The sequence below is a fragment of the Pelodiscus sinensis genome, chromosome 12 (assembly GCF_052426305.1).
Source record: "Pelodiscus sinensis isolate ZL-2025 chromosome 12, ASM5242630v1, whole genome shotgun sequence".
Classification (NCBI taxonomy): Eukaryota; Metazoa; Chordata; order Testudines; family Trionychidae; genus Pelodiscus; species Pelodiscus sinensis.
This window is the reverse complement of record NC_143063.1, coordinates 19,571,188-19,643,276: the sequence shown is the minus strand read 5'-3', so window position 1 is coordinate 19,643,276 and position 72,089 is coordinate 19,571,188. Positions and strand designations below refer to the sequence as shown.

The 72,089-nt window shown below is 41.4% G+C and overlaps 1 long non-coding RNA gene across 2 annotated transcripts; it reads right to left on the bottom strand.

Annotated features, from left to right (window-relative positions):
• Positions 1-14,758: 14,758 nt before the first annotated feature.
• On the bottom strand, positions 14,759-56,631 carry LOC142831158 (uncharacterized). Of its 2 annotated transcripts, none has more exons than XR_016350541.1 (3): positions 56,507-56,631; positions 52,189-52,330; positions 14,759-16,330 (listed from the first exon to the last, which is right to left on the bottom strand). It is a non-coding gene; the product is annotated as an uncharacterized LOC142831158 (long non-coding RNA). The 2 variants fall into 2 exon arrangements; XR_016350540.1 differs by lacking the exon at positions 56,507-56,631 and adding an exon at positions 53,568-53,713.
• Positions 56,632-72,089: the final 15,458 nt, after the last annotated feature.

Here is a 72,089-nt window from a genome sequence, read left to right as displayed (position 1 = left end):
CTCTATCAATTTTTTAATGATTCCAAACATTCTATTTGCTTTTTTGACTGCCACTGCACACTGAATGGATGTTTTCAGAGAACTATCCACAATGACTCCAAGATCTTTCTCTTGAGTAGTTATAGCTAAATTAGTCCCCATCATATTGTGTGTATATATAGTTGGGATTATTTTTTCCAATGTTCATTACTTTACATTTATCAACATTAAACTTCATGTTACCTAATCACTTAGTTCGGTGGGATTTTTTTTAAGCTCTTCACAGTCTGCCTTGGTCTTAACTATCTTGAGCACTTACGTATCATCTGCAAATTTTGCCACCTCACTGTTTACCCCTTTCTCTAGATCATTTACAAATAAGTCGAATAGGATTTGTCCCAGGACAGACCTTTGGGGGACTCCACTAGTTATCTCTCTCCACTCTAAAAACGTACTATTTATTCCTACCCTTTGTTTCCTGTCTTTTATCCAGTTATCAATCCATGAAAGGACCTTCTCTCTGATCCTTCCCCCTTTTCTTAGATTTTATATAACAACGAATAGTCTGGCAGCACCTTAAAGACAAACAAAACATGTAGATGGTACCATGAACTTTTGTGGGTACAAGTGGGTTGTACCGATGAAAGCTCATGATACCATCTACATGTTTTGTTAATCTTTAAGGTGCTGCTAGACAATTTGTTGTTTTTTAAGTTTTTCTAGTTACACACTATCTTGGCTACCCTTCTGAAGCTTTTACATATTATATGTAGTCTCTAAGGTGCCACAGGACTACGTATTATTTTTAAAGTTACAGACTAACCCGACTACCCCTCTGAGACCAGCAAAGCAAGCAATATTTTGGGGCTCTGTTCTAAAACCCATAGACTCCAATTTATTACCCATCCTAATCTCTTGTCTCAAGGGAAAGAAAAATACTTGATACTGGCTAGCCATTTCTGTATTTCAAGGGGAAGGCTGAAGTAAAGCCAGCTAATGGCCTGGTTCTTCCTTCTATCAGGCTGGAGCTGTGTTCTTGATAGAGTGCCTACATGTCATAAAACTGGGCTGGCTCCAGCCACACACTGTAGGGCAGCAATACTACTCCAGCTCACGATGTGTGATGAGCACTCCCAGAACACCTTTGCATAAGGGCTCTCAAAAATTCTTACCTCCAATGAAATCAAATAACTTTTTATTGTATTTGCACCATATTTATGACTTAAATTCTTCAACAATGAAAAATAATTTTCAATTTCCCTCGCCCAGCAAAACTCCTTGTCCAAGCAAATATATAACTTCACTTATGGAAAACCTAAGTATGAGTTCAACAAAAAATTTCCACAGGATTGTCTTTATAAAATCTTGTGAATGCTGAATTGTTTCACACCAAGCTAAACTTGTAGATTCTCATTTTCCTTCTTTTTTTGTAGATTTGAACATGGAATAACGACTTCTCCTTACATTTGCTTTGAGACACTGTAAGCTAACTCTAAATTTGCTATATTCCCATTTTGAAGGCAAAACATTAATACTTAAACACTTTATGGGGCTCTCAATATTACTAAATTACATCAGCAAATTAATTAAATAGGATGACATTAAATTAAAGACTGACTAGCAGGAATGTCAATATGCTTGCATTGGGCTTGAATGTTAGATGCAGTTTCTGCATCTCTGTAACTAGTTCTTGTAACAAAGAACCAGTTTAGTTTTACAAGCATGGAGTTCTCTTATATTATTACACAGAATGTGAAACATGAACATGACATAGTGACAGTGATCAGTCTAGTGAGACTCACAGTAAGAAAGAAAGTGTGATCAACAAGCAAATAAAGCAGCACTTAAAAACAGAGCAACAGGCATCATCAAGAAACTCAGACCACTGGAATAATAAAAGCAAAAACTGACTTTGTTCACAGAACTGACCACAGGAGAAAAGATAAGTAAGAAAAGTTTTCCCTTATTCTCTCTCATGGCGGGGGCGAGGGAAGGGAAGAGACACGAGTAAGATATTGTTGCTAGGATTAATGCCCAGTACACTGGGACAACTAATGAATCCCGTGGCCCCACACAGAATGAGCTTATAGAGACCAAACCCCAGAAGCTGAAGATTGTGCCATTACCTTTATTATAGAGCTGAGAACTCTGGCATCCGGATGAAACTTTGGAGACATTAAAAGTTCCCTAACTATATTAGGGTTGTTTATCACATAATGTCAGATTTCAAGAGAGATTTTTGAGTAAAACAGACCTAACCTTAGAGCAGTGGTTCTCAAACTGCAGTCTACCGACCACTAGTGCCTTCCAGGTGGTCTGCAGCTTGAGCTCTGCTCCCTCCCCTCTTCTCCCCGCAGCAGAGAGCTGGAGGCTCCAGCCTCATGTCTCTCCCCAACCCTCACCCCGTGTGGTTGCCAGCTTTCCTATGGGGGTGGGATGGAGAGAAAGCCCTGAGTCTCCCCGCCAGATCCAGCTCGTGGGGAAGAAGTGTAGCCAGAAGCAGCCCCGTGTGTTGCCTCTCTCTCTACCCCAACTGGGGACGGAGAACAGCAGCATGTGGACACGCTTCCTGGAGGCTTTCTCCATTGCTCCCATTGGCTGGAGTCATGGCCAATGGGAGCAGTGGGAAGCCGTGCATGGGAGCATTATGGGGTGTGAAAGCAAGTAAGTGTCCCCCACCAATGCCCAGACCCTGCACCTTCATCCTGCTTCTGCACCACCCTTCCTACCAAGATGCCGCACCCCCAGCCCACTCCTGCACCCTCCCCCCAGCCAGACACACCACCCCTAGCCTGTTCCTGCACCCTTTCTCCTGGTCAGACATGCTACCTCCACCCTGTTCCTGCACCCCCCTCCTGCCCACACACTTCACCTTTCCTTGCTCTTGCCCACTCTCCTCTGGCCAAACACCCTATTGTCAGCCTGTTCCTGTACCCAACTCCCACCCATACCTCACACCCTCACCCTTCTCTTGCACCCCATCTTCTGCCCAGATCCTGCAACTCTATCCCAGTGACTGGCAGCCCTATCCCACACACTGAACACTTCATTTTTGTCCCCACCCCAAACTCTGGGGAATCCAGCCCATGGGAAGCCCTGAACCTCAGTTCTCCCTGTCTCTTCCCTCGCCGCGTGGTCCTGGAGTGCCAGAGGAGTGAGGTATCTCAGTTGGGAGTCACGCGGATGGGGGTTTTCAGAGGGGTGTTTTACCTTCTCACTTGTGTGGTCCCCAACTGATTTTTCTGTGGCCCCATCCAAAAAAGGTTTCCCCACCTGACATAAATAAAGAAAACTTTGAAACCTTTTGTGTTGGACTTAAATTAATGTTTTACTTTATGCAAAATGAAGTTTGATAAACTAACATGAGAAATTTTAAAATGCGTAATCTGTTTGATAATTTAATATTTCCTTTCTTACTGGTTAAATTAAACCATTCTCCCTAGCTGCAGCACTAGCAAAAGGACTTGGGCATAACTATGCAATTAAAAGAAAGTTTCCATTAGTGACTGGTGGTCCACAGAAAGGTTTGCATTGAGCCAGGTGGGCCACGGGCCAAAAAGTTTGAGAACCAGTGCCCTAGAGAGATGCCTCCACATACCAAAGGCATCTGAACCGTCCAAGGAAATGGTCAAACAATAACACTCCAAAAGGAATGCTGAAATAAACGTAACTAAGGGCCTGGTTTTTCCTCCTAGCGCTCTGGAGCTGTGTTCTTGATAGAGCACCTACATGTCACTGGTATAGCACAAGCACACAGGCAAAAGATCAAGAAACCCAGGAAGCAGGACAGAGACAGAGTGACTAGGAACATGCATTAGGCCCCAGTGTATATATACTGTGAAATGCATAACAAAAACGTAGGAAGAAAAATATCCAGCCTGTGGGTGCATGTACACTGCAGCGTTTTTCCAGAAAAGCAATACTTGTGTCCACACTGCCATTGAGTTCTTTCAAGAGAAAGTTGAAAGAATGGGGGGAGGGAGAGAGGGGGGTTGTTCCAAAGGCAGTAAATATCATTCTATGAGAGAGAAGCCTTTTTTCCAAAAAAAGATTTTTCAGAAAAAGGTGTGTGTGGACGCAGAAGAGGGAGTTCTTTTGAAAGAAGAGGCCTCCAGGAAATAACACAGGTGCCGTGGTGGCTGCTCTATTCAGACTAATCACAGCTGAAATGCCAGGTAGCATCCAATCAATGTGGACGCTATCTTTCAAATAAGCACATCACTTTTTTGTTGCACTTTTGCTTTGTGGACTCTCTCTTTCAAATTAAGCTTTTCTGGAAGATCTCTTCCAGAAAAGCTTCTTACAAAAGAAGCCTGCAGTCTAGATGTAGCCTGTGGCAGAGGCACAAGGCATATAGAAAACAGAACCACCTTATGGGCTAGAGTCGCAAGCGCCCCAGGAAGAGTAAAGCTAATTCCGTAATTGAACTTCAGATGAAGAGGAATCTCTGCAATGTGACGTCAGCAGATCCAAAGAATCTTATTCCACATGCACAGCGGAAGGAGGATGGTGGCTATTCAGCTGCCTTATTTGCAATTATGTTCTTGTATCAGTGACCAATTTGATTCCATCCAGACTATGGAGCCAATTGTAACGTAAACCCAACAACAATAAGTAGCAATATTAAACTGGAGCGATGTCACCAAAGGCTGATGATGTACAATAAAACCATTCTGAGGCCAGTGGGCAAGGCTATCTATGGGTATGTCTACACTACAGCGCTAATTCGAACTAACTTAGTTCGAATTAGTTAATTCGAACTAAGCTAATTCGAACTAATGGATCCAGACTAAAAAACTAGTTCAAATTAGCGTTTTGCTAATGCGAACTAGCATGTCCACATTAAGTGGACCCTGAACCAGGGTTAAGGCTGGCCGGAAGCAGTGCCGGCAGGGCATCAGATGAGGACTTAGAGCGTGGAGCTGCTGCCTCAGGCTAGCCGAGGGCTGAGCTTAAAGGGACCCAACCCCCACCCCGGACAGACAGTTCTCAGGGGTGCCCCGCTTGCAAAGCAGTCCTGGCTTGGAGTGCCCTGAGTGCCCACACTGGGCACATCACGGCACTTGGCCATAAGACCGGCTGCACTTGCCGCAGGCTGCCATCTGGGGAGAGGGGGCAATTGGGGGGCTGCAGGAGAGCTTCCACCCCCAGAAGCCCGCAGAGCCAGCCCAGTCGTCCCCATCGGGGGCTCGTACCCCATTCCTCCCTCACCTCCTTCCACTTACCCTTCCCTAGCCCCCTTCCTGATGTACAAAATAAAGAAAACATGTGGTCAAAAATAGAATCTCTCTTTATTGAACAAAACTCAGGGAGACTGGGAAAAGGAGGTGGGAGAGGGGAAGAGAAAGGGTGGGAGAGGGGAGGGCAACTACAATGATCAGGGTTTGGGAACAGGTCCCATATGAAGAGAGGCTAAAGAGACTGGGACTTTTCAGCTTAGAAAAGAGGAGACGGAGGGGGGACAGGATAGAGGTCTCTAAAAGCAGGAGTTGGGTGGAGAGGGTGCATACAGAAAAGTTCTTCATTAGTTCCCAAAAAGAAGGACTAGAGGACACCAAAGGAAAGGAATGGGTAGCAGGCTTCAAACTAGTAACAGAAAGTTGTTCTTCAGAAAGCAAAGAGTCAACCTGTGGAACTCCTTGCTGCAGGAGGCTGTGAAGGCTAGAACTAGAACAGAGTTTAATGGGAAGTGAGATCAAGTCATGGAGGTTGGGTCCATGGAGTGGTATTAGCCAGGGGGTAGGAGTGGTGTCCCTGCCCAAGGTTTGTGGGAGGCTGGAGAGGGATGGCACGAGACAAATGGCTTGGTCACTGTCTTCGGTCCATCCCCTCCAGGGTCCCTAGGGTTAGCCGCTGTCGGCAGACAGGCTACTGGGCTAGATGGACTTTTGGTCTGACCCAGGACGGCCATTGTAAGCTCAGGGCTCAGGGTCGGGGGTCTCAGTGGATCCCCTTGATTTTCATGCACACCTGCTCCTGGGTGGCCAGGCTGGCAGCTCTCCTGCCCTAGCCGGCCACTTTCCTGTGCCTAGTGCGGAGATCGTGGATGAGGTCCACGATGTCCGCACTAGCCCAGGCGGGTGCCCTCCTCTTGCGGTCCTGGGTAAGCTCCCGGGAGCCGCCAGCCTGGTCCCGGGAAGAGGGGGAGGGCTGGGGGGCATCGGGTTGCTGGCTCGAGCCGTGCCAGGTGCAGGGTCTGCTGGCTGGGTGCTGGCAGGCTTGCACCTGGCATGGGCACTGTAGCCAGCCCGTGCCCCTTTAAGGGGTCCAGGGCCGGGAGGGGGGCAGACGAGTTTCCCTGGTGTTGGCCAGAGTGGCCACGAGGGAAACCTGGGGAGGGCTAGCCTCCCACTAGTTCGAATTAAGGGGCTACACACCCCTTAATTCGAACTAGCTAGTTCGAACTAGGCTTAATCCTCGTAAAATGAGGTTTTCCTAGTTCAAACTAAGTGCTCCGCTAGTTCGAATTAAGTTTGAACTAGCGGAGCGCTAGTGTAGCGCCTATGAAAGTTAGTTCGAACTAATGTCCGTTAGTTCGAACTAACTCTGTAGTGTAGACATACCCTATGAGACAAGGAACATTTGGCATTCACAGTGTTGAAACACAGGAATAACACCCACTGCGAGGCAGCAGGGCTGTGCAAGCCGTGGGTTTGATTGCAGCACATCACCAGAATATCCCCATTGTGAGACAGGAGGGAGAACAGTCCCCCTGAGAACCATTCAGCATTGTGACTGAATGCTAGGGCACATCACAAGGAGATGGAGAGGTTAAGCTGAAGTTAGAAACAGACTGCCACATGCAGCTGTAAGACTATTGAAACTCAGAGCTTCCATCACCCTGGCAGAGGCACTGAAGAAGGGACTGGCAAAGCCTGCAAAGAAGAGACATCATTGACCCCACTGAATTTAGCACAGTGTGGATCAGCCAGCTTGTAGTGTGAGAAAAATGAGGATCTGCTTTGACTCCAAGCCACTGAACAGAGTAGAGGAAAAAAATCATTATCAGCAAGTGAGGACAAAAGTGCTCATTATTTATGACTGATTCCTTCAGTGTAGTTGGACAGAGGATCTTGATGGACTTGTGCTAAGGATGAATTTGGCCTATAATTTGCTTTTTTCCTCACAGCCGCAACAATAAATTGTAGAAACTCAGAAAGCATCTCCAGAAGGCAGGACATGTGAAATGAGACTGCCACTAAGAACATCAAGTTCTAACTAGGGAGCTGTGAAACAATTTCCAGGAAAAAATTGTAAAAATGTCCCCACAGTGAGCTCTGGCCTACAGATTAGATGAACCATCCAGCCCTGACAGCCTTTGACACCTCTTATGGCAAGTGGACAGGAATGCTTAGGGAGAGGTGTTCCACTGTGCTAAACCTGGCATTGAAGCCATCAAGACTGCATCTGCCAATACTCTTATTAGAGGAGAAGACTTGGTCAAAGAGGAAATAATCTAGAACCATGACACCAGGCCGAGACAACTCCTAAACAGGTCAAAAGACTGAACTATTAGGCAGAATGCAAAACAAAAATTAAAGTTCATAGGTTCCTTATGTCAGCTACCTCTTGACCTCTAAGGAACTCTGGTCAATCCCTGAGGAACAGAACCACTACGAAGATACACAGACCACAGATATGAAAGGAGTTCAGTGATTTATAGGGATGGTCTGCTATCTTTCCAAGACACTGCACATACCTCTCAGAGACAGTTCACACACAATGATACAGCATGGGAATGGTCAGAGACCCAAGAGCAGGCTTCTAAAAGAATGTGATGCCTTACTACAGTTGCAAAGTCAATCACTCTAAAGTCAGGAAATGTGAGAATTAATGGGTTTTATGTACACCCTTAATTTCCACACTTAGTGCATATACCTTAAGATACCACCTTCATTACATGACTATATGCTCCTTTTTCTACAGGACTCCTCTTTCATTTAGTGCACAGAAAGGACAGTGCTCATTTCAAGAGCAGTTATTCAAATTTTCACCTTCATTGTTTACTGTGTGGTCCCATGCCTTATTTACTGCATACTATTCAAACCATGTGGTGAAGATGAAACTATAAGCTGCCTCCTTGGTTTTTCTATGGCACTCATTATAATAAAAGCCCTTCTCAAACCTTACTGAATTCTTTTCACTATATGCTGGGGTATATTATTTCCATTTTAGGGATGAAGTACTGAGGCAGAGAGAGATTAAGTTCAGAAATATCCACTCATTTTGGGTGCCCAATTTGAGACACTTTGGCTATGTCTACACTGGCATGAATTTCCGGAAATGCTTAAAACGGAATGCTATTCCATTTTCAGTATTTTCAGAAAAAGAGCGTCTCCATTGGCCCCGGAGTTATCGTCGTAATGAAGCGCTTTTCCAGAAAAGCGCATCTACATTGGCGGCATGCTTTTCCGGAAAAGCAGAAGCCCAGAGCCATTTTGAAGAGGGCAAAGGCCACCAGACCTTTCCGGGGGTAGGGCCAGAGTGCCGTTCAGACACGTGGTTAAAGGGGTCTCGCCGGGCAGCCATTGGTCTCCTGCTCCTGTGCCTTGGGGCCTCTGCCAGAGACTGACACCCTTCGCAGGGTCTGTGGTTGCCCTCTGACTTTTGGGGACACCACCCTTTGGCCCCCAACTGCTTTTGCCTGTGGTTTTTTTTTCTGCCCTGCTCTGTCTGTTATGGAGCCACGGGTGGCCATGTGACTGGTCGGGCCCCTGTTGGGGCTGTTCAGGTGGCTGCAGCTCGTGCTGCAGGCCGGTGCCATGCTGTTCATGGACCAGGAGGCAGAGATCGCCTTGGACTCCCTCACCAGGGAGGCCGTGGCAACCGTGTGGCATCAGCACCCAACCGTAGACCGGCCCGTCTGGAGTTTGGACATCAGCACCGACTGGTGGGACCAGGTGGTCCTCGGACGATGGGACGACCACCAGTGGATCCGGAATTTCCGAATGAGAAAGCGGACCTTCCTGCAGCTGTGCACCTGGCTCACCCCCGCGCTGCAGAGAGCCACCACCCGGCTGCGGGCACCCATCCCCGTGAAGAAGAGAGTCGCCATCGCACTCTGGAAGCTGGCCACACCAGACAGCTACCGCTCGGTGGCCCAGCAGTTCGGGGTGGGAAGATCAACCGTCGGAGTGATCGTTGTGGAGGTAAGTCCCAGGGGGAGTGTGATGGGGGGAGGGTGCTGCACTCCAGGCCCCGGGACAGCCAAGACTCCTGGCTGGGTCACCCAGGGGTTTGGGCTGCCCCTCCCTTGCACAGGCCCGGAGGGGGGGGCGTGCCGCGAGGGGGGCCCTGGTGTGTGTGTGTGTGTGTGTGTGTGTGTGTGTGTGTGTGTGTGTGTGTGTGACAGAGAGAGAGAGAGAGAGAGAGAGGACAGAGGGAATCGGGGGGGGGCCCAAGGGAGCGCACACTCACCCCTGCCATATGTGATGTGTTCCCTTGTGTTTCTCTGCACCCTTCTGCAGGTCGTCCACACCATCAACGACATCCTGCTCCTGCGAATCATCTGCCTGCACGACGTGGATGATACCATGGCCGGCTTCACTGCCCTCGGGTTCCCCAACGGTGCGGGAGCCCTGGACACCACCCACATCCCCATCCGGGCCCCAGAGCATCGAGCGGGCCATTTCAGGAACCGCAAGGGGTACTGCTCCATTGTTCTGCAGGCCCTCGTGGACCACCGGAGCCACTTCGTGGACATATACGGGGGCTGGTCCGGCCGGGCACACGACGCCCGCATCCTCTGGAACTCTGGATTGTATCGCAGGTTGGAGGCGGGCACCTACTTCCCCCGGCGGGACTTGACTGTCGGGGATGTGCCTATGCCCATCTGCGTCGTCAGGGACGCGGCCTACCCCCTGATGCCCTGGCTAATGCGGCCCTACATGGGGCAGCCGGACCAGAACCGGGCCCGGTTCAACGACCGCCTCAACCGGGCCTGAAACCCAGTGGAGCTGGCCTTCGGACGTTTAAAGGCCCGCTTCCGTTGCTTGCTCACCCATCTCGAGATGGGTGAGCAGAATGCAACGGAGGTCCTGGCCGCGTGCTGTGTGCTCCACAACATTGTGGAGTGCAGTGGGGAGGCCTTCCTCCCTGCATGGATGGCAGCCGAGGCACAGACCTTGGAACAGCCCGACACAGCTGCCGTCCGCCAGGCGCGCCAGGATGCGGTGTGCATCCGAGAGGTCCTGGTGGACATGTTTGCCCAAGCCCCGTAGTAGGGTCGCCTGGGTCTCCCCAGACTACTCCCGCCCATCCCCTACCCTTCCACACCCCCTCCCCTTACCTCCCCCCCAATTGTAAAGCGTCGGGTCAAAGCACGTCGACCGTCATTGAGTCTGTTCGTCGCGTGCGTCGGGCTTAGTTAGGGTTTTTCTTTTTAGCTTAGGCTAGGGTTTAGGCCACCATCGCCTGTCCCGAAGAACAGCCATGAGGATGCGGGGTTTGTGCGGAAGGCTGAAGTCAGCGTACCTGATTCCAGTCACCTTCCGTCGAGGGATCTCCTGGCTGTCCCTCTCCTGAGGTCCAGAAGGACCAAAGGATTGAGGTGGCCAGCTTCACCGTCATCTTCCATCGAGGGATCTCCTGGCTGTCCCTCTCCTGAGGCCCGGAAAGACCAACGGATTGAGGTGGCCAGCAACACCACCAATCGTCCTCCCTGCGCCTAGACTATGTTTAATTATCTGTTGTGTGCATCTTGTAACCGTTCTTGCTAGTTTGTTAGCTATGTAAATATAGTTTGTGGTTTACATGTTACTGAAAAGTGTCAGCATTTATTTCTACACCACAAACCACTGACCACTTATGAAGGGCCCCCCCAGTGATAGAGTACAGATTTCGTTCTCCACACTTTGCCACCATGTTAAATTTAAGTGGCTACTTGGCATCTCACATCATTTTGTACACTACCTAGAGTTACACAATACCCAACACAGGAATGAACAGCAAAATAGAGAACTGTTTATTTACAAGGGGGGGAGACCTTCAACTGGGACAGGAAGGGGGGGGGAGACCTTCACCTGGGACAGGAAGGGGGGGGAGACCTTCACCTGGGACTGGCGACCCCTGTGAACGCTCCTCCGGGGGCCAGCCAGCCCACGCTGGGCAGACCGCGTCGGGGCAGGCTGCACGCGGAGGTGGCCAGGGGCAGGGACAGGAGAAGGGGCAGGGGCAGGGGCAGGGGCAGGGATGGGAGGGGGCATGAGCTGTGCTACGGGAGGGGTGGTGGGGGCCTGGGCTCCACCCATGCCATAGTGAATCGCATGCAAAATATGTGCTGTCAGCGTGTCCATTGTGGTGCGCATCCCTCGGCATTCGGCCAGGAAGGCAGCCTAGCCATCCTGCCACCACGGCAGGTCCCCCTGCACCCGCTCCGCGATGGAGGCCTGGCGTTGACGTGCCGGCGAAGCAGCTGGTCCCTCTGCCGGAGCCTGTGCCTCCGGGGTTGGCCTGCTGGGGGTGCCGCTGCTGCCGCAGTGGAGGGTCTGGTGCTGGGTTCCGCTGCAGGGAACAGAAGAAAGAATGGGTCAGTCAGGCAGGCCATCCACTGTCCCCACACCTCATGCCCTCCACCCCTGAGATCAGGTGACCCCACAGTTGTGTAGCTTGGGCCCACTCAGTTCCCCTCCTGCCCCCGTGTTGTATGTTTACAAGGAGTCCCCCCTCCAGTACTGTAAGCACCGGTCTGTATCCTGGCCCCGTGGAGGGCGGGAGGGTGCTTGTGCTGCGTTCACTTGTGGAACTCCCTGCCGGTGGAGACTGTGAAAAGGTTTGGGTTAATCACTGGTGTTAGACAGGGAGCGAGATGCATCCCCACGCAGTGCCTGGGAGCACATCTGGAAGAGGCGGTCTGGGCTCTCAGATCCCCTCGCGTGGGATATCTCCTGGACGGAACCAAAAGAGTGACTGGGTGGGGGGATGTTCCATCCTTGCAGCAACACTCAGGGGCCCTTCCCCCTCTCACTATCCCTCCCACAAGCCCGGTAGCCCAGGGACATGTGTGACCACAGTGGGGACTTCCCTCGGGGAGGCAGCCAAGGCACCGGGAGCAGGCGAGAGGCTCGGTTCGGGTCCACGGTCACAGGACCGTGACGCTGCGGTGTACCCAACAGCAGCTGGCTGTGCCTCACAGCGAGGCATGGGACAGTGTGCCGTTCTCCGTTCTGCACCCTTGGCGGAGCTGCGGGCTCTGGGCTGAGTCCCTGGGGCCCTGGCCAGTTCCAGCCGGTATCCACCCTTCCCCCTGGTCCCGCCGAATGTGTGTGAGCAGCACGGTCCCAGGCGTGCTTTGCAGCTGCCTGCTGCAGCCACGTGCCGCTCGGTCACCAGGCTGCACGTGGTTGCATGCGCTGCTTGCTGCCTCATGCTACGCAGCGTGCAGCTCACGTGGCCTGAGTGACATGCTCTCCCCCTCCTCCCTCCGGGCACCTGGCCCCCCCCGCCCTCCACCCCCCGCCTGTTGGGAGTGCAAACTGCACAAACTCACCAGTGGGTTCCTCCCCGGCCTTGGAGGAGCTGCTGGAGGGGGCCTGCTGGGCGGTGGCAACGCTGGCCTCCTCACCGCCAGACGCGCTGGCGCTGTCTTCTCCCTCCCCTGGCTCTGTGGGACGGTTGATGGAGGGGCGCTGGCAGGTGTCCACAGGGACAGCTGGGGCTTCCGGGGCTGGCTGGCTCAGAAATGCATGGAGCCGGTCGTAATAGGGGCAGGCATCTGGTCCTGCCCCCCTTCCATCGGTGGCCCGCACATACCCCAGCCGCAGCTCTTTGACTTTGGACGGCACCTGCTCGCAGTTGCGGCTGGGGTGTCCCTGCTGCGCCAGGTTCTGCGCCAGCTGCGTGTACAGGTCTGCATTGCGGCGGCGGGACTGCAGGTCGTGGAGACCCTCCTCCTCCTGCCAGAGGTCCAGGAGGGTCTCCAGCTCCCTGGGGGTCCAGGATGGGGCCCGGCGTTTCCGGCCCCTGGGGGCTTCCTCCCCTGCGGGTGCAGGTGGCTCACCACCCGGAGCTGCCATGCTGGGCTCAGAGGTGGCAGAGCTCAAGCTGCACGCTCTCCGGTAAGCTCCTGCCATGGGCGCCCAGCAGCCTCCGAGCTCTGTAGGAGCTCGGGTTACCAGGAAGTCCATGGCTCCTACGGGGTCTCGCGCCGTCCAAACCGCTTTTTTCCGTGTCTTCTGCTTTTCCGGAAAAGCTGTCTACACTGGCCCTTTTCCGGAAAAGCTTTTCCGGAATAAGGATTTTTGCCCGAGCGGGAACAGCGTAGGGTTTCCGGAATAGCGGCTGATTTTGTACAGTACAGCGTCGTTGCTTTTCCGGAAATTCAAGGGGCCAGTGTAGACATCTCGCAGCTTATTCCAGAAAAGCGAAAGATTTTCCGGAATAAATGGCCCAGTGTAGACACAGCCCACGGGTCTGATTTTTCAGCGTATTTAGGAATCTATATGTAAACAGGAACTGAAATGATGGATCCCTTAGGGTATGTCTACACAACAAAGTTAGTTCGAACTAACTTTAATAGGCGCTACACTAGCGCTCCGCTAGTTCGAATTTAATTCGAACTAACGGAGCGCTTAGTTCGAACTAAGAAAACCTCATTTTACGAGGATTAAGCCTAGTTCGAACTAGCTAGTTCGAATTAAGGGCTGTGTAGCCCCTTAATTCGAACTAGTGGGAGGCTAGCCCTCCCCAGGTTTCCCTAGTGGCCACTCTGGCCAACACCAGGGAAACTCGTCTGCCCCCCTCCCGGCCCTGGACCCCTTAAAGGGGCACGGGCTGGCTACGGTGCCTGTGCCAGGTGCAAGCCTGCCAGCACCCAGCCAGAAGACCCTGCACCTGGCACGGATCGAGCCACCCACCCGATGCCCCCCAGCCCTCCCCCTCTTCCCGGGACCAGGCTGGCGGCTCCCGGGAGCTTGCCCGGGACCGCAAGAGGCGGGCACCCACCTGGACTAGTGCGGACATCGTGGACCTTGTCCACGACCTCTGCACTAGGCACAGGAAAGTGGCCGGCTAGGGCAGGAGAGCTGCCAGCCTGGTCACCCAGGAGCAGGTGTGCATGAAAATCAAGGTGGTCCACTGAGACCCCCGATCCTGAGCCCTGAGCTTACAATGGCCATCCTGGGTCAGACCAAAGGCCCATCTAGCCCAGTAGCCTGTCTGCCGACAGCAGCCAACCCTAGGGACCCTGGAGGGGATGGACTGAAGACAGTGACCAAGCCAATTGTCTCATGCCATCCCTCTCCAGCCTTCCACAAACCTTGGGTAGGGACACCACTCCTACCCCCTGGCTAATACCACTCCATGGACCCAACCTTCATGACTTGATCTCACTTCCCTTTAAACTCTGTTCTAGTTCTAGCCTTCACAGCCTCCTGTAGCAAGGAGTTCCACAGGCTGACTCTTTGGTTTGTGAAGAACAACTTTCTGTTACTAGTTTGAAGCCTGCTACCCATTCCTTTCCTTTGGTGTCCTCTAGTCCTTCTTTATGGGAACTAATGAAGAACTTTTCTGTATGCACCCTCTCCACCCAACTCCTGCTTTTATAGACCTCTATCCTGTCCCCCCTCTGTCTCCTCTTTTCTAAGCTGAAAAGTCTCAGTCTCTATAGCCTCTCTTCATATGGGAACTGTTCCCAACCCCTGATCATTTTAGTTGCCCTCCCCTCTCCCACCCTCTCTCTTCCCCTCTCTCACCTCCTTTTCCCAGTCTCCCCCGGTTTTGTTCAATGAAGACAGATTCCATTTTTGAACACAATTGTCCTTTATTTTGTACATCAAGAAGAGGGGCTAGGGAAGGGTAAGTGGAAGGAGGTGAGGGAGGAATGGGGTACGAGCCCCCGATGGGGAGGACTGGGCTGGCTCTGCAGGCTTCTGGGGGTGGAAGCTCTCCTGCAGCTCCCCAGATGGCAGCCTGCGGCAAGTGCAGCCGGTCTGATGGCCGAGTGCTGTGATGTGCCCAGTGTGGGTACTCCGGGCACTCCAAGCCAGGACTGCTTTGCAAGCGGGGCACCCCTGAGAACTGTCTGTCCGGGGTGGGGGTCGGGACCCTTTAAGCGCAGCCCTCGGCTAGCCTGAGACAGCATCTCCACGCTCTAAGTCCTCCTCTGATGCCCTGCTGGCACTGCTTCCGGCCATCCTTAACCTCAGTTCAGGGTCCACTTAATGTGGACATGCTAGTTCGAATTAGCAAAACGCTAATTCGAACTAGTTTTTTAGTCTGGATCCGTTAGTTCGAATTAGCTTAGTTCGAATTAACTAATTCGAACTAAGTTAGTTCGAATTAACGTTGTAGTGTAGACGTACCCTTAGACATTAGCTGGAAGTGGAGAAGAGACTCTAGATGCGTCTATGTAAACACAATTTGCTTCTGTTTTGCTTAGATGTATTAGATATTCAGCAGATGGAGTGGCATTTTGCTCATTGTAATCAACTTAATTTGTGACAACACCAGCTATGTTCGTATTAACTGTAGGAATAGCTGAAATATGGCCACCAATGTTTGTAATTGTGTGCGAATACAGAAAAGCAGTACTGTGCTAAATCAGATCCAAATGGAAGGACTCACAGTTAGCAAGAGAACCATGCTAAGCACGGGCTCAACTTTTAGAGCTGAATGAGAAAGGGGGTGAGAGAATGGTTTTCGGGCTATATGGTCTCCTCTGCCTGGACTGGTTTGACCTATTGCCCCCACTGTTCGACGAACAGAACCAAATTGGCATCATTAGGTGCTTCCTTCTTCTGTTAATTGTCTTGGAGTTATGTTTCTTCTATCCTGCCTGTTAAGGGTGGAAATCACTTGAGACTGATGGGCAGAAGTCACAGCCAAAAAGTGAATGGTGACTGAGAGCCAGCAGGGTTTTGGTGGAAAGAGATGAGACAAGTGGCCAGCAGATCACAGCAGCACAACAAGTGGCCAGTAGGGCGGCAGCAGAGAGACATGATGAGTGACCAGCTGGGCCCTGGTTGCAGCTGGCTCCATGGGGCAGAAGGGTTGCATATAGAACTTTGTATGTTCAAATCACAGCTTCCATTGCCTTCCGTCACTACTGAGAATGCTCAGCTCTTCTGCAATCAGACCTCAGGATCTCAAGAGGGTCATACCGAAAATAGGGAATACGTAGTTAGTGGTCACCTATGAAAAGTTTGGCTTAAATGACAACCCCAGCATCCCATAGGAACTCTGTGGAAGAAGCAGCAGTAGATAGAGATGGATCATCTTTCTCTTCCTGCAGTTCTCTGCCTCCTTCACTACACACCCTGGACTTCTTCAACAAATGAAGCAGAGAACAGTTTTCTTCATAGCACTGATTCATCACCAGAGCAGGCCCTCTTGTGCAGTGAAGCAGGGAGGGGTCCTGTGGAAAAATTATATGAGATTGTGTCATTCAAGGGTGGGGAACCTAAGGTCTGGGGGCCAGATGTAGCCCCCCAACTTGCCTGGATCTTGCCCCCCTGAGGTTCAGGGCTCCCCACCCTGCATTAGGGAGTCCGTGCTGGCACTCCTTCCCCCTGCCACTTCCCTGCTGGTCTGGAGCACACAAAATCTACTAGCCTAGGCCCCCCTAGGTGCTGGTGTGTGAGGGGAATGTGTGGAGTATCTTTCTCCTTCTCAGTTGGGGACCATGTCAGTGAGGACTTTTTTTTAACTTCTCACTTGTGTGTGGCCCCCGATTGATTTTTCTATAGGTCAGTGGCCCCTGACCCAAAAAAAAGGCTCTACACCCCTAGTATAATTAAAGACTGCCTCATGCTGCACATAAAAGAAAAAGGGATCAAATTACTTTTTCACAAGTGATTCTGATTCCAGCATCTCCTAACCTAAGAGTTTTTGACTGTTCAACATTAATAATGTTCTTTTAATGCAGTTGTGTGTAATTTCCTAGGTTTTTAGAAAAGTAAACTGAAAAATCAGAAGTATCATCATCTGGGTTATGTCTAGACTACATGGTTCTGTCGATGGAGCCATGTAAACTAGTTTACCCAGCAAAGGCAAAGAAGCGGGGATTTAAACAATCCTCGCTTCATTAAAATAAACATGGCCGCCGCTCTGTGCCAACGATCAGCTGATCCGGCACAGCGCGGCAGTCTATACGCGGATCTGTCGGCTAGGTAGGCCTTTGTCGACCGATCCCTTATGCCGGCTTACAGGATCAGTCGGCAAAGTCTTACCCAGCCAACAAATCTGCATCTAGACTGCTGCTCTGCGCCGGATCAGCTGATTGTCGGCACAGCGCGGTGGCCATGTTTATTTTAATGAAGCGGGGATTATTTAAATACCCGCTTCTTTGCCTATGCCAGGTAAACTAGTTTACATGGCTTCGTCGACGGAGCTATGTAGTCTAGACATACCCCTGGTGTCATATCAACAGGAAATTTCCGCTTCAGGTTGACATCTTACATGGAAAATTTAAACCCAAATGATTAAAATTTGATATAAAGGTTTAAACTACTGAAAACAGGCTCATATAGTGAGAAGTATCAGGCAGCCTTAGTAATACAAAGTGCTATCAGTTCCACCTACAATAATAGATCACTGCAACTTTTGACATCTACAGGAAAGCTCATGTATGATTTGACCCACTGGATGTTTCCCTAGAGCAGCAGTACTGATGGACAAACTCATCATGCAAATATCTATAATGATGATAACATTTTTGAATTGCAGCCCAGAGATCCATGCCAATAAATACAACAAACTTACAGGACATACTTTTATGTGCTCCCACACATAATGCAATGAATTGTCAAATACGGCACTGCCAACACAACCATTCAAAAATCATATGTCAGGTCCTACAATATGGACTTAAAATAATGAAATCTGAAAAACGCAGTTTAATTTGCCTTTTGATTTGTGATCCTGTAGAGTACAATTGGATCATGTATTTAAACTCGTTCTCATAACCATATGGGAAGGTTACTTTTGCTTAAAATGAAAGCTGAGATTTTCACCAAATATGACTTCATGAGCTGGGGCTTTAATGAAACTCTCTCCTCCCCCACCAAATATCACCAAAAAATTTCAATAACATTGCAAAAATTAACAATACTGCAACTGTAATACATCTGGGGAGAGATAAAGAGCAATGACAGTTAAAACTGACACCCATACAATGAGATAAACATATAAAACTTCTTAAAAAGGTCTACCAAATTGGTTAAGATGGCAACACTGGGTTTTAACATCAGAAACAAGAGGCACTTGAACACTCAAAAGTATTTTGTGGGTAGTGGACCATTTATCATGACCACCATTCCACCATTACTTCTCTGAGAGAAGGGCTTAAATCAAGAATGATGCAAAATCAGTTTAGTGGTTACCTGAATAGTGGGGAAAGACAGAGAAGGGCATTCAGGACACACATTTTCTATGGGAGAGAGACGCAGGAAAACAGTTAAAATTGCACCAGCCCTTACGCTCAAGCTGAATTCACACAGACTTCAGTGGGAGGTGGTTGTGCAGATGGATTACATGAGTGGACTTGAAGGGTATGTCTAGACTGCATCCCTCTGTCGGCAGAGGGATGCAGATTAGGCAGGTCGACATTGCAAATGAGGCAGGGATTTAAATATTTATGCCTCCTGCAAGGAGGTTTACAGGATCTGTCGAAAAAGTCTTTCTTTCTCAACACATCCCTCTCTAGACTGCCACTTTTTGCCGACAAAGTGCTGAGTCGGCAAAACATGGTGGCCATTTTTATGCAAATTAGGCATGGGATATTTAAATCCCTGCCTCATTTGCAATGTCAACCTGCCTAATCTGCATCCCTCTGCCAACGGAGGGATGCAGTCTAGACATACCCGAAGTGTTGAAAAGTCTGTGACAAGATGTTCTAGCCACATGCACTGTATGCGGAGGATGTCATATGGCAGATAATAGCAGCAGTGGATAAACTCCGCCACAGAGAACAGAAAATTACAGGCTTCCAGCATATTGCTTATATACTTGGCTCTGAAAAAGTGGCATAGCTTATCCAAAGGGGGAAATCTACATGTCATACGCAGTTATGAGGCTAAAATTCTCATATTTTATGTTAGAAAAATATAACTTTTCTATGCATTGAACAGAGAGAAAAGTTCCTCCTTCTCCTAGCCAGCAAATCAGCATTTTAAGATGCGAGTTTTTTGAGTCAGATCCCATAACTCTGTCCTAATAAAAATCAGACAAGTGAACGTTAGAAGCATGTCATTTTAAGGGTCTTGCACGTCCGACTTCTGAATCAGAATTTTCTCTCCAGGAATTCATGTGAGGGTGTATTATAAATCTCAGAGATTTAGATTAGTCCCTTCAGAGATTGTCTGAGCAAAACTGCAGGAATGCTATTTCAAGATGAAAAAAAGAGGTTCTTTTGTATTAACTGCTCTTGTTGTAAGAGCCATGCACACACACAGTCTAAGGCCTGCATCAAAAATGTAAAAGACAAATGACATGTGTGTAAATACATTTATCAGTATAGCATCACAACCAAAGCTCTGGATCTGAAAACTCAGTTACATAGCTACATAAAGTAACAGTGCAAGAGAGCATGAGAACAGGTAAACACTAGTACGGTGTATGCTTTGAGGGGGACATTCCCAGTATAGCGAATGATAAGGTAACATATGTCCCCCTCAAGCCTTCCAGTGGTTGCAACTAGAAGAACCCCAACATTTTGAAAGGTTTGGAATTGGGACCAAATTTGAAAATTACAACTGGTACCTGTCTCGCAACAGGCTGAACCCAAAACCTGGTCTCAAGTCACTCTCTTTTGCACGGTGGAGTAAGCATTGAAGTCAATAAATTGCTATCCCCATATGGGATCAGAACTAGGGACAGTCTATGTGGCTCAGCTGGAAAGCTGAATTGATGAAGACCCACTGAGACTACCATCAGAGGTTGCTTGCAAAAGGCAGGTGCCACCCTGTTGAAAGAACTAAAGCCACAAGCAGGCTCACACCCAACCAAGCTGAAGGGGGCTAACAAGATTTGAATATCACCCCATGAAGAGACTGTGATTGTGGGCACAGAGAGAACTGTGTTACCAGATTCAAATTTTGCAGTGTCAGCCTCTCTCTACTTTTGGAAGTTTCTTTAAAATGTCAAGCAGATTGCAAAGAATTATTGCTCACTGGGTCACATAGTCACTCTCCTTCTCCATGTGAGCTTAGCTGTTCCCAATATGCAGTGACAGTGCAATGACATACTAGAGCCATACGGAAGAAAATGCAGTTGGGAAACCTAGATAAATGACATAAGACTATTTCTTATTTTTTCTTGAAGTTGTTCCTTAAAAGCAACGTCTTTTACATTTTGTATTTGCTTAGCCAACTGGGCTTGTGCAAGTCAAAGCAATATCTCCTTCCATCTTCTTAGTTTTCACCTGTTTAGTTTCTGCTATGTACTACTACAGAAGTCAAGATTTAGAAACATACTCACTTCATATTATCTTAAGAACCAGTGACATTAACGGGAAACAGTCCACTCAGCTCTGTATTGTCCATCAGTTGCTTTAAAACCATTTATAAGATGACAAATACACACAAACAGATTTCTGTGGTTGGAACATCTGCACTTTCTCAACTATTTGTAAGGCATAAAAAATGCCTATTAGTATAAAAATTGAAGAAAAATTACCCGCAGGAGGAATGGGCATTAGCCATGCTTCACTTCCCCCCTTTCTGTTGACATTTGAAGCACTTTTTTTCTCTTCCTTTCTTTCCAATTCACAGTTGGTCTAAAGAGGTGAATCAGTGCACAGAGAAAGAGAGAGAGAAAGAGGGGGGAAAAATAAAGAAAAGAAAGAAAAAAACCACAACCCTCTTTTTGCCAGGGTGGGTATGAAATATGAAGGCCCAACAATTGTTTAAGCTCAGTGCATTGGAATAACATTGGTTAAATTATGGATAGTTTTGAATAGTGTCACTTTTTTTTCCCTCTGCAGATGGTTGTTCACACAAGGAGCCTGGCCTGCATAATTGTATCACTAATAAGCAGTAAGGCAATTAGTTGTGTAAGTGTGCTATAATCATTCTAACAGAAGAGATGACGAAGAGACAAAAAAAAGGAGGGGGGACAAAAATGTCTTTTCTCAATTCATCAACTGACAGCCATAATTAGATATATATAATTGAAAATTCCACAGTAGGGGGGCAAGCTTATACAAATGAATTTTCTTTGCTTCCCTTATGCATTTCCCCCTTTGCCTGAACATCCCCCCCAGAAAAAGGCAGAAATTTGTCATTCCAGGGGAGTGTATACTGTATGAACCACAGGCTGCTCATTCAGAGCAATGATGTCAGAATAACATCCCCCCCACCCCCAGTACCCACTATGAAATAGACAGCTTTGAACTGGGGCTTTATTAGCTGTTTTCAGCCAGTAGCAAATAATACCCCCTAGATGATCTATATCAGTTTGTGGATCGCAAAATGTAAAACTCTAGGAGAAGAGGTCACCTTTTTTTCCATTGACATGTAGACGGCTTGTTTTTGGGGAGGGTGCGGGAGGAGCTCTGAGTTATAATAGAGCATTACATCATCAAGTATTATGGGAAGAAGGGGATTTCTTTTGAGCGAAGCCTGATTATCAAAGGCTATAATTAAATTTGGGCTAAAAATGCTCAAGTGCTTATGAGTTTGTGGAAACTATGCACAAAACAGCTTTCCATTGAATTAATCAGCTTGCAAGTTTTCATTATTCTGGAGCGTCTCTTTCTAAACTGTAAGCTCACAATCACAGCGTCTTTTTTATCAACAAACTCTCCTAAAATTTAATTGGACAGACCTTAACTGTGATTTTTTTTTCCCCTTAAAGAGAGAGCATGTTAAGTCTGGAGCTTGTTAATTAAGTTCTTTAAATGCCCCCAGCTGTGCAATAAATTTTCAAAGTAACACAACTGCATATTTTTTTTAACATTTGCTCCTTCGTTTTTCAATTACAAGCTGTTTTTGAAAACAAAATAAAAAAATGCAGAGAATTCCCATGCATCACTGTGACTCTCACTGGTCAAAATAGGAGAAAGTCAGAAGTTGCATTTGACTAAAATATAACTTGAGATCAAAGGAATGCTTCCAGTGGCTAAAATTTACTGTATTAGTCAGAGATAATCCAAGAATTGAGTTTTTTGGTTTTTAAAATCTCTTAGTAAGTTATTATGGCAGATGTGTGCAAGGAGAAAATGAATTATGACAACAAAAACCTTCTGACCCCAGACAAGAAGTGGGCCAATTAATTTAAGGGCCAGGTCTGCAAATTGGTGTCAATCAGTATAGTTTAAAAGGAGCTACGCAAAATTACACCAGCACAGGATCTGATCCCAACACCTATCAATAACTACTGTTGCTGATAAAAGTAGAACAACATGCTAAAATTTATCTTAACATTTACTCTTCAGCTTCTGCCCCACTGTCTGTATTTAGGGTCCTGATTTGAGTTAAAAATAACACATTAATTGGATCTACAGAGTGAAATCCCAGCTTAAATGTTAAGAACTATGCCTGGAAAATATTCTACAGTACTAATGCTTCTCCACTGGAGGGAGGGACACAAAGAAAATAATAATATGTGGTACCCATCCCTCCTTATTAGACCCATATTTTATGTATACTATCTATTATACATAAAGACTTTTATTTTCGGACAGTTCAGAAAAATTTGCTGCATGGAAACAGCATAGTATGGTACTAAGCACTAGAAAATAGCATTGCCTCTTATGTACCACGGAACTACCGATGAAATGATAGTAGATGGTACATTTCTCCTTAGTTTAAAGAGTCCACACAGCTGCCTCTGGACTCCCTCTGATGAAAAGGGCTAACCATGCTGAACTTCACAAACAGACCCATTCTCTGTGTTCAACAGTCAATGGTAATGGGAGGTTATTACTACAAGGGATACTCATTTAGTTTCCTCCTGCTTTGAAGAGCTGTTTTCAGATTCCAAGTATTAGCTACTCCTCATTTTAGGCCCCAAATTCCCAGTGTTTCATATAAATTTGGTGTCCCACCTAATGTTTAATTGTTGAGAATTACTTAAATCAAAAATAACTAGTTGTGATAGTTAGAGAGAATGTAGATTATGCTAAAGGGGCGAAGATGGAGATCAAGAGCAGAATTTGATCATCATTTCCCAAAGAGATGGACTGTAACTAAAACCCAGGATCAAAAAAGCCCCAAACTTTGAAGTATTTGACACCCAGCTCTAAATTCTGCATCCAAATATTAATAATAAAATTACCCCAAATTAAATGGCTGGCACCTCTGCACTTGTGAAGTCCCTGTGACATTAATGGAACTCCACACCGGTGCAAGGGTCTGACCATTCAGATAGACTGTGGAATTAGGGCCACAGAGAGGGGCTATATGTTTGTCCAGCTTTAGTGTTAGTCACATTCTAGGACAGCAATTCAATCCTTCTAGTAAAAATCTTTACTTGTTTGCTCAGAATTTCAGGCCACTGCTCTGTAAGATTTCCCTCCCTCAGCTCCATCTAGTTTATATAAAGATATCATTTTTCATTAGCAACAACACAATCAGCCATGCACAAAGAAATAAGACTTATTTTGGAGATGTATTTTAAAAAATAATGTATTTTCCCTTTTGTTGCAGCAGCTGGCTCAGGTGTTACTCTCTCTTGCACAATAATATAACAGATCAGATACACTCAAATATATACCCAGGAATGCACATTCTGCTGGGCTTTTCCTCCCTGTAAGAATGAAAGGTTTTATTTTATTTTATTTTAAAGGAGGATTCTTGGCTTCATTTCCATGGTACACAATGACACATTTGGTCCTTTGTGTTTCTAACTAAGTAATGACATAGTTCCTCTAAACCATGAAAAATGTTGCATTTGACCAAACAAGAAAGGATGAACTTCTGGGAAATTCTATTCACTGGTTCTTGAATTAGACCCAGAATACAGGGACAAATCCATTCTTTCCTATAGCCCCCTGCCAAACCTGGCTACAGCTCCAGTGGCACTGCATTGTTTCTGCCTTACTCACTGGATACAGTAATATCATCACAAACTGTTCTCAACTGCTGAAGGCTCGATTCTCAAACGTATGGATATGTTGAAAATTAAATTGCAGGGTTTATTTGAATTTATAGACAGCCCAGTGAATGTATCTTTGAGATTTTCTCCGTCAAGGAGATAGATGTCACCTGCCAGGAGTAACATGATTCTATAATGTTAAAATGCCACATTTTCTTTGTAGGTAATTCTATTCAATCACTTCCCACAAAGATTTGGGTAATGAATCCTTGGACATGTGGGGTTTTTTTTCCCTTCTCCCCTTTCCTTTGTTAAAACTCATGCTTTGGATATTTCTTTACTGACTGCAAAACTCCTCAGCTTGATTAATTTTTTTTATAACTCGTTTGGATTATGTTGGTCTATCGTTCTCTTTTATGAACGTTCCCATGTTTTCAGTGAACATGTGGCAGGGCAGAGTAGAGGAGGGCCATGTGGGGTGTTTCAGGCTGCTTAAACACTCTGCTTTCTCACTTGTACTCCTTTGGCCAGCCATGGAAGGCAGGAGGGGATACAAAGTTGGTGCTGTGCCTTTTTGTAGCCCCAGCCTCATTGCTACTATGGATTATTAAAAGTGCGAAATGAATGAGTCTCAAGAGCCAGTCACTACTGCATAGGAGTGAGTTGGTGTAAGTACTGCATGACCTTATCCATCAGATCCACTTGTGGTTACAAGGGTTTTTTAATCTTTTGAGCAATTGTAATTATGAATCGCACCCAAGTGATCTTCAAGAGCTGAGAATTCCTCTCTCTGAACACCACCACTTGGTCTGAAACATTAGACTGAACTATGATTGAATATGAGCAGACAAGTGGTGTCAAATAATTGAACCAATATTGTTCTTTTTCCTGTTTGTGAAGCTGTCTGCAAGTAGGCTGTTATTACAAATGGGCTTGTTATTTGTGATGTTTGGAAAATTTTATGCAAACTTAATCCAGTTGTTCATAATAAAAGTATTTGATTATTTGCTATTTATTGTATGATTTCATTTATTTAACTTTATGCTTCAAACACAGGAATTATCAGCTCTCCTACTTTGTTTTGACACATGGAAAATAAAACCAGTTGATTCTCACACGTCACAACCAAAAAAAAACCAAAAACCAAAAACAAAGATAGAATCAAACCCAAAACAATACTCTCTCTCATCAACAAATACCAATCTATTTCACACTTCTCCCGTTTCTTGGGGTGGATTATACAATCCTCACTCATGTGGGTGAGTAACATTATTGTTAAAATATTAAAAGAAGAAACTTGATTAAATGGGTAACTGCTCAAGCTGAAGATTAGTCAGCATATAAGAAAAGAAGCTGCCAGTAGTGCATTCCATGAAGGCCTCTCCAATTTGCAATGTATTGCCCTGTCCCCAGTTTTTAATATCTCTAATAAACTGGGAAAATTTTAGTATGTGGCATTGATAACAGGCCAGGTAGCCCCTACTGCTAGCCGAGCTTTAGGTGTTCTACCACACAGAAGGATCTAGCCCTCTATTTTTAATTGAAGGCAAGTACACCTAGAGCTGGGCTAATACCTAATTTGAAATTTCCAGCCATGGTGTCTGTGATAGTTTTTTATTATTATTATTTTTGATGCCTAGACCATGAAATAAATAATTCATGCTGTAATAAAATTGACAATCCGCATTTCCAGTACTTTGGTTCCATCCAGCCTAGGAAAATTAGTTTTCTAAAGGACCTGAAATCATACTCACCACAAAATGTATATAAGGTACTGAGTTGTTTTTTGTTTGTTTTACTTTTTCAAATTGAAAATCTCTCTACCACTTTATAATGTAAACAGCCCCCAAACAGCTCAACTGGTGACATTCACACAATTCAGCATAACTGACCACCAATGGAAAGCTAATTCTACCAGTTTTGATTCTGATATGAATTACATCATGTTTCTGTCAGCGAACTATGTTGCCTCAGTTGTGATGGAATCCATAATTTGGTTCAGATGATTAGTGGGTATATTTAAAACTCCTTTAGCAGTGGTCAGACACTTATGAATTTATTAGATATTACAAAGACGTACACATTCCCCTAAGATGGAATGTAGAGGATGCATTATTCTTTTATGTTTTTTTGGCATGCTGTAAGTTCATACACAGCTCCTCTTCCATTATTATTTATTAGTATTAGCTTTCATTTAACAAAAATGCCTTCCCATTATGTACTCACGAAAGAACTGTATTAGGGGTACAGAGGTTAGTCACCAGGAAATATCACCATGTACTTATTAACTTTATAAACGAGCGCTAAGCTTGGATGCAATAACTCCCATAATACTATATCACAATCACTTGGTTTCATATGCAGTCAGAACTATCTACTCCCTCAAGCTTAGGGAATTTGAGAGGGCTGTTTATTTTTTCAGACTCCAAGACTCACAAGTTCATGAAATTAAAACGTGATTCAATTTGAAAAGTTCATTATAGAATTTTGCCATACAAAACAGTAGCAGCATGCCAACTGCAAAGTAAATAGCTATTAACAAGTAAACTTCTTTTCTTGGTAGATCCTATAGGTTACACTTGTGGAATTTCAGTTCCAAGGGGGAAAAAACCACCACCCACAAAGCGAAACTTAGTGAAAAGCATAAACTCCAAAATGATAGTCTCAGATTTATTAACTTTACCTGAATATGGCAGTGTTTCTATCAAGACAGGAAAGCAGGTAAACTTTATTAAATAACATTTTGAATGGTCCTCTGTTAAAGAGGTGTTGTGAAGCTTAAATAATGTCAGGTAAGTGGTTTGATGTCCTCAGATAAAAACACCTATAAACAACTGTGAAATATGTATAAGTGCAGCTGTCAGTACTGCCTTAAGTTAAAGTTACTTGATACTTTCCTTTAGAAGACCCTGTTTTTCGTTGCTTATGTTCCTTGCTCTATACTTTAACCATTTGGGCAGGAATTTTCTATGTAGTTTCTACTTCAGTTTATTTTCTAACTTTCATCAACTAAAGCAGTTTATCTGTTTCCAGGTAAATTAAGGAAAATATGTTGTTTCCCCATGTTAAAAATTGCTCACATCCATTTGCTTGAGAAGCTCTAGCACATCCCTCTATGCTTTGGAGCTGGGACTTCTATTTTGGGCATGAAAAGTGGAGGAGAGAGCTTCCTAGGTGATAGGGATGATTCTTTTGCCAGCCCTGTAAATATCCACACAAATTTGATGAAGTTATAAGCCTCTGAGGAATCTGAGTTAATACATGCTCAATGTAGAATTTTCAGTTAAGTTCCCCCAAATTTCCATCTGAATGGAGTATGCTTTGTCCCCTCACCATCTCCAAGTGCTAAACTGAACTGTGAGGAGAGTAAGCCAAGAAACTTCAATAGGTGTGCTTATTATTTGATCATTTTATTTAGTGCTGAATGTCTCATATGCTATGTGAATGAAGAGTATTTTATTTTAGAATCCTATACAAAGTCTATCTGCTTTCGTTGTCACATTTAACAGAAAGAGAGCACATATGGTTGAAGTTCTAGGAGAATGACTGGAAAGTCTGAGAGCAATGTTCCCTCTAATCTTTTTCATCCATGTGTGGATTTTTTTCCATCCATGTGTGGAATAATTTGTATGTGCACTGAGGCATGTGTGAATGTGCACCACCAGTAGAAACAAAAAAAATAATCCCACCTAACTGTGGGTGTTCTACTGGACAGCATATGAATCTCTCCCTAGAATTTACACAACCTCCCGGCTTACAGGGAACACTCCATCCAGTGGTTCTGGTAGCCAATGGCAGGTAAACCATAAAAGTCCCATCTCCCTAAAAAGAGTAACAGACAGGAATAGGTAAGTGTTGCTTAGACCAGGGAATCTTAGAGCACACAGATCCAGTGGATTTGTGCTCAATACAGCAGCCTGATGAATATCTAGCAAAGAGAACTCTATGGGGGATATGTGTGACAAATTTGATACTGTTCTTTTTTCCTATGAGGTGGCTGAATTAAGGTTGCTTAGAGAACTGAACTTGTGGTGTTTCCCAACTTTGACTACTGATGTTGTAACTGTAACATTCTTTTTTCCTTCAGGTTACTTGGCTGTAATTATTACAAATTGATAAAACATTTGCCATTTATTTATTTATCTAGTTATTTATTTGTTTGTTTATTTTATTTATTTAAAATATTTCCATAATCTGTAGTTCATTTAGGACCTGAGAGTTTGTTGCTCTGAAATCTGCTAATGGGAATAGCAATTTCTGTATGGACACAGCACTGCAAACCCAGCAGGAGAATGATAGGGTGATCAACTGATTAGCTATGGGGGTGGAGGAATGGAAACAGCACCAGGAAGCCAGCAAATCATCCGAAGAAGAAATCAGAATCAAGTAGAAAGTACCCATAGGGTAGCTTTTTTAAAAACAAAACAAAAAACAAAACAAAACAAAAACACTTAAAAATCCTCTAGAATTCTTAGTTTGAAATATGAAACCTTTCAAATGCATTCTGTTTGTGAGACTTTGTACTCAGAATTTCATGTGGTGTTTGGATTCAAAATGACTTCATTGAGGGTCAGGCCATGCTACCTCTGGGAGAGCAGCAAGTGGGCAGAGGGAATGTGATAAGTGTAGGCAGTGTCAGGAAGCTCTTTTCCCTCCCCACTGAGTTAAGTTTTATTATCAAGTGTCTTTGGAAAGCACTGTACTGTATCAAAGGCCGTGATGTTTTTAGAACAAAGAATTTATGTGCATTACAAGTGTAACCTACCTTGTTCTGTTTACTGAAATACATCATCATTTTGTGCGTTGTGGTTGCAAAAGTAATTTAGAGGATCCTGACAGAAATATATATATATCATTAAATCTATCCATTAATATACTTGTAGTATTATAAACATAGGGCTTTGAGGATGACAGAAGTGAAAACCAACTCATTAGTTTGCATCAGTATTAAAATGAGATACATTTTCTCTTTGGTCTGATTCAAGTTAAGTAAAAGGAGCTGTAGGAGCTCCCAGTCATTTGTTAAAACCAATAAATGAACACCTCCCTCTCCCACCAGTCCAACCCCCATGTCACCTCAGCCGTAAAATAGTAATCCTTTAGAAATGTTGTGTCCAATTTTCATTTGCTCACAAATGGCATGGGCGTGACAGTCCAAGGCCAGACCAGGGCTCAGTCCAGTTCAGATGACCATGCTGCACTTAAACAAACAATATTAGGTTATCACGATTTGCATTCTTATCCCAGGAGATATCAAACACTATAGGGGCCCTTGCAGGTCCAGTCTGACATAATCAGATATTATAATTCCCATCTATTCCTGCAAACAATCTAAGCAGACTTCTGTCAATGTGGTAAGACAGGACCAAATTCTCAGCTGAGCAAAGCTCACAAATGGCTTAGTTCTGCCAGAAACAGTGATCTAATACAGATCTCTGCTCCCTCTTTTCATCCCGCATTCCCTCTCTACACAAAGGGAGGGAAGAGTGGATGATACATCTGCATATAGGGAATTTTTGGCTACCAAAGCAGCACAACGGAACCAGAAAAGCAATCAAAGATATGGCCCATGAATCTGATATTCTTACCCCAGTATCTGGACATAATGGCATCAGTGACATTGATAAGGTCACTGATAATTTCAGTGTAATGATGATATCTATGGTATTCCTGAAGAATTTCTTTTCTAATTCACAATCCTGTTGGAAAATAGTCCATTCTCTAACAATGCCACAGAAGCTGATTTATTTGTCATGTATAGAAGTGTTATTTAATATTGCAATGGTTGTACATCTCTATCCCTGAACATGGGAGAAGCTTTCCACATTTTTCTGTCTGCCTTTTTGTCAAGCCTTTTATGGCTTGAGAAATATGATGCTCATAAATATTCAGTGGAAAATCCCCAGTGTCTAAAAACTGAGAAAACATCTTCTTTCCATATTTTCCCTATTTGTGAGTCCGTGTCGTTGAAAAGCAGAGTACAAATCAAAAGAGTGCAGAATATTAGTATTGCTTTAAATGAATGAAGCTAATAACAATTGTTATTTGTTCAATAAGATATTGGCATGAACATTTGCATATATAAATATGCTTCCACCTACCTTTTGCTTATAGTGAAGAATGTCTTTACCTGAGCTGATCAAAATCTTTAATAAAACATGTATTGGGTTGGTTGGGATCATTTAATTTGGGGGAAAAAAAGTGGAGTTACACTACAGTATTTGCATAGATATTTAAATTATCCATTTTGGGTTAAGTTTCCTGTTACAGGCAGTCCCCGGGTTACATGGATCCGACTTACATCGGATCCCTACTTACAAACGGGGTGAGGCAACCCCGCACTAGCTGCTTCCCTCCAGCAGACCAGGGAGACGCGAAGCTAGTGCCCCCCTCCCCAGCAGACCAGGGAGACGCGAAGCTAGTGCCCCCATCCCCAGCAGACCAGGGAGACGCGAAGCTAGCACTCCCCCCCAGCAGACTAGAGAGAATAAAGGATTGAGGGAAGTGAGGTGTGGGAGAATAAAACTGAGCTCTGGAGAAATGTTTGGCTACAGTTTCCCCTACAATATGTACCAGTTCCGACTTACATACAAATTCAACTTAAGAACAAACCTACAGTCCCTATCTTGTACGTAACCCGGGGACTGCCTGTATATTCTTGCTTTTAAGATATACTATGTTCTCCCTAAGATACATCACCCATGAAGCAATGTAACAATGTCTGGCAGTAATTTGGGGCCAGATAGTCAAAAGAGCTCAACTCCCATTTAGGCACTTAGATTAGGTTCAGATTTTCAAATGTGCTGAGGTCTTTTGAAAGTGTGGCCAATAATGGGGAAAAGGAAAGGAGAATTATTTTCTAGAGCAAAACTCAAACTTGGTGAATTGGTTTGGAAACACTTCACTCCGGCCATGTCCTTTCTTCTGCAAGCACCCAGAAATTGAGCAACGGTCTGTAATGTTTCTGATCTCTAGAAAAAGGACCCACACTAGCCAGATTTTCATTCCCACAGACCATGGACTATATACAAACAAACCATATCCAATGAACTAGGAACAGATTTCCCTGATATTTTACACCCCTTTCAGCCTTCGTAAGTAGGAGTAAAACACAAACTAAAAAATACAGGTGGTTGAAGAGCAGTAAGAAACTGACCACAGAAATGAAAAAGGACTGCAATCATAATAATGACCATACTGGGTCAGACCAATATACTAGCCCAGTATTCTGTCTTCCAACTGTGGTCAGTGCCAGGTGCTTCAGAGGAAATGAAAAGAACAGGAAATCATCGAGTGATCCATCTCCCCATACCCATTCCCAGCGCTCCTCAGAAATTCTGAGTACCTACACCCAGGCACATATTAAAGGAGAAAAGAGTAAGTGTTAGCTTACTACTCACAAAGAAGATCACTGTAGATGGAATCAATGAATTCTGAGATAGATGAAAGCTGGCAAGCTTTGCTTAGTCTTTTCTGTCAATCTGGTCGGTTCCAAATTGAGGTACTAAACATATGACCCAATTTATTAGAATAATTAGTAAGGGAAAAAGTTCTCCTCTCACCTCAGCATGGGAACCACATGAAAAATATGAGAAGAGTAGACTATCTGCTGAGTGCTGCCACACACATTTGGAATTCTACCCTGACTTATGTACGTGTCTCTGCCTTCCTCTACAATTTGTCATTATATATGTCTAAGTATATGTGTATGAGAGTGCATTCCAGACCTCTGTACTGAATAGGATGTCAAACATGCTCGTCACCATGACATGCTCTAGCAGTTGACTCAACGAACATACAATCCCCACTACTTTAGCAGAAATTCTTCATTGGCTCATGAACAATAGCTCTACCCTCCAATATAGCATAAGTTTTATCTGGTGACATAGGCAGAGGCTGTTGTTTGCAGCCATTATCAAGTGCTCATTGTTTGCAGATGTGAATTTGTTACAGACTACCGTATTTGTAGGTCTCTCAATTTCAGATATTCAAGATGACTGTAGTCTAGTGGAAGGAGTTGTGTGGGATTGAGTAACATACTGGATAAATGGGTATGTGTAACACTAGAAAGTGACACCTGCTTCAGCATTTATATCAAGTAGTTGAAGATGCATGATTTTGAGCTCCCGATGTTCCTTTTCTCAGTACTGCATATGTACAGTTTAAAGGGTATCTTTCATATGGGGTCATGGATTCTTTATACAGGCCTGAACATTAGCTTCTGCATCCACTTTTTGTAAACATGGCTGTACATGTTGAATTCTTTCATCCTACATTGGTGATTAAAATATATGTGCCTACCTGTATGTGTCTAGAAGGTTAAGCATTTGTAATGATTATATAAATGAGATAATAAGATTGTATCACTTGTGTGTAAGTTCTGATTTTTAAAGGAATCCAATAGCAAGGCACAGAATTCACATCAGAATTTCATTCTATTCAGGTTCACTTACCATGCACTAAATAGGCAAGCTGCATAATCAACCATGTAGCTCTCTGCAAATGCCAAAGAACATGTGTACATACCATGTGACTACCAGCTGGGCAATATCATTGAACAAACGGCTGTCTTATGTAACAACAAAGCTTCACTAACCTTTCGTGTTCACCAACTGTGCTGCACTTTGCCTCAGCATTATGACTTAAAAAACACTTTTTCATACAGAGGAAAAATCTGGAATTCAGAGACTCTCTCTCATAGTTCATGCCAACAACTCTGAAAAAGACCTTCTGAACAACTTACAAAATGATAGTTCTTGTCAGGTGTATTGCAGCGAGGTAAGATCAGTGGAGAAAGAGACAAGGCTATCTTGGTTATCATGCTGTCACCAAAGTGTACTTGAAAAATTTGGTGGTGATCAAGCCAAACTTTTGGTGTTACAGGGTCTGAATTATAGGTATCTCTAGCTTATAAGGAGCACACAGGATCTTTTTAAGGGAACACGCAATACACTACGATTATTGAGAATACAAAGTAAAAAATATATACATTCACACACATTCTCACACACCAGTCCTGCCAACATTGTTATAGTCTAGCAGCACCTTAAAGATTAACAAAACCACGAAAGCTCATGATACCATCTACATGTTTTGTTAGTCTTTAAGATGCTACTAGACTATTTGTTGTTTTTAAAGTTTTTCCAGTTACAGACTAACTTGGCTACCCCTCTGAAGCTTTTGAACACTGTTATAGTTACCAATCTGTTGCTCACATCAACCTGGTGGCCACTTAGGCTGAGTGCGAGAGAGGAGCTGGGCTTTGTTGATTTGGACCAATGCTCTGGATCTTAGTAGGACACAGCCCAAAGAACCAAGCAATACACCCCATCTTTTATAGGAATCCCTTCTCATGCAAGTCTATGGATTTTGCCGCATCCTGTTGTAATTGGTCACTTTGCAACATATGTTAGTTATTTTCATTGTTGTTTAACTTCAGTCTGCTAATGGCTTTTTCTGGGTGTTGCTCCACCCTGGTTTCGATGGGACTTATTAGCTTCACATGATGGAAATGCTTGGTTCTAACTTCAGGGTTCTCAATCTGTCCCCTACTCATTACCAAATACTATGGACAGACTGGATAATTCCTTTACTCCCCCAAGTCTCTGGCCCTTCCTTTGACCATATGAATTCTGTGCTGGCCTTCAAATAAATCTCCTTTAAAACCCTCGCATTCTTCAATCACACCAACAAAAATTATATAGTTGTTTCATATATGTAAGGAATACATAGTTGCTTTTGTAAAAACAGATCTAGTACAAAATATTCTAAGATTAACGTAACTACTATTATTACAAATTCTTCCATAATACAAAAACAAACAAACCAACCATTTTTATGCTCTTAAAGAAGAAAACAGTCCTAAGGGTAAAAGGGTGACAACAGTGACTCACAAGGACCCTTCTAGTCTGACCCTGCCTTAATAACACACACAATCAGCCTGCTTAATATATCTTTACCAATGGCACTAGGCCGTTCGTTCCTGCTAGTCAGAAAGGGTGACTGGCAGGGCACACTGAGGCACATTACATTACATAAGGCTACATTTTAGTTTCAGAGCTAAACAGTGAGCTGAGAGACCAGCTACTGTGGTATACAAAGACATCTGATAAATGTTTCCTGGGTCTGTACATGCTCCGCCACTAAAATCTGTCCGGCTGGGAAGATTAATTTAGACAGCAAGGAATTCCATGGGAGATTCAGCAATTATTGTTCCATAAGCATGTTTCTGTCTAAAATATATATAGTATAGTATTAAAAAATGAGCTAGTTTCCTAATCATTTTGAAAAAGAAACTGTAACCACTCTGAGGGGTAGCCGTGTTAGTCTGTAATTTTAAAAACAATGATGAGTCCTGTAGCATGTTAGAAACTAACAAAAATATATATCTAGTATCATGAGCTTTTGTGGAAAAAACCAACTTCCTCGTTGCTCATTTGTTAGTCTCTAAGGGTATGTCTACATTACCACCCTAGTTCGAACTAGGGTGGTTAATGTAAGCAACCGAAGTTGCAAATGAAGCCCGGGAATTAAAATCCCGGGCTTCATTTGCATTTTGCTGGGCACCGCCATTTTTAAAGCCCCGGTAGTTCGGACTTCGTGCCTGCGGCTACACGCGGCACGGAGTAGGTAGTTCGAATTAGGCTTTCCATGATGAGTACCGGTAGTTCAAATTAGAAATCCTAATTCGAACTACCTACTTCATGCCGCGTGTAGCCGTGGGCACGGAGTCTGAACTACCGGGGCTTTAAAAATGGCGGCACCCGGCAAAATGCAAATGAAGCCCGGGATATTTAAATGTAGACATACCCTAACATGCTACAGAACTACTGGTGGTAACCACTCAGTGCATAAAGTCTTTGGTAGTGTTCTCTTTTTTGCTTGTAAAATGGTATTTCTTCAAAGATCACTCCACAATATGAGAAAGATAACTATGAGGTCTGAGTGAAACCTCACGAACATGGAGATCAGTTAGAAATTGGGCCATACACATTGCTGGGGTGAACTAAAACAGCTTCATTTTCTGCCACAATTTATACCAAATGAGGACCCTGGCCATTGTTGTTTCCTTAAATTGGTGTTACTAGCCTTAAATTGTGAAGTTACCTTGTGTTAAACATAGAGAAGTTCAGGTATTAAAAAACTAACATTTTTAGCTCACAATGAGTATACCTTTTGTTAGTTCTATTCACCTATTAATTAGCTATGACAATCTACTTGGGTATCTTCCCTCTGAGTTGGGTTTTTGTAAAGAAAATAGTGGTGTTAGTAATAAAAATAAGCTAAAAGAAAATAAAAAATATCTCAACCAGAAAACAACTATATAAATACCTAAATAATCTATTGCATTTATCACTACCACTCTCTACCACTATTGAGTGAGTGCTATTCAGTAGTGTCTGCTATTCAGTCATCAGTTTCCTCTAACCATAAACTCAGACTTATTTGTTTTCTCCTCCTATTTAACCCATAGGGAAAATATCAACAGAAACACTCCGGGGGGCGGGAGGGTAGCTGTGTTAGTCTGTAACTTTAAAAACAATGAGCAGTCCTGTGGCACCTTAGAGACTAACCAAAATACAGAGGATCGGGAGTTTTGGAGGGGGGGGGGGTGTAAATCCTACTTCACATAAGCTTTCATGGGATGGAGCCCACTTTCTCAGATGCATGAAAATGGCCAAAACTTATGGTCAAATAAATGTGTTGGTCTTTAAGGTGCCATAGGACTTCTTGATATGTTTGCTGACTGAAAGAGGGAGGGAACTGCGCATTGGATGATATTGCTCTGCTTTGATGATGGGCACGGCCAGCCTGAGCCATTTGTGCGCCCTGGGCCCTGGGAGTGTGGCGGCTCCGCCCCCGGGTGTGCAGCGCCCTCAGCCCCCCTGGGCACCCAGCGCATGTGTGGCTCTGCCTCCGGGCGCATGCGTGGCCCCGCCTTCAGGCACCCGGCGCATGTATGGCGCCACCCTGGGTGCGTGAAGCATGCACGGTGCCGCCACCCCCCCCAGTCCAGCAGCCCCGTGCAGCGCGCCCTACAATGGGGCTCCCCGGGCGGTAGCCCAGTTGGCCCATACCTTGGTGTTGATGATGGGAAAGCCTCAGGTTTACATTCAGAGCATGACATATTCTCACCTATCATAACTACAGAAAAAAACTTCATCTCTAGAAATTGTAAAGAAAAATGGAATAAAATGCTATATTTACAGCACATATACTCATATTTTGAATCTCCAGCCTGAATAAAATTAGATGCCCTCAGTTGAGCTCTATTCCCATTGACTTTCCTAAATGTTATTCTTTTTAAAGATACACACACACACACAAACTCATTTGTAACCATTATTTGCTTATTTTCTGCTGAAGGTCTGCTAAATTCAGCAATTCTCTCCTCACTTTTTGTGACTGGGTCACAGAAAAAGCAAGTCAGTAACAGCTCAGGAATTACAAATTCATGCATTTCTTAACATGTGCCATGTCATGGACTGGGGATGCTACTTACTCACTGCCCTTAATGAACAATCACCAAAGGGTCACTGGCTTTGCTGCCTACAGGATGAATTGACCCAAGAAACAGTGTTACTTGAACTCATGCAAACTTTTACCCCAGATAAGTATCTAGTCTCCTACCACTTCATAGCAATGGGAAATAGCAAAATGGCAGTACTGTATTACCCATACATGCAAAACCTGAAATACTTCATTTACACAGCAATCTCACCATATACACAAAAGAAAAAGCTGTCTTTCCCAAGATCACACAGGTCAAGCTGGAAATAAATCTGAGCATCCTGAACCCAACTTCCACTGCTCCATAAACCAAATACTAGTAAGCATTGAATTGTGAATAAAAATAAATGTACAATATGCATTTCATCTTTATGAACACAGTTCTCAGCTTTGATTTCAGACTATGGCATTTACTGTTATTTTAACATATTTATATCAACAGTAATATTTAAAAGATGCATATCAAGGGAAAACAGTCCCCTTGGTAAGAAATGATCATCTGAAAAATACAATTTTGCTAAAAGATCCAGAGGATTATTGAAATTCTATTCCCACTACAAAGCACATTTTTATGACCAAAAAGACAATTATGACCTCTATCATCAGAGCCCTTCCCATCAATTTTCCCAAACCAAGCATTAAATATTATATTGTCTTAGGCTCATTCAAAACATTCTTATGCTGCTAGGTGGCAGCTACTTCTTATCCACAAGGGCAAGAGGTTCATGACCTGTACTCCCTTCCAGTAGATATTTCTCCATGCAAATAATGGGAGACCATACTTTAAAAGTTCAGTTAAGCTCCTTTGGTTCATCTCAAACTCATTATAATGCAAGCCTATACACTGAGACTGACAATGGTCCCTGTCCTTTATTTCTTTAATTAGTACTGTCATTTTTAATACATTGAAAAAAGGGATGTTGTGTCTTATCCTGAAATTTTCAATGTGTCTATTTTACAAAGTAAAAAATAAATAAATCCTCAGTACAACTATCAACTAAAGACAGGATCTTTTCTGTGGGTCATTAATTTAATTCCATTTTTGGATATAGGACACAAAATTTCTTTAAACAAAAATGTCAGATTGTTAAATGTCTTAGCTATAGAGTGTCCTGGTAATTCAATCCCTTGGATTTGCTTGGATGTCCTAAAGTGTTTTGAGTGCAAACACTGGAAGGAAACTGCAGCACCGGTCAGTCCTCTCTTAAATCTTCTTATGGATTTCATTTGCTGTGTGGCCTGAGAGAGGTCAAAAGGTTTTGGCATAGAAGTGGAATTCTAGAAATAATCACCTTATAGACCCACTAAATCAATCATAATTAATGCACTTGCCTAGTTCTGTCAGAGGATTGCTGCTAGAGGGCAAAATAAAGAGGCCCTTTCTAATACAATTTGAAAAGAGATCAAATCTGTCATTTCATCTAATAATTGAGCCAAATGAGAAAAGAGAAGGGTCAAAGTTCATCCTGTGACCTTATGTAAACCCAATAATACATAATTCATTTTCATTTTATGGAATTTATAAGATGCTGTAAACTGTCAGAGTACAGACACATCTGCTTTAGCTTCCACCAAACTCTCTCCTGTTTACCAAGCAACTCACACAGAGCTGCCAAAACTTTTATGTGGTATATTCTGGAAGAATAATCCAAAAGCCTTCAATGGGGACTGGTATTTAATTCTTTCTTCCAAGCGTGTGAAGTTAATAACTGAATAAATCACTCGCAGTTCTTTCTAAATGAGAGCAAACCTGTAATTTTTTGATTGAAATTTACAAATACAGTTAAACATGTTTTCATGCAAAATGGCTTTTCTTTTATTATTATTATTATTATTATTATTATTATTATTAAGAATATTATTATTGAAACTAGATTTTTTTATAATACATATGCATCCTGAGCATGCAGTACTTTCATTCCACCCCCTTTGCCCAGTCATTAGGTTGCAGCAGATAATTTACAGGCACTAGATATTGCCATTGTTAACTATTTAAAGCAAATGGTGTAAGGGAATGCTTAGAAGTTACCTCAAATTGTCTTTTTAGGTGGAAAACATTAAATTCTACCTGAAGTAAATACCAAGTTATTTCTAACCCATTTTATTACAGTATATTCACACCATGGTGTATTTAGCTTCTTTCGGGGTCACATTCTCCTCTCAGTTAATTTATTTAGGGTTCCATAATCAGTTCCATTATGTCCAGATGTTACATGAATGCCAGGGACCTATTCCTCACTATTTACCCCAGGTATTATCATTGTGCATTACACCTTGTGGAACATTCTGTGAATCCATGGCTTTGTATTTTCCTTAGACATTTTTGGCAAGCAGTTCTTAGAAATTATTTTTTATATTGCATTTTATACTGTTTGTAAAGAGCTCAAGACTGGATATAGCACTAATGGAAGTCAAAAGAAATAAACAGTAAACAACAAAGAAATAGATTAATATGTGGTTACATTGTAGAATGTATTTTCCACTATTTATACTGCTGAGTGGAAATTGGACAGAAAATCTAGCACTGTCTGCTCAGTTTAGAGTTTGTGGACACAATAAAGGGATCACACACAGCCCCAAAATCCAACCACTTTGTACTGCCTGGATGGTATAAGGCTTCCAGAAGGATGCCTTAAATCATGCCAGAGGCTTTGTAGGCCTCTGGCCAATCCAGAACAGAGAAGTAAAAATTTGGCTTCCAGCTATCTTTATTCCATGTTCTCAGCTACACCAAACTGAAGACTGAGCCTTTTGCTTATACCAATTCCCAGTTTCACAAAGTTATCCTTAGTTCAACAATAAAGGCAAGAGACACAATAAAATTCACCATTAAGACGGACTGAGATATACTGTAAGGTATCCCGACTGTAATTACAGATATAATATGTGAGAGAGTTACTGAGAATAGCAAAAACACTAATGTGTATGTCCATAGCAAATTTCAAAGTGCTTTACCAGCATTAACTAACCTTTCCTTACAACACTCCTCTGAGATAGATGAGTGTCATTTTCCCCTTTTTATGGATTGGGAAATGGAGGCAAAGAGACAAGTTAAGTCCAGGCCAAACCATAGCCTGTTAAAGTATATTGAAATAGCAAAGAACAACCCTCATGCCAATGATTCAGGCTGGCGGGGTCAGAAGGTCCAGAGATCAGGCTCCAGCTATGGAAGACACACAGCAATGAAATAGCCCCAAAGCCTGATCCCCCTGAACCTGGGTTGACTGGCATGAGTCAGATGGGTCTTTTTCTTTGGTATGCAGGCATAACCTTACAGTCAGAATTAGAACCCAGAACTTCTGAGTTCCTGCCTTCCCCCTTGTAGTTTTTACTAGACACAGAAGATACATCTTTGCACACGCATGCAAGCACACACACACTTACTTAAAATTGCCTTTTGATCTTGTTTGTGAACTATAAATATCTAATAAAAATGCAATGTGTATGTCAGTCTCTCAGGGTTCACGTTAAGCTTTTTCTATTTACCCTTTTGGAGTCTGTAGTGACAACAATCCTTGAATTCATCATATTGTTTAAGGATGACCCCTGGCCTTAAGGTCATAGCATCCCCTGAGGTCATCTGCCCATCTGATTAACACATTCCATAATTTTGGAGGTGGCCAATCTAGTGGTCTATTCCATTAATCACAACAAGGGCACCAGAAGCAGTATGAAGAAAACACTGAGGTTATCAAATCCCTGCAGGAGATTAGGAAGTTAGATAAGCATTTGAAGTTTAACAAACAAAACGTACATGAACAAACCAAAAAGCATTCATGGCCTGTAACCTGACACAGGCAAAGCAGCATGAGAAAAACAAACACATCAGCATAATCTTCCTCCCCCTCATCTCACTCTGACTAGAATTTCATAAAGCTCTGATAGTTGTTCTTGAAGATAATATACCTGTCTGGTCTTGAGAAGACAGTTTTAAATATTTTCCCTTTTGACTTATATCAATCAAATTGCCTGTATAATACATCATTGAGTAAGAGATGTCTACATAGCAAACTAATGTTCATCCAAGTAAATTCAGGTGACTACTGCTGTACCTGTAATGGCAGTAGACCCCACTCATCTGCATGCAGAACGGAACCCGGGGCTTCTTGAGCTTAGAACATGAGCCTCAAGCCAGAGGACTGTTAGCTAAGGCTGTAGAACAGACTCATCATTATCTCTGTAAGTGGTCTCAGCACCACTAGATGGGACAGTACAGCACACCCAGAAGGTATGAGGGTTACACATCCTCCAGTTTGCGAAGAATAAATGATGGTGAAGCTGGGCAGGAAAGAGAAAGGGTAGACAGTCCCTACATCTTCAATCTTTACAGCTGAATGCTTACTTAAAGATAAGGGCCATCACATGATCAGAAAGGAGCTTTATTCTCGTGCCCATAATTTTACAAGCACAATCAAGAATTTGTGTGGGCAAACTGCATTTACAGCTATGGGCCACACAGAAGCTCAAAATGAAGACATTTTTCCTTCTCAGTTCATTCTCATTTCAGTTGACTGTGTGTGGAAAGCTGGAGACACAGAGTCTGCTTTAATACACATTTGAAAACTTGGCCTTAAATATTTAATTGTAATTTACAAATAGGTTTATGATCTGGCACATGCTGGCTATGAAGAGGAAGATGCCATTGTGGATTCATGAAGTAGACAAATGATCCCATGACACTAATAAAGCCTCAGGATCAGAGCAATCCTTAGGATTTATCCCTGTCACTGAACCATTTGTGCCTTTGTTATATTTTTTCCCTGCTTCCCTCTTGCTCCCAAAAGAAAGTAACGTTAATATACTACATTTGAAAAGTTGCAATTTACTTCTCCACTAGTGCCTGGCCAGTAGGGAAGCAGTAAAGAATAGTAGGGAGAAACCAAACTTTTCTGTCTGCCTGCTTGCAGGATGGACAATCCAAGGATGCAAAGGTAAAACTCAGCACTAGAAACAAACTCAAAATCCAAGCAGGCTGAGACAAGGTCTAAAGGTCCCTCACTTCCCCATCAGGACAGATAGAAAAATCAAGGGCTAAATCTAGCCCTACATAATTGGCTATGGTCATTACAACGCATAGGATCAGATACTCAGTGAAAACCTGAAAACAGTGAAACAAGAAAAATACATGGATTACTTAAAACAAACAAACAAGGATTACTAATTACTCTTCTACTTCCTTTTGTGCTGCTTTCTAAAGCTTCACTTGCTATTATGAAGTTTTATCTTTAGAAAAAAGACTCTGAAAGAGATAAAGCATTTTTATACTTTTATAAAAAATTCCTAATGTGGAGACTGACTGCATGAAATATAGAATAATGATGATTTATTTAAGCATTGGTCATGTTTCAAGGTATAAAATCAATTAGACCAAAGAATTTATAGTTGTACATATGTTTCAGAGAATGACATTATTACGGCCATAATAAACTAAATATACAGATAAGTACCTGTTCAAAACATTAACAATTTAACCACTTCCTCTGTTTAATTTCTATGCTCATATTTCCTTTGCTTTGGAGTACAGATTTTGCTGAGGTATATGTTCAAACCTGTCTATTAGGAGGAGAAAACCTCCTTAAATCCATGCCAAATTACCAAATAATGGTAAAGCATAAAACAAATGTTATGCTTAGAAACCAAAGATACTGCTTTCTTACAATGCTCCATATTATTATTTCAGTTACTGTATATAACAAGCTCCATTACCAACATCAGTCACCACCCTAACTAAAGATGACAAACTAATTACACAAAATTATTAGACATCAGTACGTCAATGTATGAAGGTGATCAGAGGTTGATGGGTGAGACTGAAAAGGATATCTTATGGTATGAATAAAGAAAAGGGAAATAAATCTATCTTCAGGCTTTCTATGTAAAAAATTAGGGAAACTATTCAAAATTAAAGTAGGTTAGTTAAAGTGCATTAAACCCTCATGTGGACCCTCTTATTGTGAATAAAAGTGATCTTCATATTTTTTCTTAATTCACTTTCAAGATGTCCACACACAATGACAATGGAGTTTAACTAATCCACTTTAAATTCACAGCATGAGTTAATTTGGATGAATTTTTCCTGAGTGAAAATGTAGACAAGTGTTTGGGAGGGTGGATTTTGGAAAGCGGGAATACTAGTTGCACCCACTGACCTAGCAAGTATCATATTTATTCTGCAGTTAGGGTGACTAAGGTGACATTATCTTTAACATGCTTATCTTGATGTCAACAGACTTTAAGCACAAGCTAATGTGCTTTGCTGATCCAGGTTCCCAGTTTAACTACTGGTACATGTATACATATTTCTAAGCACAAGTGAGTACAAAGCACAGTGTTGTGAGTGAAATTTCAGCATATGGTTTTGGGAAATGCGTGGCTGTAATGCATTTTGAAGTGACTTTTCTTGGCTTAGGTTGTGTCCACAGGACAAGCACAGTATTTGGACTGTGAATTATAGGTTAGTAAGAGTGTGGGGAAGAAGTAATGCCCACTGAAGAAAGGCTGTGATATCTCAGCCACTTTATTTGCTCCTATTCTTTTGCTCTTCTTTACACAGAGTGTCAAAAATCATAAAGGAAGTAGAGAAAACAAGTGCCTCTCTAAATACAGGTGAAAGCCTATTGTAAAAAGAAAATTTAAGTGATCCAAAGCCTGACATGGACACTGTTGAGTACTACAGACATCTCCCCCTTCTAATCCATCTCCCTTTCCTGAGTGCAGACCACTACTCAGAACCATCTGGCTACTCACTGGCCCCTTAACAAAAATCAGACACATGCTATTTGCTATATTAGCAGCACGTTGCTTGATCTATTTAAATGGGTTGAGTCCCTTAGAAAAGTATTATTTTCTGGATGACTCCTCCAAGATCCAAACTCAAGATGAGGAGTACATTCATAAAAATAATTTATTAAAACAATACCTATAAATTTATGCTCAATGAATAGCTTCTGCAACAAGTTGACTTGACTTTACAGCTTAAGAATGGATGCTCCAGAGTCCACTTGTGTTTGTAGGTGTGACGAGATGGAGCCACTATACAGTCAGAGAATTGAGGCACAGAGAAAGACTAATACCGAGATTTTTAAAGGTATTTAGGTATTGCTTCACTCTGTTCTGCCAGGCCTAGAAACCAGTTTCATTTGTGACATTGGTACCAGGGAGTAGAGCTGGGCAAAGCTTTTTCTTAATCTTTCTGTAGTATCACTTCTAGGTAATCATCACAGATAAATTACCCAAACCGTAATTTCTTCCTTGGGCAAAAAAGCCATCAACCTACAAATGTGGATTCTCACTTCCTATTCTCTCTAATATGGTGAGTATTCTTAATTTTGAATGGAGGGATTTCCCTAGTCAAAGGAAAGGCAGTTCAAATAGATGACTTGCATCAACAGTTGTCAGGATGATTGCTATGAAACTTTAAGACGATTGGCACTTGATCTATCTGCACTATATTGATGCTCTCATTTAACAAAGCACATGGAGAATTATGATTATGTTACTGATCTATGGACACAAATTAAAAAAATATTAATTTATAGAACATTGGCTTGTTTTTCTCAGTTACTAATCATGAGTTTAATTTTTAATGGAAAAGCATTGCTAGCACAATTAACACTCACTTTACATGTGCATCCATAGACCCAATTAATTAAATTTTATTGATGCCGAGTTGCTCTTTAAAATGCTTTCCAAATGCCTTCAAATTGATTTTAAATGGTTGATAGTGGAAGTCAGTTTGTAGTTTTCTTGGGTTATAGCCAAAACTAACCCCACGGCACTTAAAACAAGCCTTATATACTGTAGGCATTCCATGATAACCATATTATATTTTTGCATGGCAAAAGACACCGCTGTGACAATGTTACAATGTGGTTAAAACAAAGTTATATAGAAGGAGCTGTTACAAATTAGGACCTTTTTAGTAAATGACAGCATTTTAGGTACCATGTTATTTATTGAAGGACAGAAATTGTTATTCATGTTCAACATTGTGATCAGTGGGAGCGGAACTAGTGCAAATAAAATATGCATCTGATAGACCTAGCAACAGTTAAGACTCTTACAGATCCCAGTTTCCTTTGCAAATGCTTCTTAGTCTGTATAATTGAGACATCAAGATACTGATCCTGTGTTTACTGAAGACAACTAAAATCGTCAGTGGCTTTTGGTCATATGCTACATGACTAGCCCAAGGTCACAGATGAAATCTGTGTTAAGTCTAGTGCATTAGTCACAAGATCATAATTCCTGGCTTCTTCTATATTCCAGTTTCATGAATTTGCTCTCTGGACGCTACGTCAGTTTTATATTTTAAGATCATTCCCGCTGCTACCTTCTTCATAGATGCCTGGATGGTGAAAAGTGTCTATTTTATTTTTGAGGTCTATGTTTGGGGAAGGGGGAGAAGATGTGTCTTTATGCCATCTATCACTATGTTTGTAAATCCTTCTCTTCCAGCTCAGTGGGAGATTGATTTTCAAGACATCTCTTATCCTCTGATTAAGCACCTGCTTAGTCTGATTCTTGCCTTGATGTCTCTCATCTAGATATCTAACATGAGAAAATTGAGATGTGAACAAATATTATATAGCAAGCTAAGAAGTATATATAATGTACGTTTTATCCAGAAGAAAAAAGTTCTGTTACATTGATATATTCAGTAATATGAAAAATAATGCTTATCTAATGAGAGTAGTGTAAGTATGCCAGATGAAGTTGTAACAAATCTTCCAGAAAAGAAGCAGTGTTGTAATATCAGCCATAGCAGATTGGCTAATTGGTCCATCTTTTCAAAAGTTGTCAGTACTTGAAGGTTCAGAGCAAGAGAGAAGAAAGCAAAAACGAACATTTTGTACATAGCTTGTTAAGGGGAGTGATGAATGAAAGAGGGTGAGGCTAGGGAAGATTGGTTCTTGAAACTATGGGTCTAGACAGTACTGCGTCCTGCCATGAGGGCAAGGGACTGGACTCGATGACCTCTTGAAGTCCTTTCCAGTTCTTGTGTTCTATGATTCTATAACCCATTTCAAGTGTGAGCTGATCACATAATCAAGGAAAACTGATTCTTTGTAAAATATTATTTGGTTCTGACAAAAATTAAAGGTTTCCTGTTTCTGGTCAAAGCAAGAATACGGGAAGAGTAGAATTTCCTGCAAATATACTGGTATTTGGGATCTAATAAGAATCTAGTAGCATGGGGAGCAGCAAAAGTGAAACATGTTCAGGATTTACATCACAATCTTCAGCATTTCTGAATAACAAATTTAGGTTGTTTTGAAAAATTAAATCCAAACTCAAAATCTTTTTGCGATGCGACAATGACTGTAGTGTTAAGAGTGTATTCAAATGTTCATACTTCATGATAATCTCATAGCCCATCAGCGTAAGGAAAGATTTTCCCATCTTGCACATGCAGAATTGCACAATGGATAGATGCAGGGGAGAGCATATGGTGTGTTCACCTTCCTCTGAAGAATCAAAAGTAACCTGGTCAGAGGGAGGATGCTGGACCAGATTATACCAATGGTCTCCTCTAGCATAGCAGGATGTATGTTCCCTGTCATCTGGCGACACATCACCAGACAACCTCCATTAATGCTATATCCTGCTCTTATCAGTCAAGTTGAATAACCGCCTTAAAATCAATTTGTGGTCTCAATAAAAACATGAACAGTTGATAAGATTTTGGTCAGGCTGGAGACAGCCCAGAACTTTTATTCTGTCACCTAAGTAAAAGGCGATGTCTTTGGTAGAATTCCCCCCCCTACCTGTTTTGATACTTTCAGAGGTAGAGGCCTGGAGCTAGGCCACTCATTCCTAAGTGACTCTTTATAGGAGCAGCTAGTAGGTTCATTGAACCCCCACTCCAAATAGGATTTTCTAGCCATTTAGACCAGAAAGACTCGGATCATTGCCAGTGTTCCCTGTAAGCTCAGCACTTGGGCAGCCACCCAGGAGAGATTCAGATGCCACCCAGCTGGTTAGCAGAGCGGCCACAACACCGACAGCCAGTAGCACGTGTTTCTACTGGTGGTGCACATCCACACGTGGCAGTTCACAGAACAAAGTTTATTCTGCATGTGGGTGGAAAAAAATTAGAAGGCACATTGGTCACTGCTTCTTTGTTTCAGAAATCCTGATAGCAGTCTGTGACTTTAGATGCTCCTCGCCATATTAATATAACTAGGAAAATGTGAACATTTCCTGAATCAGTGCTAGCTTTGGTCCTGCATAGCCCACTTCTTCCTGAGACTTAGTTCAAAAATTGAAAGATTCCCAAATGATGTCAATGATCATGGCTTATTTTAAAACACTTTCAGTGGCATCTGGGCATCTATCTCTTCTAGGCGCTTTGAAAAAATCCCAGTCATAGAGGGCTGAACACTCTTGCCTTTAATCAGCAAGCCCCCTATGGATCTGAATGGATATTTGACTGCATAAACACTGTGGGATTTGGAGAAGCTTGTGGAATAGCGAGGAACTGCCTGGCTGTTGTCAGCCTGTGTAAAACACTTAATGTTATTTAAACCTGGTTTTCTAGCACTTAATTCCACCCCAACGCCCAAATCATAAGAGCTCATAAGATGATTTTTTTAAGTGTTTTAACATTTAACACTGCATTGTAAATAACATTCTATGCAGCGTGTTCAATAGGAATTAAAATGTTACTGCTTCTACATTTTATTGTTTACAAATTTGCTTTTAAATGGAGATTTATAGGATGTTTCAGCTCCACGCTGACAGAGCTATATTAATGTCCTCACAGGGGTGTGTGAGTTAAAGCAATCTCTCACTAGACTGAGACAATATCAGTAACTGCCATTCAAGGGCTGTTCCTTTACCCCTTCCCTCGCCATTCCAATTTTAAATACATTTTCCCCTTCAGAGTGGGATGTAAAGCCTTTTTAAAAGACTTATTTTTCATCCTGCAACGATGGCAGAGATATACTACACAGTGGGCTATCTGCTTACCCTGAATGTTGTTTGTGATCATTTTTGTTGACCTGTAATAATGGAGCGTAAGGACATTCTTTCATCTTAATGCATGGGACTTGAGTTAGAAGAGCAGATCTAGATTCTCATTTTGTCATCTCCAGGGATGGCAAGTAGATTATTTCTTGGCACAGAGCCAGCTCTCTTGCAAAGTGAAAAGCGTTAGGAGATGCTTGTCTGAGTTTATGAAAATGTCCCCTTTATTTTAAATTCATCTTGCCTAATGCTTTCTGGAGCCCTTCATCCACCTTCAGCTTCTTTAAATAGAATAAATAAAATCAGAAAGGGAGCACCATGTAGTTGTGTCAGATAGTATATTTTCTATCCGTGTTCCCTGTAAGCTGTGCATATGGGTGGCCACGCGGGAAAGATTCAGGTGCCACCCAGCTGACTGGCAAAGCACTCATTGCTGCCAACAAGTGTTATACTGATGGTGCACATCCACACATACCTCCATGCACATCACAACATTTATTCCGCACATGGATGGAAAAAATTAGAAGGAACACTGTTTCTAACCTAACAATGTATAAAGTTATAATATCAGGATGTTGTCACTTACTGAGCAGCAACTTTTCATTCTTGGTGATGAAAATTTGTATTTGGACATCTGTACACCTTTTATCCATTGGCTGTTTGTATTTATTTTTAAGTCATCAGTTTAGTGTTTATCAAGTCCATGAAGACAAAATAACATTAACAACAACAGCTGAAATGTAGTGCTGTTTGAGTTGTCACCCACAACTCCCTCAAACCTGGCCTTGGGTGTGAGGTGTGTCATTTGAGGGAGCTAGGAGCACTGAAAGGCACATGGCTTTTATAGTACATGTATGTGCTTTATTAATGCGAACCTGGAAGTGACTTTTACAAAGACATGATATGAACTCAGATTATCAAAACTAATCCAGTGTGCAAGCTCTGTGCTATTAAATGAACACAAGATATAATAACAAGCAACTTGACATAATTAATTACCAGAAAATGGAAAAGGTTTAGTCGTTTTTATATATAGTGATATATTTGGCATAATGCTGGTTGGCACATCCTAAACTAGTACATAGAAAAGTAGTAGTAGTACAGTACACAGTAACAGAATACACTTAACTGATATAATGACGGCTTCACTGAGATGACGCCCATGTAAATGATCAGTTAATAAATAGCAGTGACCTATAACCAAGACAAAATTAGCACATACTTTGCTTAATGGGCATTCATTTTCTCTAAAAATGTCTCTCTCACTTGGATCAGCAATTTAACCTTCCAGATTTCTTGTATGTAGGGAGTGTAGGTACCAGAGCTGGTGATTCAGAGGTTTGCTGACAGACTAAAATTTGGATAGGACAGCATGACTCTAGTTATTTGTTCTCAAGCAGCATGTCTGAAAAATTCAGTTATCTGTTCATGCTAAGTGGCCAAAAGGAACTGTCTTCTTTTACTTGCTCATTTTATTTTGTAACATACACATACTTTTAACTGGATCCATTTGAAAGGCACAGCTTCAATCTTTGCAAGGCAAGCAATATAACTTGTTGTGCCCATCCTTCTCCATACAAATCAATTTAGCAAGTGGCACCATTTCAAAAAAGAAATGTTTTAGTTTAGGCACAAGTAATTGGCCTAGATGTAAATGGATCATATTATTAAGAAGTCAAAATTTCTGGGCTCAGAATCAAGGCAGCTCCAATGTAATATTTCTATATATCTAATGACTATTACAGAAGACTTTAGATATGTCAGTGTAACCAATTGCAAGAAACACATAAATAACAACGAAACAATGTAAAACTAAACTATGACTTAGTTTATTAACACTTGACTTAATGTTAGTCCAGCATTGCAAAATAATGGAGAATTAATTCAGATAGCTTAAATATCAACCGGAACTTCTCTCAAAAATATAGAACAAAACCAAATTTTCTTCTGATCTATATATCAAATCCATCCCATAACCAAAATATTTGAGACACTTAGCGTAATGTCCCTCATAGATTCTAGTTGAATATTCATAACACTTCTACCATAGTCCATTGGAAATTCTCTCTCCTGCCCCACCCAGGATATTCATATTCTAGGGCAAGCTCCCTCATGAGTTTGAACCTAAAACATTTAATAGTTGCTATGGTAACAAGGTACCAAGGAAGATTATGGTATTGAACAGAGGTACTTAGCCCATGTATCAGGGCAATAAAAGGTCCTTTTGGTAACTAGTTTCTGAGATTATGAAATCTCCCATGAAAAATCTTTTTTTTTAGCAAAATTCCCAAACATATAATCCAAAGCCATTGAAAAACATTGTCATTTATCTAGCAGTAGTTTAATTCATTTGCTACATCTAGTTCTACTTTTCACAGTCCTTTGGATCCTGCATTCTTAAAGTTTGCATGATACCTGCTTAAGATGTGATCTGAACTCTAACATCAGCATGAGAGAATGCAAAAGTAGAGAACATATAGACAGTACAATTCTGTGTCTGCGCTTCCTCCCCCATTCATGCTGAGTAGTATCTTATTCTGGAAGAAGTTCTACAGAAATCAAAGGAACTACTTCTAGAGTAAGGAAACATTTCAAGTTAGCAAAGGTGGTCTAATTGGGCCTAAACTTAATTAATTAATTAAATTTATTAGTTTGGTATTAGATGATTAGCAATCTCCCAAACATCAGAAGACACAGTGTTAACAAAATTAAAGTTCTTTACAGGCTCTCCCTATATACCATTAAAAACTATGTTCTAGGGTCACCCTTGTGGCATAAAACTCAGTTTTTTTCTTAAAAGCATTTGTCCTCCTCCTTCCCCTAGCCCCCTCAAATTGTAGGCCAGAGGGGCAAGCAGTTGTTAAACCAAAACATCCCTATAGGTTTAGAATGAAAGTAAAAAAATCAAAACCTTCCACACTGCAGAGCACTGTTATGTCCTCCCCACTCACCACCACCACCCCGTGCAGACTGATTTCATAAAAATGTCAGCTATTAAGTTAACATTATTTAAAGGGCTTTAGGTTGTAGTTACTGAATGCAACCTAAGCTACATCCATAAAGGTCTGACATTGATCCCTGGTTGTATAAAACATGATACAGAGAGGCACTAAATAAATAATCTGTATACTGCTTCCAAAGCATCTCTATTTATCACTGCAGTAATGATAAGGATCTGATTTAAAGTGAACCCTGGTGAGGGTCAAATCCTAGCACAAGCTGTAATATGATCTGCAAGAGAGTGCTGATAACCTGAAACAATATGAAGAATCCCTGTCAGATAAATAAAATAAACTGGTTGTCCATTAAACAGCTGAAAACAGGCTAGCAAAACCGAACACAGACAAAACAATTTCTTTTCAAGAAGTACAAACATGCTGCACCTGAAATGCAAGCCTCTGCCTAAAGCTAAGCAAATAATGTTGCTGAGAATAGCAGGAAATGTTCTTTATTAAAAAAAAATGTCTACAGCCACTGAGAGAGTTTAGATGCATCCCTCAGAGAGCTTAAGAATTTCTATTAGTTTGTAAATATTTAAATCGACTTTTTTAGATATTAGTCATCAACTAATATGAACCTCATCACTGTGAGTTCTAAATATAAATCGCTTATCTTTGGTCCTCAAAGGAAGGAAAATAATCATTACTGCAACAACACAGCATGGATGGAACTGCTTACTGACTCATGAAGCCTGGTTCTCATTCCTGTGTGCTAGCTTATGCAGGGGTTCTATGGAAAAATTAGAATGTAAACACATAATTCAAGTCTTTATCAGAATGCATATGCACAAGTAGGTGGAAATGGTACTGCAGGGGCACCTTTGAATTAGACATTTCCACATTTGAGCACTTGACTTTGCAATCTTAATGCTTTTTTAATATTCTAATACAGTTTACATCTGTGAATACTAAGAGTGAAAAGAAAAAAGAAAGGATAGGCTTAGGAGATACTACTCAGGAATTCCTAGCACCCAGCTGCATGATCAGTCCAATAAATCACATTATGTTGACTCACATATGGAACCCCACAATGACATTTTGATATTTTTCAGTTGGCCTGTGAATGGCTTCAGTGTTTTTTTTAATCATTTGTATTATAATAATGCCTAAATCAGAGCCCTATTGTGCTGGATGCCGTACAAACACAAAGTAAAGGATGGTCTCTGCCACAAAGAACTTATAGTCTAAAACAATGAGGCTGGCTAAGATTGAGCAGGAAACTGAGGCACAGATCAAATTGTCGTGTAAGCGTACAACCTTGAATAAAAAACATAAGAACGGCCACATTGGGTCAGACCAAATGACCATCTAGCAGTGACAGTGGCCAGAGGGAATGGACAGAAGAGATAATCATCAAGTAATCCATCTCCTGTCGTCCATTCCCAGCTTCTGACAGAGGCGAGGGACACCATCCCTGCCCATACTAGCTAATAGCCATTGATGGACTGATCCTCCATGAATTTATCTAACTCATTTTTTAACCCTGTTGTCGTCTTGACCTTCACTACAACCTGGCAAGGAGCTCCATAGGTGGACTGTGCATTGTTTGAAAAAATACTTCCTTTTTCAGTTTTTTAAACCTGCTACCTATTGATTTCGTTTTGTGACTCCTCCTTTTTGTAATGCATGATCCTCTTCTGAATCTCTGATGAAAACCATGTAGCAAAAAAAAATTTTTTTAATGCTTCTAGGTAAATATTCAGGAGTAGATGGTCACTCTTAAATTAAAAAACAAACAAACAAGCAAACCCCCACAACTTACAGTTGATCCTGTAGTGGGAAGGTGTTATTGCAGTGGTTCTTCAACCTGTGGTCAGCAGACCCCTGGTGGTTCACGTCGGTATTGCAGGGGGTCCATGGGCCCAATCCTTACTTTTCTTTTCTTTTTTTTCCTGTCACAGGGTCTGTGAAATTTTAATATATTGAAAAGGGGGTCTGTAAGCTCAAAAAGGTTGGGAACCACTGTGTTATTGTCATTGACTGTGGAGATTATTGAGGCTCTACGGATATCTTTCTCTGCTAGATTGAAAAGCTCATTACCAAATATTTGTTTCTCACGTAGGTACGTGTAGGATGTGTCTACATAGCATTTTGAGTGAGCCTCTGAGCCTGAATCAACCCCTGAGCCTTAATCAACAGACTTGGGCTTGCAGGGCTCACGCTCGTTGACTAAAAATGCTTTACAGAAAGCACCTTGAAGCTTCAGCTCGGGATGGAGCTCAAACACTCAAGCCTGCCCTGCTTCCTAGGCTTCAGAGCCCAAATCTGAGCTCCATGCAGCTACATAACTATTTTCAGAGAGCTAGTGTGAACCCTGCTAGCCTGACTCTGTTACCTGCTCTAGAAGGATTGCTCTAGAAAAGCTGTGTAGAGAGACCCACAGACCAATCAAAGCACTTTTTAACCTTTTATTTGTTAAACCATATTGTGCTCCATAAGTTTATAGCATCCACAGGAACCTCATAAACAGCTGATTATCTACCACAATCATCAAATATTTTTCAGTCACTGCCATATATGTCCTAGATTTATATAGTTATACTGAATCAGATTGAAAAGTATACTGTTTGCTTGCACCTAGCTTACCAAGTGTTCTGTATTGCGCCGTATCACTAACCAGTTCTCTTCATTATTTACTATTTCCACAGTTTTTGTGTCATCTGCAAACTTTGTCAGTGATGATTTTATATTTTCTTCCAGGACATTAATAAAACATTAAACAGCATAGGAACAAGAACCAATCCTGTGGGACCCCAATAGAAAGGACTGCTTGATGGCGATTTCTTCTTTATAATAATGTTTTGAGACCTGTTAGCCAGCTTTTAATCAATTGAATGTGTAGCATCTTAATTTTATGCTTTTCTAGTTCTTTAAGCAAAATGTCATGTGGCACCAAGTTCAATGCCGTAGAGAATTCTAGGGATCTTATATCAATACTATTAGCCTTATCAATCAAACTTGTAATCTCCTAAAAATCAAGTTGGTTTAACAGGATCTATTTTCCATAAATGCTTGTTCATTACTATTAATTATATAACCTTCCTTTAATTCTTTATTTATCAAATCTCATAAAACTGTTCCCTTATCTTTCCTGAGATTGCTACTAGACTGACAGTTCTACAATTGGTTCATAATGCTTACCCTTTTCAAAATTCAATATCAGGTCTCTTCTAACTATCTGGAACTTCTCTAGTTTTCCAAGATTCACTGAAAATCAACATTAACCGTCTAGAATGCTCCTTGGCCAGCTCTTTTAAGACTCTTGGATTCAAATTATCCAGACCTATTGATGTAAAAATGTTTAATTTTAAATGTTATTTAACATCCTTCCTAAATCTGTATGAAATAGAAAGAGCATTATTATTATCATTATATGATTAATAATTCATTTTTTTTTTCCAAATGTACAACAGAAATATCTGTTGAATAGATCTGTCTTTTCTGCATTATTAATGACAATTCTACCATATCCATCTAGTAATGGACCGATACCTTCACCAATATTCTTTTTGATCCTAAAGTAATGAAACTTCTTATTGTCCTTAATTCTGCGGGCCATCCTCTTGCGTCCCCTTGCTTCCCTTAAAAATGTTCTGAAATCCCTAGCTTCTTATTTATATTAATCAGTAACATCACCTTTCCTTCAATTTGTATATATTATTTTATAATTTTATAGCTCCCTCCGTTTCCTCTCTAAACCAGAGACATTCACATTTTTCTGAATGAATTCTTCCTTTGTTTTTATATCATTCATAACTGTTTTCAGCTTTGTAAAAAAATTGGACTTTTTAAAACACACATTATATATGTATTATTGGCTGGGACTTTATTCTATTTTCACATTAAAGATCAACAGTACCTAAACAAATAAATAAAGATCAACAGTACCTAAACAACCATTATTTTTTAGTTCATCAGTTCCTCTTTATCTATCAAGACTAAGTCTAATATAGATTTCCCCCTTGGTGACTACAATGGCTTTGAGTCAGGAAATCGTTAGCTATATTATAGGTTCATGCTTAAGGAGTGTCTCATCCTGTTTCCTAGTGTGATTTGGTGGTCCATAGCAGACATCAACTAGTTCTTCATCTTGTGCATTATCTATTAAAACATTGATCCAAAAACATTCATGTTTATACTGAGTTGTCAGTGTCTTGGGAACAGGTAAAGCCATTTTTGAGATGTAGTGCCTCTCCTTTTATCCATGTAATCTTTCCTAAATAGACTATAACCATTAATTTTAATATTCCAGTCATGTGACGTATCCTACCAAGTTTCAGTAATACAAACTAGATCAAATTTGTTCCTGAATGAGCAGCTCCATGTTCCTCTTCTTTGTTATTAAGGCCCCCAGCATGGTTAAACAGGCAATTAAAGAATTGGTTCTCTTCATGTTCTTTGGTTCTGTGACAAATTTTGTTCTCAACCCTTTGGTTATATGCTCAATGAGATTTGTACTAATTAGTTACATGAGTCACACATAGGTGTTCCTCGATTTAGGTAAGTAACCAACATAGTACAATTTTCATGTTTCAGTTATGGCAAAATGGTGTACATTTAAAAAATTACCTTTGGCATATGTTTGAGTACTCCAGCTTTAAATCCACATTTCAATAGTGTTTGCATTAGTAAACTTAGACTATATCTACACTACCACATATGTTGGCATCATTTTTGTCTCTCAGGGGTATGAATAAGCCATCCGCCAAGCAACTACCCAAGCACTGGCATGGACAGCACTATGTGGGCAGGAGAGCTTCTTCCACCGACAGACCTCTCACCTCTCACTGGGGGCTGGATTAGTTAAATCAATGTTACTTCTCTTCCATTGGTGGAGAGCAGCTCTACTAGAGAGCATACATCAGTGCAGTTGTGCCTCTGTAAGCTCTCCAATACAGCCATACCCTAAAACATTAGCAGAAAAAAAGGCACAAACATAGTAATTTAAATTTGAGAGCAAATATTGATTCAACCATTTCCTCCCCCTCTCCCTGCACACACTATTTGCTTAGCTTAATGCAACCGTAAGTCTAGTTAGCAGAAAGAGAAGGAAATCAGAGAGTTAAAGAAGAAGGAACATAGATGGAGGATTTCTAGAAGAAAGTGAGAGGAAGCAAGTAATGAAGGAAGGATTAGGAAAACAAAAAGGTGTGGGAGGTGAAGGCCATTAAGAGGTTAAAGCAGCATCAGTGATAAGTCAATTAGAACAGGTTTAGACAGCAGGCAAAGTATAATATGAAATGTGTTCTTGTTATAAGAATAAGAAGAAAGGATTAAGGTCAGTGAATGCTGGAAAAATAGGATAAATTATATAGGAGCCAGTTTTGCACATTGCAAGTGCACCAATGCAATTGTATGCCAGGTTTCCACGTGCAGAACAGCACATGTGAGCATATAGAAGTGTATGCTGGGAATTTACACAGTGAGCAACTATGTCAGCATTCTCACATGACTGACAATCATCATAACAAATATATAGCCACACAATACTCCATTCTCATAAAAACTTCCCTGATCGAAGAGGATCTGTAATAAAGTATCAGAACTTTTCTGTTTACTCACCCAGTAGGCAGATATCAAATCCTTACAGGAGGTGCAATTTGTGGCTCCTATGAAGAGCCATGTCTGAGGAAATGATTTGGGTTGGGTTTCAAGCTGCATTAATATTATTTACCTGGTTGACAAATCCTAACTCAGAAAGGAGAGAGTATGACCTTAAAGAACATCTGTTGTAGGGGATCTCTTAACTCCTCCAACTGTGTCCCTACCTGCTAAATTTCTTTAGAGAGAAGATGTTCTGGCAGATTTTGGAGGTAAGGAAAAATGAAATTCAGGCCCAAGAGGTCTTCATAAAGAACCTCATGTACTTATTTTATAGAGCTGGAGGGAACATTTTTCAAACTGTGTTTTTTTAACCAAAAAAAATCCACTTTTCAAAGCAAAATTTTTTTGCCAAGAATCAGTGATGGTATAAGTTTTTTGTAATTTTGTCATCATTTAAAAAAACCCCTAACCACTTTTCCCAAAATCTTGCCAGAAGCTTAGAATGGCTGTGAGGTGATGGATCATTCAATAATTACCTGATTATGTTCATTTCCTGTGAAGCATCTGGCACTGGGGACAGACAGGATACCGACGACTGGTCTGACACAGCATGACCATTTTTACATTCTTAAAATGGTTTTCCAAAAACAAAAGGCACCGTTTTGTTAAAACAAAAGGAAAAATTATTGTAATAAATATTGTGAAAAATTAAGGGTCCATTTCAATGTTCTCTGTAATCTTTTCCATCCATACGCAGAATAATTTTTTATATGTGCCAAGCAATGTGTAAATGTGGACCACCAGTGGAAACAAAAAACCTAGCTGTGATTATCTGCTATTCATCTGGACGGCATTTGAATCTCTCCTGAGTGGCCATACAAGTGCAAAGCTTCCAGGGAACACTGGTCTATTCTGAATCTTGCAGAATTTAAAACACATTTTCTGAAAAAAAAAATTAACTAGTTTTTTGACTAACTATATTATATCCATATTTCCATTGAAATACTCTATTTAAGGCTTTTTAGGACACATTTTGAGTAGTACTTTTGTCTCCAAATGTTCCCTTTGACTATTTTAAACCAAGCAAAACTATAATAAATATTAGCTGTGCAAAATACAAATGCCCAGAGCAGCACTTCTATAACCACCATAAGCCAAGGCTTCATTGACCTTCATCTCTTTTTCCTGCCTATTTCTCTCCCTCACTCCTGAAGGTCACTTTTAATTAGCCTCATCTCTGCCCTCACTCTCAATTTTTCCCAAATAAAATCATGTTAACAAGAAGATGATTACCCATCCATTTGCTGAACCTAATGTTTCATTTTCTTAAGATCCATTGGAGCTTTCTGTACTGAACTTTCAAATTTCTCTGAGGTTCACTTAAAGTTTCATGTCTTGCTGTGAAAAGAGAGATTCTAGCAAGCAAATTACACAAAGGCACTATGTTTGCACTTATAAATTACACAAGGGCACTAGTCTCATGCTTGACACTGAGTCCAACAGTTCTCTGTAGATTTATTCTAATTTCTGACATGCCTTGTTACTACTGCTGGTTAGGAAAGTATTTTTGCACTTCACCTTTTTTTCAACAAAATAATTTTTTTTCATTTTCATAAAAGAAAAACCATGAAAATTTGTTTAGTTGAAAAGTCATTTTCCATCAAAAATGTTCTGATGCAAAACTTTTGTGCAACTGTGACTGCAGAAAATATTTGGTAACACCTAGTAGAAAAAGAACCTCAGATTCACTATGATATCTGGGATACCATGCACTTACTTTTCACTTTCATTTATGCAAGCACGGCTGCAGAGTGGAAAAGAGCTGTAAACAAATCATGCAAAGATCATGTATATGAATATGTATTCCAGCAAGTGTTTGTGCAGTTATCTGGAAAGCTCTTCGTGGCTTAGGAAGCATCCAGTCAGAGAGCAAACACAGTACCATGGGTCCATTTTGATACCATGAATGGGTGCCTTATTCCAAGAACAGTTTTAATGATTTCGAAACACTACTCCTGGAACAAGGTACAATTCATCCTCAGAACTTCTATCAAAACCTGGTACTAGTATCTGCTAAGAGTGTTCCATAGATAGACAGACAGATAGATAATGGTGCAGGGTGGACACTGAATTAGGGACATTGAATACTCAACAATAGCCACGGCAAACAGTTCCCAGACAATTCATTAGGCAAGAAATATTAGCATGAACCATAATTCTGGAAAATGAACAAACCTTTAAACCTTTGTCTGTAGTCATGTAATTCATAAAGAGTACATCTACACAGCAACATTATTTCAAAATAACTAGTGTTATTTCGAAATAACTTAGTCCGCATCTACAAAGCTGGCAGTTATTTTGAAATAATGTTGAAATACTGTCAAGCTGGAGGACTTCTTACTCTGACTCCTGTAATCCTCATTGTATGAGGAGTAAAGGAAGTTGGAGGAGGAGTGCTCTATTTCAAAATAAGTGCTGTGTAGATGCTCCCAATTTCAGAATAAACTATTTTGAAATAAGCTACGCAATTGACATAGCTCAATTTGCATAGCTTATTTCAAGTTAAGCCCTGCTGTGTAGATGCACCTAAACAGAATAAATAGATAAACTGACAGAACACATTGTTTGCTGTGAATACTTCCCCCCAGTCTATTCTCTGCAGACTGTGGCAACAAACCACGGCCCTTGCACCAGAGTATGCGCAGCTAAACTACTCTAGGAGTGAACAAGAGGTGTCTGTCTCCGAATACTTCCCCAATTAACCATAAAGGTGACTAGTATTTAACCATAAAGGTAACTAGTTCTACTTATCAGCACTGTAGCATGAAATTTAAACTACTCACCAGAGTAAACTCTGCATCTCTCTTTAAAGGAGGATAATATTTTAAATGTGTGGGGTTTTTGTGTGTTTCCATGGTGGAAAGTATATTAACTATAAATATTAAATATAAATAATATTTAAATAATACTGAATAATTTTGTTAATGCAGAAAAGGAAGATTTGTTATCCTCACAACTCCAATTCCAAACTCATGTTTACCAAAGTGCTATTTAGAATTTCTATGCTGACAAAGACTCCGTGTGTTCATATTGCCACACTGCAAAAGTAAGTCAGTTGTGGATTAACTTCCTTATGGCCATTTAATTAATTTAACAAACATAGGTAAGATAAAGATGCTTACGTGGTATTGAAAAAAGCACACACTAAGACCTGACCACCTTCTGCATGTTTCCTGCACTGCTTTCTGTTGGTACTTCCTGTGAGAGGAGTTAAAAGGCATAGAGGATAGACAGGGTCCTTCCCTGTCCTCCCCCGCCCCTTGTAATACACTATATTAAATACATATCATAGGCCCAGAATTATTACTTTTTCATTACAATATCAAAAGGCTCTTCCTTTCACAGTTGAAAAATGACACACTGGTTGAGGTTTTAATAAAATGTTTTCAAACTTAACTGCCAAGGTTTCCCTTCCATTCCCACTTTTAATCCATTTTTAATCTCTTATAGAGGACACCTTTCAAAAGCTGAAATCTGCTTTCTATACATCCTACTGAAATACAAGCATTAAAGGAATATTTTACTGCCTCTCTGCTCTTTGTGGAGACCTGACTGTCTGGCTTAAAGTTTTAATCTTTGAGTGGCTACATTTGTGTTTCTTTGGCTGCCCTGTGTTACATGCTGAGATAATGTTGATTTGTAGGAAATTACTAGCCTATTTAAAATTCAACATTTTTTAAATTAGGAGAGCAAATGTAAGCTGTGGTCAGTTTCCTAGTTTTTTACAGCTGAGTTTATTATTCACCAGTCTCTCTTACTGCCTACCTCCTGTGCAAGTGTTCAAGATCCTATTCAAATTGCAAGAGCTATCTTCCTCATCAGAGAATGATACAGACTCAAAGGAGGACAAGTGTTGTTTATTGGCAATTACCATGAAAGTCCTTCCTGTAATTAACCCCAGCTTCATGGACACTACTATTTGCACATCAGCTCTCTCATAAACAGGGGCTCCATTTCTATTATTGTTGGGGAAGATGAGTCACTGGAGAAGAATGCTTATCTCAAGTCAGTTTTTAACTAGCTTTTGTCTGCATGAGATATTAGTCATTGGTACCTACACGATTACAAGAAAGTCAGGATTTGGGATTTTTTTTCCCCCTCTCCCTTTCTCTCCTCCCCCTTTTCATGCATTCAGGATGCATCAGTAACAGCATCAAAGCTGAGAGACTTATAAAATTCTCTTTTCAGTTAAACATACGCTTTGCCTGTATGATCATTGAATCATAACCAAGAAGAATTCCAGCTTCTGCTTGGCTAACAGGAGGTCTAAAACACTGAATAACTAAAGGCTTGGTCTGTGGGCCATAAAGAGACAATGGCAAAGGATTCGTTTTGACGTTTTTCAAGCATTCAAAGAGAGCGGAGCTACAAGTCACTGCAGTGATGCCAGCCTCATCTGGTGTTTTCTGCAAAATGAAACTCCTGCCTACAAAGAAAAATGAATATAAAAAGGCCTACTTCAAAGTAGTTGGATAGTTTTTTCTTCAATTAGAAACTCTTTATTTAGAACTGAAAAGTTTCAATACTAGGAAATAGCACTAAATAAGAAATCACACTGAACAGGGACTTATCTGTTTAATCATCCAAGGCTGCAATTCCTAGTGCCTCTCTCCTGCAAGGAGATACATGTAGGTGAGAACCCACTGCCCATGCAGGGTCTCATGGACTTCAGTGGGGGTCCATGCAGGAGCTTCACTCTGCCTAATTTTATTACAGGGTCAGGGCGCTTGGCTCTGATTCAGCAAAGCACTTAAGCACACACTTAAATGCTTTTCAGAATAGGGATGAAATTACTCGTGTGCTTTGCTGAATTCAGGCCTTAATGAAGACTTATCAGCTACTGAGTACAAAGCTCTGCATGTCTCCTGCAGCATAACTGCACATCCCATACAATACAGGCAGTCCCCGGGTTACGTACAAGATAGGGACTGTAGGTTTGTTCTTAAGTTGAATCTGTATGTAAGTCGGAACTGGCGTCCAGATTGAGCCGCTGCTGAAACTGATCAGTTTCAACAGCGGCTGAATCTGGACGCCAGTTCTGACTTACATACAGATTCAACTTAAGAACCCCCGGCATCCCCAAGTTAGCTGCTGCTGAAACTGATCAGCGGCTGATTCCAGGAAGCCCGGGGCAGGGGCTTCCTGTAGTCAGCCACTGGTCAGTTTCAGCAGCGGCTGACTTGGGGACGCCTGGGGCAGAGCAGCTGGGGTGCTGCTGGGTTGGTCCAGTAGCGCCGCCGCTCCTTGGTGCTACTGGACCGACCCAGCAGAACCCAAGCTGCTCTGCCCCAGGCATCCTAATTCAGCCGCTGCTGAATCTGACCAGCAGTGGCTGAATCAGGACGCCTGGGGCAGAACAGCTGGGGTGCTGCCCGGTTGGTCCAGTAGCGCCCAGAGCGGCGCTACGGGACCAACTGGCAGCGCCCCAGATGCTGTACCACAGATGTCCGGAGCAAAGCCACGGAGCCCGGGGGCAGCGGGACAGCCCAGACGCGCCGTGGCTGTCCTGCTGCCCGCGTGCTCCGCGGCTTTGCTCTGCTTTGCCCCCCCGTCCCCCTGGTCTGCAGACCAGGGGGATGAGGGGGGGGGGCAAAGCAGAGCCAAGCCGCAGAGGACGCGGCCAGCTGACAGCTATCAGCTGACCACGCGCTCCGCGGCTTGGCTCTGCTTTGCCCCCCCCTCCTCCCCCTGGTCTGCAGACTAGGGGAAAAGGGGTCAAAGCAGAGCCAAGCCGCGGAGCACCCGGCCAGCTGACAGCCCAGACGCATCTAGGTGTTATTCACTTAAAATTTATATGAAGGGATTTTTCATTTGCCTGCTTTTCACTACCTTTTTTCAGATGTAGCCTCACAGTTACTAACTGTGAATTAAAATTCATGCCACACTAAATGTTTTGAATAGCTTCATTTGATTCTCCCAAGCATTGATTCCAGGCAGCTAAATACAATTCTGAAGAAGTTTGTATAAACTATGAGGCTACACACAGGAATATTCCTTTGGTTTTGATGCAATTTTAATACATATTGGTCATTTTACTGTTATTTTTTAATTGCGGGAGATGGAAGAAAACAATAGCACAAAGAGGGTTGGCTTCTCTATATGCAGAAGGCTATTTTAAATGCTTACTTTATAGTGAGAATCTATTTTACCAAAATCCTTGTTCTTAAAGGCTAAACCCCACATTTGACCAAAACTAAGATTCACTTATGCTGCTGACAAGATTTTTCCAGCACACTCAGTTAACTCTAACCAACTGCAGACATAAGTTGTGTAAAAGCTTTACTTCCCCCTGACTCTGGTAGGAATGGCAATTGAAATCTGGACTTTTGCCACATCAGTTGTGCAATTCAGATCCCAGTATTTATAGAAGCAAGATGGTCAGTGCACCAGCATACTAATGCATTCATCCACCAGACAGGCCAATGTTAGCATTTTATAATTAAAGAAAAAATACATATTGGCAATAGTTAAGGGCAACATGCTGCCTATAGCATTTCCTCTGAGTTTAATGTCTACTTAAAATATAGTTTGTAACCCATTTTTAAAGATTTTAGCTGATTTAGCCCTAGTTTTGTTTTTAGTTTTCTCAAGCAATCTACTAAAATAAAGGCAAATGTGTCTATTATGCTGCTTTATTTCCATTCTTGCTGTTTCGCACATAGGGATACTTCTCCATGGGTATCAAATGCTATTTTTCCCCTCTAAATTAAAATCTCTCTGATTAGTATGAAAAAAGAAAAAGAAAATTAACTGCTTTGTTTCAGGAAAACTAGCTTAAAATGTTATCCAGACATTTAAAGTATTTCACGAGTTGAAAACATATGATGCTCCATCAAATATGTGGTTATTTTATTGACACTTTTTATCTTAGGCACTTTCCGAGGGGCATAAGCTTTCCAAAAAGGGGCAGAAGTATTTATTTTTTTAAAAAAATCTCAAAATCCAACAGTGAGGATATACTATGGAGCTGTTTAGGTTGCTACCCTCCAATTAACAAAACTCTAATCTCCCAAAGAGAAAGAGAAAGTGCAATGCTGGAATTCAGTTTTAGAACTCTCATACTTTTGGATGAAATATTTTTGAATTCAAAATTTCCCAAGGATAGGACTATAGAAATACAAATACTTTAAAAAAAATCCCTATAATAAGGCATAAATGTGACACTTTTAAAATAGGATATAATTATTTTAATATAAAGAGTAAGAGATGTATTTATTAATTGTCTTGCAAGATGATTCCCTTCTGCATGGGAGGTATGAGAAGGAAACACCCTTTGCAGTTTCTTGGTACTGGAACTAATTACATGCAATGGAGTTACTTTATTTTTCCTCCCCTCCCTCTGGCTTTTACAGTTTACTTAACTATAACAAAACAGTCCCTTACTCTGTCAACAAGTTGTGAAGTCACTTGCTCAACCTTTTTCCTCTCATTCTAACTGCTATTCCTCTTCTTCTTGGGTCCTGTTTAAATTTTTGCATTTCCTGATTTTTATCTTGGGAAAACAAAAGGCAGCTGCTCTAAGTTACATAAAACAGCAAAGTGACTCTGCTAGGTAGTGATTTGCAGGTTCTCAACAGTGAGTTGTGTGAAATGAAAAGGGGAGTGTCACATTGCAAAGTGCTTTTCTCTCTCCCTCTTTCTACAGCTGTATTTCTAATCAGCAGAAGATACATCTTGCTTGGAGTCAACCCTTCTTTCTCCCTGCACATTCTTAACCTTCTATCTTATACATGGATCACTGGTTAGCTTAGAAATGCACAGACACAAAAGGGGGAACTGACATGTGAGGTTTGATGGCAATAATGGCTGTTTATAAGCCTAATCCATCACATTTAGTGGACACCTCCATTTTTGTCCTCTGAAAAGGTATAAATAATAAAATGGTATAGCTTCAGCTCAGAGGTGCCTTGGTAAATATTTTAACTATTTACAAGATTACACCAATAACAAAAGCAGCATCTGTACCATCCATATAGAGGCCTCTGAATCATTAGGAGAGGACCCAGATGGTTCTTACAATTCACCAACAATAAAGTGTCTTCACGACATGGCTTTTGTTAACACGGTTTACTTTTTTTTCATATGATGCTCAATATTTCAAACTTATCCTTTTTCTCTGAAGAATGGCTACCTTAAAAAATGTTACTAAAGCCCCCATACAGACAAGAAGTGTACATTTTGAGAGCTCAGTTCACGCAGAACTCCTAACCATTTGCAATCTTTCATTCTAAATAACCCAAAATATTTAGATTAGTGATGTTTTCTTTTTCACCCACATATTATCTGGACCACTTCAAGGTTAGCTTTGTGTCAAAGCTCTCGATAAGCTCAGACTGCTACTTGGCTATTTGTACAGTGTTTATGGGTTTTCCATGATTTTACTTCACTTACAACTGCCTTGCAACAGACCATCGTACATGGTAGTAATGCACATGCCAAAAAATTCAGCAGAGACAAAATTAATCTTGTGGGTTTTCCAATTTAAAGCAGAAAGGCCATCTCTGTTTGGGGATAAAAGGATGGTTTTGCTATGCATCACCAAGTGAAACTGCTTTGAAGTGGTAAGATACCACAATTTACATAGTGCTACAGATCATGGCTCGGATTTTCAAAAAATGATTACTGACTTTTGAGCGCCAAACCAAAGACCCAGGAAAAGGCCAGGATTTGTAGAAAGTACTCAATACCCCCCATCTGAATATTCAGTGCCATTTCTAGGGTCTCATGTTGGGCACCCAGAAATTGAGACATTTCAAATTGTTAGTCACTTTTGAAAATATTTGGTATCCATGTTGTAAATTAGATCATGCTACAAGGGCTTGATTCTGAAAATATGTATTCTGGTCAGTAATGTTACTGACACAAGCAGTGCCGTTGATTTTAATGAGACTGCTCACAAACGTAATGTTAGTCACTGTGTTAAAAAGTAGCAGGATCAGTCCACAAGGAACAGATTCATTTGAGATTGTGAAGTTTATATACCACAGATAAAATAGTTTGTTTCAACTTGCTCAAATATTTGGACAGATTATCAGAAATCAATAGCTGAATGCATGCAAAACCAAGCAATCTTATGTAGGAAAATTAGCACAGGTAAGAAAGAAAAGGAAGAATAAATACAAATAGAATTTTGCTCCTCTTCCCCCAGCTTTTCAAGGAGGAAAGGGAAGATAACGTGAAACAAAGATTTTTTTTTGACTGAATGCAAACATCTCTCTCAACATACAATACTTTCCATTCCAAAAATTATCCAAAAGAGTACCCGAAACACCAATCTATTTCAGAGGCAATCTCTAAATATTGGTGATTCCCATATCCAAAATTTGGTCAATAAAATTAACAGCCTTCTTTTGAATAGAACATCACACCTCTAAATGAGTTCAAGCTGGTGTTGTTATTGTCCAGTGGAATGTGAGATTTACATTTCACAGTTCCTCACCAAAGTAGTGAATGAATCTGATCTCGTAAACAAACAATTCCAGTTTCATGTTGTTTCAATGGCCCTCTGACAATGTGCTGTGGCCACAAAGAAAAATATTTATCATGTTTGTGTTCCCCTCTGATTCTAAATGGGACGGTAATAAAATGGCACCATAAAAAACATTTTCACAGCTGAGTTTGCAATTTAATAAACAGATGCAGACAGCAGTCTTTGGAGACCAACAATTTAAAAAAATAAACGAAGCAGAAGTTCCCTCACATCACAATGGGAATAACACTTAAATGGGCCTCCAGCAGCATGGAGAACAGATTGGGATATGCACAGTGCTCTTGGATTTTTGTCCAGGGTATGTTGTTTTGAAGTATGTTTATCAGTTCTCATGATGCCAGTGAAAAAAGCTTCAGTCAGAAACAACGATTTAAAAAAAAAAAGACCAAAATACACTACACAGATACAAACGAGATAACTTCTTTAACATCTCATTAACATGCTGGACAACAAATATTTTATTTATAACCTCCTCTCAAAATAAAGGTTTTTAATTGAAACATTGGGCCTGATACAGGGAGTTTTGCCTTAGCATGGACTGCAGGATTGAGTCTAAATACAGATTTTAATAATGTAGTTCAAATCTGATAAGTGTTATCAGGAAGCAAAGAAACTGCCAGACATACAACTGTTTAATACACAGAGGTGTTCTTTTTCCACCTTGGAAAAGTATTCTCACAGAAAGTATTTAGAAGGTCATTTTGATCAAAATCATACTGATGTACTGGTTACTTTTTTGAATTATCATAGGTTTTATATAAAAATATTTGATTTGTTTTGAGATTTGCCCAGCAGTTGACTTGGTGATGCTAATCAGAATTACATAGAAGATAACTTTACATGGAAGTGTTCATAAGCATTTGGTAGGAACATGATGAGAATCTCAGAAAAGGAATGTTCTAGGTCTCAGTCACATGTTGAATGGCATGAATATGTCTTTTGGAGGGGTGGCAGATGATGACAGAAAACATGGCAGCCCAGAATCAAACATGAATCATTTTTAAGTCACAGCTCTGGTTGGGATAATGAGGAAGGGACAACCCATGTGATGAATTCCAAGTGTCGGATTTTAAAACCCATTGTCAGGTGGGCATGTAGCTACTCACCTGAATAACTCTATTGATTTAATGGGACTACATAGGCAAATAACTCCTAACTATTGTGACTAATTATCTATTTGGTGCCAAGTGTGTATTTTTGTGGAGTCCTCTAATCATCAAGTGAAATTCAAAGCTTAAACAGCTGAGGAAGAACTCCAAAAAGAAAAAGAAAACATTTTAAAAGGCCAGGTTCTTATGCATGCTGAGCAGTGCCCTTCTCCAGCTGTATTCCCAATGATTTCAGTGGCACTGCGTCCCCCTTGTTTTTGTCCCTGGAGTGCCCACAAACCAGCCAGAAACCTCTCGGTTGGTGCAATCACCCATGCTCTTTGTTTATAGCACACTTTCCTACCACTTTCTAGATGTCAACAGCCTTAGTGTTACAGCCAGCAGAGAAGCAATCCCATTCTCTCTATTTTTCTGGCTCCTCCCTTTCCTCTGCAGGTTTCTCTCCTGCTAGCTTTTATGTAGCTCCTGGATAATAAGTGGACACTATTCCCTGTTTGCCAATCAGAACAGGGCTTACTCAGCCAGCTCCAGTTCCCCTTTGTTGATTAGATCTGGCTCAGATTTCCTTAGCCAGCGCCCAGTCACTGGGACCATTTCTAGAATCAAGTACAACTCTACATGAGTGAAGGTGAAGAATCTAATCCACACTTAGCACAGTATTTAAGGGCACTGCCAGTTACCAGCTGGATTCACTTCATTGTGGATTTTCTCACAACTTGTTAGTTAAACTGAATTCTTGTTCTGGATTGTGAGGTTGAATATTTTGACTTGTGTATAATCAGGAACCATCTCAGTGACCTATAATTAAAACATGTTTCTGGTTATAGCAGCTTCACAGCTTAGTAGGTGCAAATTTTAAAGCCACTAAAATGATTGGCTTACTTTGTAACAAAGTTATTTAAATGATTTATTTATAATTAAAACATGGGTAACAACAGCAGGCTCTTGAGATGGAAAAGAGTCCTCTTTGAGCATCTCCTAAGTATGGTCACAGAGGCCCATTTCTGGTTCATTACTCCATATCAGCAACTCTTGTTAGGCATCACATACTCATCAGAACTTAAGACAACTATACTGGGTCAGACCAAAGGTTCATCTTGCCCATTGTCTTGACTTTTGAAAGTGACCAGTGCTAGATGCTTCAGACATAATGAACAGAACAAGGCAATATACTGAGTGATCCATCCCCTATCATCTTCTGGCAATTAGAGATTTAGGGATAGCCAGTGTCTGGGTCTATAAACTCACCCATCTTGGCTACTTGCCACTAATGGACCTATCTTCCATTAACTTGTCTAGTTCTTATTTAAACTCAGTTATACTTTTGACCTTGATAACATCCCCTTGCAATGAGTTTCATAAGTTAACTCTGTGTTGTGTGAAGAAATACTTTGGTTAGGTTTGTTTTAAACCTATTGCCTTTTGATTTCATTTCATGAGCCCCAGTTCTTGTGTTATGTGAAGGAGTGAATAATACTGCTCTATTTACTTTTCTGTTCCATTCATGATTTTATAAACCTGTATCCCAGTGTCCCCTCTAAACTGCAGGGCAGCACAGCTTCACAGGTATTTAATCAGCCCCTCCCAGTCAGAGGTTCAGGGCTCCATGCAGGGAGTTGACTGACAGGGTGGGGCTGATTAATCACATGTGAAGCTGTGCTGCTGCACAGCTTAGGCTATGTCTAGACCACGCGGAAGATTCAAAAGAAGATATGCAAATTCCACGGGATATTCTTCCAATCTCACTTTCAAAAAGGGAGCTTCCAAAAGTGAAAGTAGTCAGGATGCAGCTTTTTTGGCATCCCCCCCCTCCTTTTTCAAAAAGCCATGTAAACCTCATTTTTTGAGGAAAAGTGACTTTTTGAAAAAAAGGGGGGTTGCTGAAAAAGCTACATCCCAACTACTTTCACTTTTGAAAGCTCTGCTTGCAGCTCTGCTTTCAAAAGTGAGATCGGAAGAAGATATGCAAATTCCCTGGGAATTTGCATATCCTCTTTCGAATCTTTTGCGTAGTCTAGGGCTGTGTCTAGACTGCAGGGTTTTTTCGAAAAAAGTAGCCTTTTTTCAAAAAAACTTCACCTGTGTCTAGACTACAACCGCGTTCTTTTGAAATTAAATCGAAAGAACGTGGCTTTTCTTTCGATGGCTGTACTCCTCATTTCACAAGGAATAACGCCTTTTTTCAAAAGTGCTCTTTCGAAAAAAGGCACTATGTATTGCAAACTGTGCTTTTTTGAAAAAGAGCATCCAGACTGCCTGGATGCTTTCTTTCAAAAAAGCGGCTTGCTTTTTCGAAAGTACTGGTTGCAGTCTAGACGCTCTTTTTCGAAAGAGGCTTTTTCGAAAGTATCATTTGAAAAAGCCTCTTTCGAAAGAGGCTTGCAGTCTAGATGTAGCCTAGATGAGCTCATAGAGAGAGAACACTGCTGAATTTTATTCCCCACTTATTTAGTCATTTCTTTTCTAAGCTGAACACTCCCAGTTTCCTCATTTGAAAACTGATCTTTACCCCTAATAATTTTTGCTGCACATCTTTGTACCTTTTCCAATACTAATATGTCTTTTTTGAGATGGGATGACCACAAAAGACATGCAGTTTTCAAGGTACGGGCATACCATGAATTTATATAGCTGGATATGATTTTGTTGTCTTATTATCAATGCCTTTCCTAGTGATTCCTAACACTTTGTTAGTATTTTATCCTGTCACTGCACATTGATCAGATATTTTCATAGAACTAGCTATGATGGCTCTAAGATCTATTTCTTGAGTGGTCATAGCTAATTTAGACCTCATCATTTTGCATCTACTGCCATACACTTGTCACTAAAACATGGCTATCTATCCATAGATATTCAATGGGACTGTTTGATACACAGTCAAGATTTTTACAATATTGGCCTCTACTTTCTTTCATATACAGTGCTACTCCCCCACGTAATACATCCTTTTCTTTCACTCCTATAAATATCATACCCTAGTATTATCATATTCTACTGGTTACCATTCCATCAAGTTAATATGATGCCTAGCCTATCTAAATAATTATTTAAATATCAGGCATTCAAGATCACCCATCTTTGCATTTGTATATGAGCACTTATAAAATTTTTTGAAAATTGAGTTGTTTGCCTTACAGTGATGTAGCCAAATAGGTCTCTTTTATACTTGACTGTTTCTCTTCAGTTCCTACCTTTATTATGTCCATTTCTATTCTCTCCTCTTTATGAAGGTATAGTGAATCTATTTTAATAAATCTTTCCCTAAGGGGTGTGTCTGTTAGAATCATGTGCTCCTCACCTGTTTGTTCCACCCCCACCCCCATCCTTAGTTTAAAAAAATTCAGTGAACTTTTAAATCGTAGATACTAGGAATCTGGTTCCATTTGCTTACTTCCTGTACAGGCTCCTCTTTTCTTGATATGTACTTACTACCATGTGTTAACTGCTGTCATGATATATTAAACATTAATATTCCTACGTGATGTATATATGGGGTGTGTACAAAGAGTCATAGATGCTAGAATTGTGTTCTTAAAATTTATCTGACAAGAAGTGCATAAGCCCACTCTGCCCTAGACAAAGGAATGTATATTTATTTATCTAACTCACCTGGTTGTCAGGCAGACGCAATATAGATATATTTACATAAAAGGAAACACATTAACAATGGGAGGAAGTAATGACTCAACTATCATCAGCAGGAAAGGAACCATCACAAAATCTTCACCAGACAACACGGTGACTCTTCCCAGAAGGAGAAAAAGAACTTTATCTGATAATACATTACAATGGCATATTGGATTTTAAAGATGGGATTTGAATCTCAAATTATAAGTAATTGAATCAATTGATTATATATAACATTGTATTACAAAAGTGTATCAAGTAAGGTGTTTTCTGCAAGTGAATGAAATGTGGAATGTATGTCTTAACACTATTTGAGGAATTATGAGTACTCACCAATATTATGCTGCTAAAGTCTGTGATCAAAGGGAGAAACAAGTTCCCTTCCAGACAGGATGGAATGCAGCTTTCTATTTGTTTTCAATGAAGATTATTAACTTCACTTAAAGTAATATGTTGTACCTTTGACTCTTTAAAGGCGAAACAAACCTTGTTACTTCCCTGCATGTTCCAGAAAAGGCTGGACAGTTCAAGGCAGATGGTTTTGCAGAATATTTTTGAATCAGAGTGTGACTCTGCAAACAGTAATCACGGCTGGTAGAGGCCAGAATGAGGCATCTGTGTTGTAGGCAGGCTGCTGAGGTCACAATACTGAACCAGGGCTGCACAGAGACACTCAGGGAACTGCACTAGAAGCTGTTGGTATCTGGGCTGTGAGCTACCGCTAAAGAGCAACTATGTAGCTAAGAGTTATGGGACAAGAAGTGACAACTTCTGTCTGGTCTCACTTGCACCCCAGAACATGACAATAACTGACTGATCTTGTTACATTGAAATATTCATAGCTATTGTTTCAATATTCAGAGGCAAAACCATGGAGTAAATTGGTTCTCAGATGATTATTTAGGCTCTGATCCAAAGTCCAGTCAAATCAATGGAAGTGCTTCTATTGACTTTACTGTGCTTTGGGTCAGGCTTATAAAGTTGCAAATATTTCATTCAATCACTGTGTTCACACAGTCACTGTTAATTATTTAATACCTACAAGCCAATCAAACATTTCTAAGGCTTTACTTGCAAATGTCTCTGTACAAGAAGTTACTTTCTTGTTAATTTTTAAGTGAGTTTACTGCTTCTAACAGGTGAGAGATCTACAGCATTAAGTCAGACATTTAGATGCACGAGACTTGTACCAGATCCTCAGATTTATTTACGTACTTAGCTCCCACTGAAGCATCTAAAAAATCTAGGGCCTGGTCTTGTTGCTGTTAAAGTATGAGACAAATTCATACTGATGTAAAAAAGCATGAATGGCACCTCGTTGATCCTCAGTCTTCAGAATTCCCAGCGTTTGTGTCTGTTGCGGAGACAGCTTGTATTAGAGCCTGTTTGGCAACTGTAGTGAAGTTGTTGTTTTGTTTTCTCCTGAAAAGTTTAATGGTTAGTGTTGTGTGTTACTTTTTGTGCCCAGTTATGGAGGATATGAGTTTATTACACTGTCCTGTACACAAGCTGGATCTCTTCCGCTCAAGCTGCAGAGACCTATGCTTTTACTTCTGGAGGTCCCCATTTCAATCCCTGAGATACTGGCTAATACTCTGCCAATAGAAAATGGATCTCTTAGATTCTGTTCCCTCCTTTATCAGAAGATTTGGGCAAATTAAGTTCTTTATGACTCAGTATGCCTACTATGAAATAATAGTACTGGTTGAACCTCCTAAATCCAGGAAATTCTGCTCCAGCGACATCTGTGGTCCGGCAGAATTTATGGTCCAGCAGGACCATGAATGTTGCTGGACCAGAGAGCCCCAGAGATGGAAGTGCAAGGTGACT